The following is a 71,942-nucleotide window of genomic DNA, read 5'->3' on the forward strand; positions in this document are numbered from 1 at the left end:
GGAGGCTGAAAGTCCGAGATCAGGGTGCCAGCATGGTCAGGTGCTGGTGAGAACCTGCTGCCTGGCTTGCAGATAGCTGCCTTCTTGCTGTGTGCTCACATGGCCTTCTCTTGGTACATGTGCTTGAAGACAGATATTTCTCTCTCTCTCCCTCTTGTTATATGGGCATTAATCCCAACATGAGGTTCTGACCCTCAAGACCTCATCTAAACCTAATTATCCCTCAAAGACCCCACCTCCAAATACTATCACATTGTGGATTAGGGCTTTAATATATGAATTTGGGGGGAGACACAAACATTCAGTCCATAACACCAACTCTTGATTTTGTTGATTTTTTTATTGTTTTTCTATTCTCTAATTCATTTACCTCTGCTCTAATCTTCATTATTTCTTTCCTTTAAAATTTGGGTTTAGTTTGTTCCTTTTTTGTCTCCTCAAGGTGTAGAGTTAGATTATGGATTTGAGATTCTTTTTTTTTTTTTAAGATTTTATTTATTTATTTGACAGAGACACAGAGAGGGAACACAAGCAGGGGGGGAGTGGGAGAGGGAGAAGCAGGCTTCCCGCTGAGCAGGGAGCCCGATGCAAGGCTCAATCCCAGGATCCTGAGATCATGACCTGAACCGAAGGCAGATGCTTAATGACTGAGCCACCCAGGCACCCCGAGATCTTCTTTAATATAAGCACTTACCACTATAAAATTCCCTCTTAGTATTGCTTTTGCTGCATCACATAGGCTTTGGTATATTGTGTTTGTTTTCATTTGTCTCCAGGTATTTTCTAAGTTCCTTTGTGATTTCTTCTTTAACCCACTGGTTAAAAGCGTGTTGTTTAATTTCCATGTATTTGTGGATTTTCCTTTTACTGATTTCTAGTTTTATTCCACTGTGGTCAGAGAAGATACTTTGTGTAATTTCAATCTTCTTAAATTTGTTAAGACTTATTTTGTGACCTAACCTGTGGTCTACCTTAGAGAATGTCCATGTGCACTTCAGAAGAATATGTATTCTACTGTTGGGTTAAGTGTTCTGTATATATCTGTTAAGTTTAATTGGTCTATATATAGTGTTGTTCAATTCCTCTATTTTCTTCTGTCTGGTTATTCTAGCCATAAATGAAATCAGGATATTGAAGTCTCCTATGATTATTGTCTTGCTGTCTATTTCTCCCTTCACTTCTCTGAATGTTTGCTTCATATATTTGGGAGCCCTAATATTAGGTGCATATATATTATAATTGTTATATCTTCCTGGTGAATTGACCCTGTTATCATTGTATAATGTCCTTCTTTGTCTCATGTGACAGTTTTTGTCTTAAAGTCTATTTTGTCTAAATATGGCCTCCCCTCCTCTTTTCAGGTTCCTGTTTGCATAAAATATCTTTTTCCATGCTTTCACTTCTAGCCTATGTGTGTCTTTAGATCTAAAATGAATCTCTTTAGACAGTATATTAGTTGGATCTTGTTTTTTATCCATTCAGCCAATCTGTGTCTTTCAGTTGGTACATTTAAAATCCATTTACTTATGAAGTACTTGCTGACAGGTAAGGACTTACTATTGCCACTTCATTCATTGTTTTCTGTGTATCTTATAGCTCTTTTGTCCCTCTTTTCTTCCTACTACCTTATGTTTCATTAATTTTTTAACTTTTTGTAGTGACATATTTTTATTCCTTTCTCATTTTCCCTTTGCATATATTCTATAGTTTATTTGTGGTTATCATTGCAATTACATAAAACATGTTAAAGTTGTAACAATACATCTTAAGCTGTTAACGGCTTAACTTCAATCACATATAAAAACTCTGCCCCTTTACATAAACTCTGTACCCCCCACTTTGTTACTGAGGTGCAAATTACCTCTCTTTATATCACATCTCTTAGCATATATTTATATATAACTACTTTTTGTGCTTTTGCTTTTAAAATTCTATACTAGAGGGATGCCTGGGTGGCTCGGTCGGTTGAACTGCTGCCTTCAGCTCGGGTCGTGATCCCAGGGTCCTGGGATCGAGTCCCATATCAGGCTCCTTGCTCAGCAGGGAGCCTGCTTCTCCCTCTGCCTCTGCCTGCCACTCCCCCTGCTTGTGCTCTCTCTCTGACAAATAAATGAATAAAATATTTTAAAAAATAAAATAAAAAAATAAAATTCTATACTAGAAAGTGATATATGCACCTACATTGTAACACTACATAATTATACATTTATATATTTACCTTTACCGCAGGAGTTTTATATTTTTATATGGCTTTGGTTGCTGTTTATTATCCTTTCACTTCAACTTGAAAGACTCCCTTCAGCATTTCTTTTTATTTCCAGCCAGTTGATGGACACTGCAGTGCTCAGGCTTCGACCAGGTACACCTACAGTGGGCACAACAGTTTCTTCCACTGCTGCTTCTTAGTCTTCAGGTTCTCCTCAGGTTTGCTGAGCCAGCAGCACGTGGCACACATTTTCTTGGACTGCTTGCCCTTGTAGAATTTTCCAAGATTCTCTTTCTGCATCTAGTTAATGTGGTGAAAACACAGGTGATGGATTTGTGAACAACTTGGATCTTGGCCAGCTTGGATGCCACTCTGCCTGTCACATTGGAGACATGCAGCTGGGATAACTTCACCTTCCAGTTTTCCAGCTCTTTCAACAGTTCCTTCTCCTTACCTTGAAGGTCTTGAGACTTAGTATTGGCCATGGCTGCACAAGCCACCACGTCTGCCGCCTGCTCAAAGGGAAAGAGCCCATCCGCATTTCTTATAGGGCAGGTCTAGTGATGAGACACTCTCTCAGCTTTTGTTTATCTGGAAAAATCTAGATTTCTCCTTTGGTTTTTGAAGGATAGTTTTGCTGGATATGGTATTCTTGGTTGGCACTTGTTTCTTCCAGTATTTTTAATATATCATCCTACTCCTAGGCCACAGTGTTTCTGCTGATAAATTTTGATAATCTAGTAGGAGCTCCCTTGTACATAACAAGTCACTTTTCTCTTTCTGCTTTCAATATTCCCTTTGTGACTTTTGACAGTTTGATTATGATATGCCTTGGTATAATTCTCTTTAGATTTATCTTAGCTGGAGTTTTTTTAATCTCATGAATTTGTATGTCCATTTCTAGTCTCAGGTTTAGGGAATTGGAGGCCATTAATTATTACTCAATTAGGCTCTGAGCTCCTTTCTCTCTTTCTTCTTCTTCTGAGACGTCCATAATGTATGTGTTGCTCTGCTTTATGTTGTCCCACAGTCGCTTAGGCTCTCTTCATCTTTCTTCAGTCTTTTTTCTGTTTGCTCCTCTGCCTCAGTAATTTTGAAAGTCCTGTCTCTGAGTTCACTGATCCTTTCTTCTGCGTCTCGTCAAGTCTGATGTTGAATAGTGAATTTTTCAGTGCAGTTACTATTGTTTTCGTTTTCAGAATTTCTGTTTTGTTCTTCATCACAGTTCCGTCTCATCATTGATATTCTCATGTTGTTCATGCATTATTTTCCTGATTTTGTTTGGTTGTCTATCTGCTCTCTTTTAATTTATTGAGCATTTATGATGAGTAACTCATAAGTCTCCATTTATTTAGGGTCAGTTTCAGGAAATTTAATTTTTCCTTTAAAAGGGCCACATTTCCTTGTTTCCTTGTATGTCTTGTTATCTACTGTAGGGATTTTGGCATTTGAAAAATCAGCCATCCCTCCCCAACATCGCAGTCTGGCTTTGTACAGGAATGACATTCTCAACTCAGCGCTTCTAGAGATTCTGGAGACTTCTCAAGCCTTTTCTGGGGGTGTGTCCTTTTTGGGCTTGTGTGTAACCTAACTGAAGAGGTTTGCCTATTTCTACTCAGTACTCCCCATCGCTATCTGCCTGCGCTACTGTGGCCTCTCTGGTGCTGTAGTACGCCATGGTACTGGAGCGCCGCCTAGTGTCTATCTGCGGGACTGCAGACTCTGGTGCATGTCGGTCACTTTGTTCTCAGAAGCCAAGCTCCCAACCTGGCTCCTGGTTGTCAGACAAGATGTAAACCAGTCCCTTCAACAGTCTACCTAAAAGAATGTTAGGCATACATTCTGTTCCTTTCATCCCCAGGGAGAAGATGGGAGTTAGGTTAGGTGTTTCCTCCCAGTAGCACTGCCCTGGGTCAGAGGGAGGGGCTCCGGCAAGAGAAAGCACCATGAACTTTCCTACCAGGCTTTAATGTGGTTGGCTTTGTGCTCACCTGGAGTGCAGGAACCTCTTGACTGGGTTCTAGATTTTTCAGACAATTAGTCCATGCATTGCTGTTAAATCTGTGTCTCCATGGGGGAAAGGAGGGTGGAGGGCTTCCTATTCTACCATCTTGTTAATGTCCCTTCTGATAGCTCTAGTTTTTATGACCTTTTGCAATGTTTCAGACAATGTCTTAAGTACTTTACATCTGTTAGATAATTTAATCCTCACAACCCTATGATCTAGGTGCTATTATCATGATCCTCATTTTCGAACTAGCAAATGGTTAAATTGGAATTCAAACGCAGGACTTAGAAGTGCATGCCTTTAACTACCATGCTATACTAGATATTAGATTATGGGTTGTTGTTTTTTTTTCTTCTTGCTTTTTTTCTACAAGACACGTGCATTACTTTTGCAATACATGTATCTCCTATTTTTTTTTTTAAAGATTTCATTCATTTATTTGACAGAGAGAGACACAGCGAGAGAGGGAACACAAGCAGGGGGAGTAGGAGAGGGAGAAGCAGGCTTCCCGCAGAGCGGGGAGCCCGATGCGGGGCTCGATCCCAGGACCCCGGGATCATGACCTGAGCCGAAGGCAGACGCTTAACGACTGAGCCACCCAGGTGCCCTCTCCCATTTTTCTTATAGGCATGTGATTTGTAGGATGGAGCTTAACATTTTTAGACAGCAAAGGCTTAATTTTAGCAGGATTAGTTACTTCAGTTAAATTCATTCCCCTAAAATTCAAGATTAATGAAGTACTCAGAAGGTACAGACTTCTTTCCCCTTCCTCCCTCCATAAGCCTCCAGTTCTGTTTCTCTCACCAATCAACCAAGGAAGAGTGTAGGAAAAAGCCTAAGACCTTCTTCCAGCAGAGTGATGGTAGGTGCTTCTCCTTACCCCCTTCCAGCCCCGTTCTTTCAGTTCTGCCTTTTCCACTTCTGTTTCCAGTACTTAAAAAAAAAAGAAAAATTGAAGGCTTTAAAAATGTGAGGGAATATGTAAGAAGGATACTTTTAAAGTATAAAACAGGTGAATGAAGACATTTTCTTTGCCCCAAATATTAGTTTATGTTGAGAATTATTACAGAAAAAGAAACTCAAGTGGTCCAACTTCAAAAATATTCATGAAAGACAATACACAAGATACCACTTCATGCCTACCAACTTGGCAGAAATTAAAGTCTGATAAAAACAGGTGTTGAAGATGTAATATCATGGAGACTCTGTGAGCTGTTAATACGAGTGTGAATTGGTGCACGCACTTGAGAAAGAGCAATTTGGCAATATCTAGTAATGCTGAAGGTGCACATCCCTTACAACCTAGCAGTTCCACTCCTCCATAAGACCATTGCTCCTCAAAGTGTGGTCCTAGGACCAGCAGCATCGATACCACCTGGGAACTTAAGACAAATGCAGAATCTCAGGCCCTATCCCAAACCTACTGAATCAGAGTTTGCCTGTTAACAAGATTTACCAGATGATTGAATGCACCTGAATATATGAGAAACAATTATATGTGGGAAAAGATGTGCAAATCTATACATAGTATTGTTTGTAGTAGGAAAACATTGAAAACAACCAGAAGTCCATCCACAGGATAACAGATATTTGGTAAAACAGGATATATCTCTACAACAATTTGAGTTACATGTATAAACAACCAAAAAAGTACAGGTGCAAAATGATACATATGGTATACCATTTAAAGTACAAAATGCAAAATAATATTATATATTACTTGTGAATATATAAACATAGTAAGGGAATGACAGCATGAGAATGATAAGCACCAAATTCAGAATAGAGTTTGCTTAGGGAGGGAATAAAAGGAATGAGATTTTGGAGGCATATACAGGGTGCTTTATCTTTGTGACATTTAATCTAAACTGAATACAATGGTAACATTTAATAGAGTGGATGATGAGTACATAGTTATTCATTATGTTATTTTCTACATTTTTCCATATACTTGAAATAAGTTTACACATTTGTAAAGATTTAATTTAGAAAAAAAAAGAAATGCCTTCTTTCCCACCCTAAATTGTGTATTATCAAGTAGCTTTTAGATTTCTGAAGTGCTACTATGAATCAACTGGTTTGTCAAATTGTATCCAAGTCTTTTGGATTAAATATGCCACTCTGGTGAAGCTTGTCTTCAAATACTGAAGCACAGAGAGGAAAACTAGGGAACTGACCATGGATGTAGACAATATAATTTTTGCTGCCATGCTGATGAAATGTTAAGGGTACACAGTCAAATATTTGTGGAGTAAAATGAAAATTATACCTGATTCACTAGTTTGTCTCTCTACTTAAACCACACAAGGAAGATAATCTAGACTCTATATGTTAACCAGTTACCTTGAAGCTCTTTTGTCAACCTCATGTCATCAACCAGCTGGAAGTCTCATCTTGTTTCCTTGTCATTTATAATGTAAACAGTATTCAATCCTCGGTGAAGCAGAGGAATAGAGTGTTCTCTGCCATTCATGTTTCTTTTGACAGAGTGGTTGTCCAGCTTTTTCCGCTTGGAAAACTTCTAGGGACTGCATGACTCACATCTCCTTTCCACCAGGAAAAAAACAAAAGTCAAGAGAAGACATTACTGGAATTATTTATTAATCCAGAGGCTACTCAACTCAGGGACATTTACATAATTCACTAGAGAAAACACAGTCTTGTATAAGAAAAAGATCGCCTGATTTATTGGAATTGTCGCTCTCTGTTATTAAGGACCCACCAAATGCAAATGCTACACTAAGGATTCAGTCCTAAGACCTACTGAGCAGGTTTGGAAATGTCCCTGAAGGATTATGGAAAGTTCCAAACAAAGTGTCAAGTCTCTCAAGGAGCTCATCATCAAGATGAAGATGAACAAGAATGGAGTCATCTGTGCAAATTCAAATGGTAACATGTAGGGCGCCTGGGTGGCTCAGTCGTTAAGCATCTGCCTTCGGCTCAGGTCACTTCACTGTTTTTAAAGGTAGAAGCAGCTTCTAACAAGCCAAATATGAGACCGAAATGGGCAAGGGGGAAAGGAAAATGAAACTCTATGGGGGGGGTGGCTATCCCCAAGTGACTGAGGCACCTCCTGGCCTCACCTGTTTCTTCTTCTAGCTTAGACTCCACAGCGCATCAGTCCGATCACTCTCGAAGGTACATAACTGCAACTCCTCCGCATCCCTTCCTCCAGGCACTTTCCTGCCAACCTGAGACCCTGGGAGGCTGTCTTCCGTGACCAGCACATCCGCAGAGCAGTGGAGCTGCTGCCGAAAGCTATGCCGTGACGTCAGGACCTCAAATATCTCAGTAACACCGCCATGTAGTTCCTCCGGGGGGGCTCAGCAACTGCTCCCACCTAAGCTTTCCTCCCTTTCTCCCTTTCTTTCTCTCTCTCTCTCTCTTTTCTTTTCTTTCCTTTCCTCCCTCCTTCCTTCCTCCCTCTCTCCCTTCCTTCCTTCCTTCCTTCATCTCTACACTCAACGTAAGGCTCCAACTCACCACCCTGAGATCAAGAGTTGCATGGTCCACTGACTGAGCCAGTGTTTCCACTCTCCTCCTGAGTCACCTGTTCTTCCCCTTTGCTGAGTCCGCCATAAACATCACACGTGCTGTAGCACCTCTCTGCTGGGGAAAAACAAATGCAAAGTGCTCTTGACCTTGTCTTCCAAAACCACCATCCCAGCTCTCTGTTTCCTGTAAAAGCCACACTTCTCTAAACCTTGTTTCACTTGACCACTTTCCTCCCCCACACATTCTCACCTCACACTTCAACCCTTTTCAGTTTGTCTCACCCCTTATTCCAGTTAGGCATCTGTCCAGGCTCCCTTTTCCCACTGACAACATTCCTGCAGCAGCTTCAGACCCTACATCTCTTAGAGAGTTAGCGAAGAAAAAGGGTCTCTTTCCCAGGATTACCGACAAAATCCTCACAGCCTCTCCCTGGCTGTGATCAAGGCCATGTGCCCATCTTGGGTCAATCACCTAATATGCAGAGTCTCTTCTGATGACCAAACTCTGAAACAAAGATCTACCTCCTCCTTTTTAATAGCTGCATAATATTCCATTGCACGAATGTATCATAATTTATTTAACTTCTCCTTTTCTGAAGGACATTTGGGTTTTTCTAGCTATTTCCTAACACAGATAATGTTGCACAAGATGCACATTTTAGGGGGTACCTGGGTGGCTCAGTCGTTAAGCATCTGCCTTCGGCTCAGATCATGATCCCAGGGTCTGGGATCAAGCCCCGCATCAGTCTCCCTGCTCAGTGGGGAGCCTGCTTCTCCCTCCTCCACTCCCCCTGCTTGTGTTCCCTCTCTCGCTGTGTCTCTCGCTGTCAAATAAATAAATAAAATCTTTTAAAAAAAGATGCATATTCTAGGACCTTGCCCACTGACATACACACTCACATCACACGGTTCTTTCTTTATCACCCTCATCAAGCACATGACTGCTGAATTGTGCTTTTTGTGCTTTTAAGGAACTTTCCATCACACCACTAACATGTCACAATGTATGTTCCTGTGACCACTTTGAGGAAGAGGAAGGGAGAGGGGACCCTGGAGGCTGCAATAGCTAGACATTTTCTTCATTGTCTTCAGATCTCCAGATGTAGTCCAGCTGTTGATAGAGGGGCTCTTTGAAGCTTCCCCTAAAATTAGAAGGAAAAAAATGCTTCAAATTTCTGCGGAAGCCCCACTTGCCTTCTAATCTCTCTGAGTCAACTTGGTAGAGGTGATGGGGGAAACTTTCTCCTAATCTGTTCTGCCTCTATTCCCACCATAACAGTTCAAAAGAATTGGCAAAAATCTTGAAATTTCCAATTTCTCTTCTTTTGCTGCTATGACCCAAGCCGCAGAAAGAGCCACTACCACGACCCTCCAACCTCCATCCCCAAAGAGGTGACCTCAGACCAATGCCTGACTTCTCAGCTTCTGTCTTGGTCCCGTGGCTTTGTGGGGAATGGCCTGCCTGTCCCACAATGCCCTTAACCTGCCAACCCACCACCTCGAAGCCATGAATCAGCACTTCTGGCTAAATGAATGCAGCATCTCTCAGAAGTATGTCATGTGTCCTTTCTGCTTCTGAGATCTGATTTAAAAAAAATAATCACAAACCTCTCTGGGCTAGCCTTAGTTTTGAAGTTCTAGCACCCAGCTCTACCATTGACCAGGTCTCCAGTTAATACCCAATTACACGTCCCATCCTTCTTTTGTTGCTGAGAAACTTTCTCTTACTTGACCTTGCAGAAAATTTATTTTTCCAACTTTTTTCTCTTTTGTTTTCACATCCTTACTTGTGCCACGACAAAACACCACCAACCCCATTTGCCAACCCTTGTGGTAGAGGTCCTCTTCCTCCTCCTTCTACCCCATGCCCACCATGGAGTGAAAACACAGCCCGGAAATATTCTCTCTCCAGCCTCTCTTTGATGGGATGCTCACCCCTCTTCCAGCGTGCTCAGCTCCAGGGGGGCTCCCAGAGGAACCCCCAGCCCACTCTGGAATGCTGTCTTCCTGCTGGCCACATTTGCTGATATTTTTTGTAACAAGACTTCCTTTTACTGGTGCTTGGTAAACTTAATGGACAAGTATTACTCCTAAAACATAGAGAGAACTTACTATACCTGCTGGCATTGTTTCTAAAGGGCTCTACAAATGCTGCACTGTTGGCGTTAGTAAACATATTTGTTTCAAAGACAACTTTACCCAAAGAAGACTCGAAACAGAGGCAGGGAAGGTGTACAAGTTATAGATCCTAACTTGTGATTATTTTGGTTTCCCAAAGCCTAACCTTTTTCAGTCTATAATAACATGTGTATGTACATATGGCACTTAAAGGATAGGTTCTCTGCTCCCCCCACATCCCACCATAGCCACTGCTGTTCTGGGCAGCCCTATGAGACCCTGGATTTAGTTTCTCCTAGAGTGTCCCCGGGGTGTGGCGTGCCTACCACTGGAGGTACATGAGATGACTTTAGAAGGTACATTCCAACAAATTTTCAATATTTATTTTACAACAGATTACAGTAGATTGTTTTTCTATAGATAGAAAAAACATAACTAGATCAAACTCCTACATTTGGAGTCCTATTGTGTAGGAGGAGATTAAAGTATTGATGTAGATTCAAAGATAAATATTAAGTAAAACTGTAATAAAAAGTACACAGATATAGGGACACCTGGGTGGCTCAGATGGTTGGGCGTCTGCCTTCCCCTCAGGTCATGATCCCGGGGTCCTGGGATCGAGTCCCCCATTGGGCTCCCTGCTCAGCAGGGAGACTGCTTCTCCCTCTGCCTGCCACTCACCCTGCTTGTGCGCGCTCTCTCTCTCTCTCTCTCTCTCACTCATATAAGTAAATTAAATCTTTAAAAAAAAAAGGACACAGATATGAGAAAAAGCACGAAAGTGGTACAGGAATGAAGCTGAGGACCCTTCTCTGTCTCGTGCTGCCTAAAACATCATGGTGCTTTGTCAGAGTTCAATAATGTGATGTCTGACCCTCATCCATTCTTCTTCCAGTGATATTCTAAATAAGCTGCCGGAGGCAAAGTAAGTTAGCCTAGTGGCTGGCTTTCTGTCACCCCCCTCCTGCATGGCTGGTGCAGTGAGGCAGAACCCACCTGCTGCACTAAGTGTGCGGCATTTGGGGGTCAGAGAAGGCTGCCAAGCATTTATCTGGTCAGTGGTCAGTGAGCTGATTTGGATTTGTTATACTTTTGAGAAAGAGGACGAGGGGGGTAGTGACCTTCTCCCTAGGAGCCCCAAACAGCTGACTCGGTGTCACGGGCTTGTTGGCCTGGCAGCCTTTCAGCACCAGGCTCAGGTCCTCGCAGAGAAAATCCCATGACTCCATGGGACTGCCCGGGTCACTGTTGTGCCAGAATGTTCTTGTGAATGATACTGCTTAGTGAATAGGTCCAGAAAAATCTTTTTATCTTAAAGGAATTTTTATGAGAAGAAGGCACTTGATCTTATAGGATTTGATTTAACAATTGTCATTTAATTTATTGAGTTATAACTTTTTTCTAGAAAGGGTATGAAATGACTTATAAAAATACATACAATAAGAAAAAATTTCCATAGATGAGGAAAATGGGCCCAAACAAAAGCAGGGGCAGGAAAGATAAAGTAGAGCCAAGAACAAGGGCTCTCACCAAAATGTAGAGCGGTGGTAGCGGCTGGCTCAGCTTCCTCACAGCAAGACAGCGAAGGCAACAATGATGTGAGCGATGTATGTGGTCCATGGTGACCCTACCATTTTTTTCTAAAAATAGAAGACAAACCACTGCTCAGGAGAAGGCTAAACACCCCATATGCTGAGACCAAAAAGAAGTTTCTGGTGTACAAGTGATGCAGTCAACGGCGTCCTCAATAATTTCTCTGGGATGCCCTATAGTGGCCTCACAGGTCTGTTTTGTACCACGTCCTTAAGCAGAGGAGAGGGCCTCAGGCCAAAGTGAGCACTGCAAATCAGCGCTGCAGGAACCAAGACTATGCTCTTTGGGAACACATCTCAGCTGGTTAGCTTAACCCCTGGGTGGGTTTTGGAGGGCCTGCTGGGGCGGTCAGATAGGACCCGCATAGCCATTATCTCTGAGCCAGCTCTGCAAACCCTTCAGTATCGACAAGGTCAATGAAGCCCTCCCTGACACAGCCTCGGATGTGGCTCTTCCAGACCACAGTGTGATACACTCTAAGGCCCTGGCTGGAGGCAGGATCAGGACTGGCTACATGATCTGTGGACCAAGTGCAAAATGGAAACACAAGACTGCTTGTTCAAAAATGAAGACTTTCGAGATGGCGACGGCAGGGCAGTAAAGCAACCACGGGGCCCTGGTAGGGATGGAGCCCTGTGGGACTGCCGGAGTCACGCCCATGAAGTAAGCCCTGGGTGCGGTGAATATCCTCATGAAAAAGCGGAGAAACTGATGAGGATGCAGTAAATGAGTTAATGTTTATAAAGTGTTTAAAACAGTACCTATCACAAAATTAGCACTGTGTATGTGTTTGCTTTTGCTATATAATAATTATTTTAATTAATAATTATTGTTTTAATTAATAATACAGCAAATGCAAATACACAATACACTGTGTTTATTTTATCAGTTTTGTTGTTGTTGCTGTTTTTATTATTACTATTATCATTATTACTATTACTACTGTTATTTATGTGTCTGAAGTTTAGCAAAAAGGACCAGGCTGGAGATCATTTGAAGTCATCAGCATACAGCAGGCCTTTAAAGCCATGGGAGTAGGGGCGCCTGGGTGGCCCAGTCTGTTAGGTGTGCCTTCGGCTCAGGTCATGATCCCAGGCTCCTGGGATCAAGCCCCGAATCGGGCTCCTTGGCTTGGCTGGAAGCCTGCTTCTCCCTCTCCCTCTGCTGCTCCCCCCTGCCTGTGCTCTCTCTCTCTCTCTCTCTGACAAATAAATAAATAAAAATCTTAAAAAAAAAAAAAAAAAAAGCCATGGGAGTAGATGGGCTCACCTAAGGAGTGCATGCAGGTAGAGGATTGGAGCACTGTGACAGCTAGGGGTCAAGGAGTTGGGAAGGAACCAGCAAAAAAGGTTGAGAAGGAGGGAGAGGACAGCAGAGTGTGGAGTCCTGGAATCCAAGAGAAGATGGTATATAGAGGAGGAAGGGGATCAGTGGTGTTTGATGATGCTCTTGGGTAAAATAAGATGAAAATTCAGAATGGACCATCGGATTTGACAATATGGAGGTCATGGTGACCTCGATAAGAGCCGGTCCAGCACAATGGTAGGATAAAAACCCTGTCTGAAATGGTTTCAGAAGGTAATAGGAGGAGAGGTGGTGGATGCCCTGGATGTGGACGTGCTTTTCAGGAGCCGTGCTACAAAGATCAGCAGAGAACTGGGAGAGAAGCTGGCCAGCAAGCCTGGGGACCTCAGTCCTATAACTGCAAGGGCCTGAATTCTGCCAATGACATGAGCCTGGGAGAAGACCCTGGGGTCTAGAAAGGAATGCAGTCCAACTGACATCTTAATCGAGGTCTGTGTGACCCTGAGCAGAGGGCCCAGGTAAGCTGGGCTCAGACTCCTAACCCATCAAAATCGTGACTCAATGAGTTTGTCCTGTTTTAAGCCACTAAGTTTGTGGTAATTTGTTATGCAGTGACACATAACTAATACAATGGACTGAGTATAAAATGATATTAAGGAATTATTATAACTTACAACTTGGAATCACAAAAAATGTTTTTATTAGTGATGCATACTGAAGTATTCGGGACATGTCTGGGATCTGTTTTAAAATAATAGTAAAGAGGGGCACCTGGGTGGCTCAGTGGGTTAAGCGTCTGACTCCTGGTTTCGGCTCATATCAGGATCTCAGGGTCCTGAGATAGAGCCCCACCTCAGGCTCCATGCTCAGCAGGGAGTCTGCTTGAGATGCTCTCTCTCTCCCTTCCCCTCCCCTGCCACTCACACTCTCTTCCTCTCTCAAGTAAATAAAGTCTTTAAAAAATAATAGTAAAGAAATAAATAGATGAAAAATATATGAAGAAAATATGGCAAAATATTGTTAGTATGAGACCCAGGTGAGGGATATACAGGGAATCATTGTGCTATTCTGTCTTTTTGTATGTCTGAAATTTTTCAAAATAACATGTAAACATACATGCATATAGATATGTGTGCTTAGAGAGAAAGAGTTCAGCCTTAAATCTCCTTTTCCCTCCCTCTTCCCCTCCTCCTTCTTCATGTTGTTTCCTAATTGTCCGTTCAACTTGTCTCACTTACAAGGGTGTCCCCCTTTGGCCTGCTGTCTTTCTGAAGGATGTACCTGTTAAATAATATTTTCAGGGGCGCCCGGGGGGCTCAATCATTGAGCGTCTGCCTTCAGCTCAGGTCATGATCCCAGGGTCCTGGGATCGAGCCCCGCATCGGGCTCCCTGGTCGGCGGGAAGCCTGCTTCTCCCTCTCCCTCTGCTGCTCCCCCCTGCTTGTGTTCTCTCTCTCTCTCTCTGACAAATAAATAAATAAATCTTTTAAAAATAATACTAAATTAAATAAATAAATAAATAGTATTTGCAGAATTCTCTCCTCTTAAAAGTGGGATGTAAGCTGCAACCCGGTGTGTCACGGAGTCTGGTGAGAGCGGACCCAGAGGGACGGGCACCTCCTCGCAGCAGGTCTGCCTGAGGCCCCGGGGCTGAAGTGTCCTGGAACAATGGCCCTTATTCGCAGCAGGGCTGCCTTTCAGGGGGCTGGGGTGCTCTCCTGGTGCCAGCCCCAGCTGTCTTTTTCACCATTCTGAGCTCTCCTCCACCACCTCGGCCGGGGCCTTCATTCTTTCTCAGGAACCCCGCTCCTTGGGCAGAGGTCACGTGCTCCACTCAGGCCCCATCTGACAGCTGTGGCCCCTGCCTGGCCTGGCCCCACAGACGCTCACTGTTCCCTTTCACAGGCTCAGAGGTGCTCCTGCCAGAAAAGTCCACTTCCTTTACGCGTCTCTTTCTCATGGTGTCACTCTTTTTGGCCTTGAGTGTCGTGCCAATTCTTTGCCCACTTGATGAAAGGATTCAGGGGCAGAGAACTTGAATCAATGGGGCCTTTTTAGTTCTGAACATCAGTAAAGAGCACAAATCAGTTCAATGAGTTCAGACTCCCAATTATTTCCATGCTTGCTGCAGTCTCTACCCAGCATTAAATCCCCCTGAAAATGCCTCTTGTTATCTCCAGCTAATGAAGAATGTCGCTCTTTTTTCTTGGTTTGAACACACTCCAAAACATTGGCCTGAAAGATCAATTTAACGCTGGAGAGCCGTGAATACAAGAATCTTTAACTTTCCCTTTTATACAGCTCACTGGCATTATTCTAATCATTTTCTTTCCTCTGCATTTTGTTCTGCTCGCTGACAGTATTTTTATCTGCTTGGTTGTGTAAATGCAATCATTTATTTTAAGACTAATGAAGACATGCCAGATCTTTTCCATGGACTCAGTTACAAATGATTTAATTCGAGATTAAAAGCCTCCAGCTAACCTGTTAACTTGTCAAATTTGTAACTCCATCAAAATGGACTCTTGTCACCATCGTCATTCTCAATATCCAGGCCCAGGAAGGACACTTCGAAGTATATCTGGGGCACCAGCAGAGAACATGACCCTCTATATTTTTTACTTAAAAGTAGTCAGTGGTATATTAATTTACTGAAAAATAAAACCACGGAGCAGATCTTTTTGAAAAAAGACTTAAAGCAAAAAAAATCTGTGTATTGTCCCTTGTAATACTGACTGCCTCCATATTTTCAAAAAGTTAAGCCTTTTATAATTAATCCACTAATACCAGCAGCGTAAGTGGTGCAGGTGATAGGGTGAAACCCTCAGCGCAGGGAGAGGATTTGGTGACAGATTCTGGAACCAGACTGCGGGGGTTCAAATTCCAGTTCCAGTACTTACCAGCTGTGTGACCTTGGACAAATTACCTCACCTCTCTGTGCATTAGTCTTCTCTTCTTCAGAATCAGAACAATTAAGGTACCTACACCGGGGGTGCCTGGGTGGCTCAGCCGGTTAAACCTTAGACTCTTGATTTTGACCCAGGTCGTGATCTCAGAGTTGTGAGATCGAGCCCCTCATCAGGCGCCAAGCTCAGCAGGGAGTCTGCTTGAGATGCTCTCCCTCTCTCTCTCTCTCTCCCTCCACTCCATCCCCCCTTCCCTCTCTAAAAAAAAAATTTTAAAAACCCACAAAAACAACCTACCCCAGGCAGGTTGCTATGAGGATGTAAAACACTTAGATTATGGTCTAGCGTATGGAAAGCAATCAGCAATTGTCATATCTGTCAATGTCATCTTGGGTGAATGACATTCATTCTCTCCCTCTGGCCTCACACCCCTGCCAGGATGGTCCTCCCCCAGCACTGCTCCAATCCTTCCTCACGCTCTTGCTTCCTAACCCCTACCCTTGTCTCACAAAAACCTCTGGCATTTTTTCATTCATCAAGTGGTCCGCCACTCCACCTACGAGGAAGCTGCTTTGCTGTGGCATGATAAATTAGCAAACTTTCACTTGGAAGGCAGGCATGATCAGGACACCCCAGGTCACAACATGAACCAGATCTGGTTTTTCAACATGCTCATTACTTTAAAAAAAAAAAAAATATATTAACCTATATGAAGAGAGTTAACTTTATTCCTCCATTTGAGGTATGTGCCTAGCATTAATCTCCACATATCCGTTCCCTTGCTTTATTTAGTTATTTCTGTATTCTCTTATTCACTCCCCTCACTACCATATCCCCCCACCCACTGTTCTGTGTTTAAGGTGATTCTCAGTTTCCCGGTGTTTGGTAAAGAGGGTGTGCCGGGGAATGCATGTGGCCTTCTGTTCCGTAAATGTTGCCTGTACATTTTCCCTACGGTCTTAAGATCCCTGTGGCTATGAGGACTTCATATGTACCCTGGGTGCATACCCTGACATTTGACGCTCCCCTTCCCCAGGTGACAGCCAGGCTGCCCCCAACCATCCTCCACAACAATTTAGGGAAAAACGGGTTTCTCCACAGATGATCTTGGGAAATCTTGCTACTCTATGGATAAAAATAAAACAGAATCACCACCTAACATTGCATATGAAGTGAACTGTAGCTCAATTAGAGACCAAAATCCAAAAGCTGAAACAATGGGATTAATAAAAGAAAATGTGAGTAAATATCTCGGTGGCAGGGGCTGGGGGGAGAGCTTCTTCACCCACACCTCGAGAACATAAAAGTCCTTGAACATCTCTTCCATTCACATGGGTTTCCAGTCCTCTCCTATCTCTTGGCCCTTTGCATCTGCCCAGAGGTTTTCTTTTGTGTCAGGACAAAAGTGGAAGGACAACACAACTTTAAAGCCTGTCTTTTCCCTACTTTTAGTTTTCCCTTCCTGTAAATCAAAAAGATTTCTTTTTTGTAAGCACCCCCTTTGCAGAGCACAGGGGTCGGTAATCTGCAGCCCATGGGCCAAATCCAGCCTGTCTTCTAGTTAAGTACAGCCTGCTAAGAAAGTTTTTTTATATCTTTAAATGGTTGAAGGGGAAAAAAATAACATTCTGTGACACTTGAATAATATGCAAAATACAAATTTCAGTGTCCACAAAGAACTTGACCTGGTGTGCCCTCCACTTACAGGAGAGGAAAATATTCCCTGAGGCTCACCAGCAGACCTCCCCTCATGGTATGAGCCAGAAGCTGATCACAGGGGCTGGATCTCCTGGTCTTGGAGAACTAGAGATCTCCCCCCAGAACTCAAACCGCATCAGGGAAGGAGGAATCAGAGAATGGCTTTAGGGTAGGCAATAAATAATGTCTGCCCCAGGGCTAATGGGGAGGCTGATTTTTTACCTTGGCAAGGCAACCCAGAAATTTGAACGATTTGTTGTGAACAGAAACAAGCAGTAGCTTAATTCCAATCTTTCCTAAGACTATAACTTGTTTTAAAATAGCATAAGTTTCCCAAATAGTTTCAGATGGTTTTCAAACAATAGAAGCTCCAGAGTCAGCTGAGTAGCTTTTACAAGCTCTGCTTGGCCTTTTCTTTTCTTTTTTTTTTTTTTTTTTTTTTTTTCTTTTTTTTCTTCTTTTTTCTTTTTTTTAAGATTTTTTTATTTGAGAGAGAGAGACAGAGCATGCAAGCAGGGGGTGCAGGGGGGTGGCAGGGTGGGGAGGGGCAGAGGGAGAGGGAGAGAAACCCAAGCAGACGCCACGCTGAGCACCAGACAACACAAAGCTGGATCTCAGGACCCTGAGGTAGGACTTAAGCCAAAACCAAGAGTCAGATGCCGAACCAACTGCACCACCCAGCCACGCCTCTGCTTGGCCTTTTCTCTTAAAATGTACCGTTCCCCAGTCAGGACCCTTGTGCCGCTGCGCGCTCATGGACTGAATAGTGTCCCACAGACCTCTTGGACTCAAAACCCTCCCATTCCTAATGACTGGCTCATCAGGATCACTGGAGTCATCTTCTGCATTGGTTAAACAGCAATCAAACAGAACCATGAGGTGCAAATGCAAGTAATGACTTACAACCCAAGTTGGCTGCCACGGGTGGAAAAGAAAGACCTGAGCGTGAACACACAGGCTTGGAGGAGACAGGAGCCGGTGGCCAGCCTGCGATGCAGGCCGCGTGAGTCAGAGCCGTGGGCCCGAGAGCACGGCCCGGCAGATGGCTCCTTCCAGTCTCCAGACTCCCGAGCTACACGTCCCGTTTGTGCCCCTCACACGCTCCATTCAGCAGAGGGGCAAGTGAGAGCACCGTCAAACAAGGACTAACACGGAAAGTAATACAACCTTTAAAGATAGAAATTCTGAAATGCCAACTCCATAGATAGAGAGTTCTGATCTGGTGGGCTTCTTATACCTTTAAAAACATTTGGCGCTCCGCTTGCTCCATATCCCTGTCCCCCAGCTTCTGTTCAGTTTGTGACTTCAGTGGGGTCTGTCCCCACACCCTCTCCCTGTCCCGTTCTGACAGCCCCACCTGCTTAGATCCATATGGCATACGTAAGTCCATCCACACAGTCCTCCCCACAGGAACTTGGAGGGAATGGGGGTGCGGTGAGAAATTACAAACTTAAACATAGCAACTAAAACCCTTGGTTTCACAAAGGCACCTGCCTTGACCAGTCCGGCACATAGCCCTGACTTTGTAGGTATCTCCCCATGTCAGAAGGTAGTGAGGAACTGGTCAAAAGAACAACAAAACATAGTTAAATGTTTAAACTTTAAAGCATTGGCGACTGCAATGAACTGTGGTCTATCCAACTTCCCCCAGAAATCCAGATATGGCTATATGGAGGCGCTCTCCACTCCAAACACTGCACTTTTCATGACCCGTTGTAATCGGCACCCTCAACCCACACACAAGCACGCACTCAAAACTGTAATGGAATTTGCACTCCGGGGTGAATGGGTGAGAAGTAAGGGAGCCAAGACAGCAGGTGTCAGCTTCTAGGCATGCCCCCTTTCCCAGCTGGGATCCGTGGGTCCCAGGAGAAGCCAAGATGAGACTGTGGTGGTGCTGGGCCTTGAATCTGATTCTGCTCAGAGGTCTCAGGCTCTGGAACACCAGCCTGTTCTATTTTATACAGCTGGGCAGTCTGCACTGAGCTCTGTTACTTTTGCATTTCCTTATTTAGTTAGGGGTATCGAGCAAAACCCCCTGTTCCATTTTTTAAAGGATGAATGAATATATACCATTTAGCAACAAAGCTAAAAAAGCTTTACAATTCCCATGATTAATAAAAGAAAGGGGGCGCTGGGGTGGCTCAGTCAGTTGGGCGTCCAACTCTTCATTTTGGCTCAGGTCATAATCTCAGGGTCCGGAGATTGAGCGCCACATTGGGCTCTGTGCTAGGCATGGAGCCTGCTTAAGATTCTCTCTCCGTCTCCCTCCATCTACCCACCCCACTCCCTCGTGCTGAATGAATGAATGAGTGAACGAATAAATGAGTGAATGAATGCCAAGTACATGTGCAAGGGTATTACTGTCCAAACCCAGTGAACTAAGAAAATGCTGAAGGTAAAGAGGGCAAGCTGCGAAACTTCTGCAATGTAGACTCTTATAAAAACTGAACTGTTCTAACAAGGAAGAAAGGGTTCTTGTGTGTGCGACCTGTCTCCTTACATCTATGTAAATATTTTCAATGATATCACACTCTAAACATGTTCAGAATTTTCTCATATATACTAAAATCAGAACAAGCTTGCTGCTTTTTCTGTGAATGAAACTTTGTTTATAAAGTTCATGTGACAATTGGACTGGCCTCTCTTACTGACATAAGGCCTCCAAACCTCAATCAACAATGTTCCAGAGCCTACCCCATGCCTCGCCCTGTGCTAAGAGATTGGATATATTTCTGGTTGAATCATATCCTTTCCAATTTAGTGAACTCAAAGTGATCAACAGTTACTGGAAGATGAGATGCCCTGGAAAGGGAGTAATATCATTTACGAGGTGTCCCTGCTCAAAATGCATAACCTGAACCTAAGTACAAGGAAACATCGGACAACTCCAAAGTGAGGGGTGCTCCATAAAAAATTGGCCAATAGTCTTCACAAATAATGTGAAAGATAAAGTGGCCTGAGGGAATGTTCCAGATTAAAAGAGACTAAAGAGGCATGACAACTAAATACAGGGCATGATCTTGGACTGGATCCAAAATGGGGGAGGGGTGGCGTTGGGGGGGGAATTGCTCTAAAGGATGTTATTGGAATAACAGGACAGATTTGAAAATAAACTAGGAATTAGATAGTATATATTATGTTAATGTTAGATTTCCTGATTTGATAATTGCACTGTACTTATTGTTAACAGATTGCCCTTGATTTCAGGAAATACCAGCTGAAGAGAAGGGTAAAGGAGCATAATGTCTGCGATTTGTTTCATAAAAAAAATAATGACACGAGAAATGTATATATGTGGATATACACACAAGTATATGTAAGTTCGCACACGTGTGGCAAAATGTTAGAATCGGTGCATCTGGGTAAAGGGTATATTGGAGTTGTACTCTTCTTGTCACTCTTCTGTGTGTTTGCAATTATTTTGAAATGAAATTAAAGTTGAAGAAAGGTTATGGGAACATACCTTGCACTTCTGAAATCACTTGCCTTGAGAGATTCCGCTCTTGGTTAACACTGAAACATATCTTGAGCAAGACACTGACGATTAAGGCGAGATGAATAAGTTTTACAACCAAGTTTTGCAAGATTTATTTCCACTTTGAAAAGAAAGCTGGAGACGGACAGTCGGGGTGTTGGGGGCGGGGAATAGTCATTAAATCAATTAGGTGTAATGACAACTCGACCACTTCTTTATCTCCTCTCCTGGGAAATCAGTCAGAGAAAAAAAATACCAGATGTTCATTAAAACATACTCCCCACAACATTCAGTTTCCATCAAAATTGGGCTGGACCCGCCACCCTGGCTGCACGTCACCCTCAGAGCTGGCAGACCGCGCACCCCTCCAGCCCCTGCTCCCCTCTGGGCCGTGACCCCCACAAGCCCCAGGCCGTGCCTCACCCTCTGGAGAAGCTTCTCTGGTCTCTCCCCAGTGGCGCTGTCCCATATACCAGCCAGTGAGCACTGCAATGTGCTGGTCTGAGTGACACACGGGCTCTAAGTGTGAACACTGGATTTCAAAGACTGCTGGAAAAAAATGTAAAAAATCTTGTTAATAATGTTATACAGGGGCGCCTGGGCGGCTCCGTCGGTTAAGCGTCTGCCTTCGGCTCAGGTCATGATCCCAGGGTCCCTGGATCGAGCCCCACATCGGTCTCCCTGCTCCACGGGGACCCTGCTTCTCCCTCTCCCACTCCCCCCGCTTGTGTTCCCGCTCTCGCTGTCTCTCTCTGTGTCAAATAAATAAATAAAATCTTAAAAAAAAAAGACTAAGTCAACTCATACTCTCTCCATAAAGACTTCTCTGCATCTTTGCCCTCTCTGAACTCCTTTAGCTCTATCTACAAAACTTAGTTTAAATGCCACCCATCAGTGATATTTAAGATTGGTTCTAAAATAATCCAGCAGATAATGGTGTGGAGAGGAGGGTGAAGGAGACAAGCTTGGTCAGATACTGATGGTCGTTGATTGAAGCAAGTAATGGGGACCTGGAGGTTGATTATGCCATTCCATTTTTGTGGATGTTTAAAGGTTTCCAGGATAAAAAATTTCAAATAGCGCCCCACACTATTACCTGTTCTAGGTTAATATCTTACCCTCCCAGTGAGATCATATGCTCCTTTGAGGTCACAGATTGTCATTCATGCGTTGGTGGGTAATGGCCTAGAAAAATAGACTGCCATCCATGTTTGTTGAATTAAATTTTATCTGAGGTGTTTAAAATTTTCATTGATAAAAAACTGAATTTAGGTATAAGAATCAATATACAAGATGCTGTTCTATCTTTAGACTCCTGGCCTTTCTTCTATAGTCAAAATCCCTTTTGGTTTCTGTTCTAGCTTCTTCTTTCCTGGGCTTACAACTGATCTGTAATGAATGAGCAGAATGCACTTACTCCAGTATTCTGAACCATTTCTAGATAATCCCTAATTATAAAACTGGAAGCCAAGTTTCCATTCAGATTTCTATTTTGGCCCCTCCTTTCTTTCTTTCTCCATAGAGCCATTCTGTTTCTCCCTTCTCTATCCCACTATTCTGTGGGCACCGAAGGAGCGTACTTATCTTTGCTTCTGCATTCACACAACAAACTTTCACGTCTTATGTTCCTGTCACACTAAAAATACAGAGAAACTAGGACTTCAAAAGTGTGATAACCCATATGTTTCTACACTTACTGCTCTTTTTAATTTCAAATGGAGCCAATAACTCCATAAGAAGAGTCATGTCACACATTGTTTGCATGGGGCACCTGGGTAGCTCAATCCAACTCTTGATTTTGGCTCAGGTCATGATCTCAGGGTCAGGAGATCGAGCCCCGCATCAGGCTCTGGGCTGGGCATGGAGCCTGCTTGAGATTCTCTCGCTCCCTCTCCTTCTGCTCCTACACCTTCCCTCTCTCCCTCTCTAAAAAAAAAAAGAAAGAAAGAAAAAAAAATGTTTGCAGCCAGTGCTCAAGAAGAAAATGTCTTTGACCAAATCTAGTGTCCAATTCCTTCAGGTAGAAAATCAGGCTAAAAATACAACAACCACTGATGCTTTCTGATTTCAGAAGTGACCAGAAAAGAATGCATTGACCTTAGTAATTCATTTTCTCTTCTTTCCCTGAAAGGCTAGGAAAAATATTTTGGAGGAAAAATAATTTCAAAATTTAGTAAACCTGGAAATGAGAATTTAATTACTTATTCATGTGGAGAGCACCCAGACAGGAGAGACTAAAGAAGTAGACACAAAACAGAAGCCTCTGAGTCATTTGTTAATGCTTAAATCTAAAAACAATAACTCTGGTTATAACATGTTAAAAAGCCCACATTAGGACAAGGCAGTCACATGGGCTTTCTCTCTTTCTGAACTGATTCCTTTATCTTTAGTTTATTCTTGCTTTTCTGCTCTGCCAAATATCAAAGCCTTTGTTTCAACAAGTCTTGTAATCTTTGAGAGGTATTTCCCATGACTGCTCTCATCACAAACGCTTCTTCATAAACAGAATTTTTGTTAAGTCATCCGCTGTATAATTGTGATAAAGCAGAATCACAGCCCCTAAAGATGTCTACATTCTAATCCCTGGAATTTGTGAATAGGTTCTATGGCAAGGGCGGGGGGTATTAAGATTGCAGATGGAATAAGGTTGCTAATCAACTGACTTTGACACAAGGCAATTAATCTGGATCATCCAGGTGAGTTTGGGGTAATCATAAGATTCCTTATAAGTGAGAGAGGAAGGAAGGAGAATCCGTGTCAGAATGATTCCCTGGGAGAAAGACGCAACTGGCCGTTGCTGGCTTTAACAATGGTTGCGAGTTACGAACCAGCCAGGAAATACGGGGAGGCCTCTAGAAGCCTGAAAACACAAGAAAACAGATTCTTCTAGAGCTTCCTTACTGACACTTTGATTTGGGCCCAGTGAGACATATTCCAGAATTTTGACTTCCAGAATATAAGGTAATAGATCTGTGTTGTTTTAAGCTTCCAAGTTTCTGCAATTTGTTACGGTGGCAATACAACAGTTGTTTGTAAGAGTTGAAGAGAAAAGGACCTGAATTTTTATTATCTTGCTTAAAAACACCAGTCTGAACTGAGAAATTTCTGAAATTAAAAGTGGTGGGGCGCCTGGGTGGCTCAGTCGTTAAGTGTCTGCCTTCGGCTCAGGTCATGATCCCAGGGTCCTGGGATTGAGCCCCACATCGGGCTCCCTGCTCAGCGGGAAGCCTGCTTCTCCCTCTCCCACTCCCCCTGCTTGTGTTCCCTCTCTCGCTGTCTCTCTCTGTCAAATAAATTTTTTAAAAAGGTGGTAACTCCCTGCCGCCTGCCACTGCCCACATTCCCCTTTGGGGGGCTGCTATAAGCACTACCCGTCAGCGGTGGCTCCTCAGAGCAGGACTTAAGCCACCATGAGGGGCTGTCAGGAACCAGGACGCTTAGAGGCAATTTAGTCCATTCTTAAAAGTTGACTATTTTTCAGCTTCGTTTCCAAATAGAATAATCATGTTGATAATACCAAGTAAATGAGATGGCTCCCTTCTTTCAATGAACAAAATTTAATTCACGGTATAATTTAATTAAAAAAAACCCTTGAGAAAACTTCTTATCCAAAATAACCCTGTATCTGAATCCTACAAAGTAAACTTTATATGCTGTCAGCTGGTGATTATAAGGGCACAGATTATCCATCCAATGTGTAGTGTTTTGGAATGAACAACTGGTTTCTTCCTCACCTCTATCCAGCTGCCTCCCATTTTACCTATTGTCCTAACTCATCGTCATCTGCCCTTGAAGCAGCAGGAAGGAGAGAAGACATAAAAGAAAACTTGATCACTGTGTCTCTCCCTATTCATTTTTATTTATTTATTTTTTTACAGAAGAGCCTGACACTTACGCTCTTTACTTGGCGACAGAGGTAGCTAATAATGTGGCCAAACATAAAAGCTAGAATTGAGGGATCCCTCAGTGGCTCAGTCGGTTGGGTGTCTACCTGTAACTCAGGTCCTGATCTCAGGGTCCTGGGATCGAGCCCCATGTCGGGCTCCCTGCTCAGCGGGGAGTCGGTTCTCCCTCTGCTTTCTTTCTCTCTCTGAAATAAATAAACCCTTTAAAAAAGAAAGTTTTCCCTAAACTGAAAAGCCTTTTTTTTATGGTAAGTTACACATGTTGATTGTAAAAACAACAAAAAACCCCACAGAGCTATATAGATTATTCACATTACATACAATAAATACTTCCATTGTTCATTTATTCATCCGTATTTGAAAATAGTTTTGTTTCCATCATAAATACGTTCCCTGTGCTGTTTTTTTCTCTTCATATGCGCTTCAAAGTCTGTAAAAAAGAGCTTTAAAAAGAGCTGCACGTGGCCCTCGGGTAGGGAGATGGCCACACCTGCTTGGCAGACTGCAGTTTCACAGACTTTCTTCCTATGCCTTGTTAGCACCACCAAAACATAAATTAATACCCCAAACTTGACCCTCCCCCCAATTAGGACTTTTATATGCACTGAAGATGGTCATGTGGATGTGACTTAGAGAAAGATCACATGTTGTCAAGTGTTCGTGTTGCCACATTTTCTGCACATTCTATAACCAAAACGATTTATTCCAGGCAAGCTTGTTTTTTTCATTTAATGCCTGCTTTCTGTAACATGAAATAAACACGCAGTATGTTTTATGCAATTGGCCTTAGGAGGTACAACACAGGAATACTTGCAGAGCAGTTACCAGAAATTATGCAGGTTGTTCCAAAAGTTATATGGAACTGCACAGATGTCCTCAATGGGCTTGTAAGTGCATTTCTCAGTAATTGGAGCCCGTGCGCGTGTTTCAAGCATCTCCAGGCATCACATATGCTATTACCCATATATGTGATCCCCAACTGTACGTGATTGAAGCGCTATCCACTGCACCCCCCCCCCAGCTGGTCTCCTCCAGGGGGAAGGGAACGTACAAGCATTAATTGGCCCTAGGAAGAGCTGGTCATCTAAATGAGCTGGGGAAATGGATCAGTAAAGGAACCGCCTCAAGTTGATAATCAGTGAGGTTGGGATCGAGCCCTATGTCGGGCTCCCTGCTCAGCGGGGAGTCTGCTTCTCCCTGAAATTATATTTGGTGAGGGATACGGGTCCATAGGAAAGGAAATTCCTTTAACTAGAAATGTGGAATCACAACACTGAAACGGTGAGCCTGTAAAAAGAGAAAATAGATGCTTAGAGTGAGTGAGTCAGAAGCACATGAGTTGTTAGAGCTTGAACTCCAGAGACCAGATCAGGCAAGACTGCTTAATACCATCACATGATCTGCCCCAGGCACCCTGTATTTAATTAAAAGAAGGAGTGGGGCAGGGCCGAGCCAGAAGAGCACTGTTGCTCTTAGCGGGGGGGAGCCAGAGGAGTTAAAGTTAAACCTTGATTGCCTGGGTCTAGGAGAATTCAGCATGGAATGTCTCTACTATTTCCTGGGATTTCTGCTTCTGGCTGCAAGATTGCCGCTTGATGCCGCCAAACGTGAGTACACAAGTCGGTTTTAACCTGTTCTTTGTCACCTAAAGTGATGGGTTGTCTGAAGTATTGTTGTCCACGCCAGAAGGCTGACTTCATGAAGATCCTCTGGAAGGTTTCGTGTTCACTCATTTCTTGAAACCTTTGGGAATGTTGGAACTACAGCAGAATGCCTCCCGTTCCGTTCTTGGCTTCAGGCTCTCGGAAAGTAGTAACCAGGCAGCCCCTCTCTTAGGGTTTTTTTTTCCCATTGCGATCACCCCCTTTTCTCTCCCCAGACACGGGGAGGGTGCACGTGTGAGGGGAACGGTCCCCGGCCTGAGAACAAAGCAATGCCACCTGCTACACTTTGTCTGGTTTCCGGTAGTAAACAGAGCTCCCGTAAAGCAGGGCCCAAGAAGAGCTAGAGACCAGTTCACTGATCATCATCCCAGCCCAGAAGCTGTTGGGAAGTTTTCACAGGCCTGTGGGAGCTTGCTGCCACTGGGGTGAGGTTACTGAGAGAAGAGCTAAAGCCCGGTGTCTCTATTCTAGTCCCACATTCGAGGTTGGGGACTTCCTAACAACTGATGCCCAATTGATGAAAGCAGACTCTTTGGAGGTCAGTTTGGAAACTCCTTGTTTAAAAAGCCCCTCTTATGGGGCACCCGGGTGGCTCAGTGGGTTAAGCGTCCGACTCTTGAACTCAGCTGAGATCTTGAACTCGGGGTCATTAGTTCAAGCCCCATGTTGAGCTCCATGCTCGGTGTAGAGCCTACTTGAAAAACAAACAAAAAAATCCTCTAATGCAAAGCAGGGTTTCAGCCCATGTACCCTGTCCAGGGGATGGGTGGCAGTGGTGGGAGAAAGAAGTGAATTATATATCACCCGGAAGGTCCACTCCACCTCCAACCGAGGAGGGACACTCAATGGATGAAAAGTTTGAGGGTCCTGATTTTACCAGACAACTCCATGGTCGGGGGCGGGAGGTGGATAGGTGTAGAGAAGGGGCCAGCATCTACCTTGTGGCCACCGCGTACAGTCACTATACCAGCTCCTGCACTTACATCCCTCGGTAACCCCCACAACCGCCTTTGTGGGGCAGATGGTCCTCCCACCATTCAACAGGTATGGAAACCAAGAACCCATGTCTTGCTTTTTCACCTGCTGGGCCCTGATGCTTGGGCCATGCTGGTCCCCAGAGACTCCTGTCCTTCCGTCTCCTGTGACTGGACCTGATGAGGGGGCCCAGACGCAGGGATTTCAGCAGGGGGCCAGGGCTGGGACCTGTTGGCCTCAGAACAGTGCTGGAAGGATGGTCATGTTTCCCAGATGAGGAAGGCAGCCACAGACAGGGCAAGTGACTTGCCCCAGGCCACGCAGCAATTAAGAGGAAGAAAGCCCAAACCAACCACTGTCCTTCCTGCAGTTGGACAGACTTGGGTTCCCTGCCAGCTGGAGGGCTGGGCCACAAGCAACTTAGTGCCCTTGAGCTTTCATTTCCTCATTTGATAATCTGGGCAATGGGGTGCTTGTGAGATCAGCTAACAGATGGTGCTTGGGGTGGGAGTCCTACAAGGTAGCAATGGTCTTACCTCAGGGTAGGTCCCAGGACAGATTCCCTGCAGTCCTGGGAGATGGAGGGACAGAGACGTGACAGTCAGTGGAGAGCCCATGCCTAATTCTAGCCGCCTTTCCAGCAGTACTAATTTGCTCAGTGAAACAGATTAGCCTGAGGTTAAATGTTGGCTGTCAGTTTGAGAGGAGTCCCAACCTATTAGGCAAAACGTAACAAAACCCACCATTCCTGTCTTCACCTTGCCCTAGACTAAATATTCTATCCAGAAAAAATAAGAATGGGTAGAATTTACCACCATATCAAACACCAAGGGATTCCTTGCCACTTTCCAATCATAGCCCTGGTGAAAAAGACAAGAGCGGGTGTTGACAAAGTAGTTCACAAACAACCTGGCCACCCCCCCCCGCCCCCAATCCTTTGCTGGTGGATGGAGCAGAGATTCTAGAATGGAGAGAGAAAAGCCACAGCAGTGCTGGGTGTGACTCCATTTCCCTTCACTTCTAACAGCCCCCCATATGCCTCTTTTTTTTCTTTTAAAACCCGCTTACTCTTGGGTGTCTTTTCTCTTTTTTAACTCAAGTTTTTGAAGTCATAGATTCACATGCAGTTTTGAGAAATAATGCAAGATTCCCCTGTATACCTTTCCCAGTTTCTCCCAATGGTAACGTCTTGTAGAATTATTGCACAATATCACAGCCAGGATATTGACACTGATACAGTCAAAATACCAAACAGTTCCACCCCCGCAAGGGTCCTTCATACCCTTTTATAGCGAAACCAACTTCCCCTTCCCACCCCACCTTCTGCCCTGGCAACTACTAATCCATCCTCCATTTTTATAATTTTGTGACTTCAAGAATGTTATAAATAGAATCCTTACAGTATGTAATTTAGGGGCCTTGGCTTTTTTTACTCATAATTTAAGTGTTGCATGTATCAATAGTTCTTTTTTATCATTAGGTAGTATTCCACAGTACAGATATACCACAGTTTGTTTAAACATTCACCCATTGTAAGACATCTGGAGTGTTTCAGTTTGCACTACTATGAATAAAGTTGCTATGAACATTCATGTACAGGGTTTTGGGTAACCATAAGTTTCCATTTCTTTGGGACAAATGTCCAAGGGTACAATATTTTAGTTGTATGTTAATTGCATGTTTAGGTTTTTTAAAAATATTTATTTGTCAGAGAGCACAAGCAGTGGGGGAGCGGCAGGCAGGGCAGGCAGAGGGAAAAGACTCCCCTCCAAGCAGGGAGTCTGATGTGGGACTCAACCCCAGGACCCTGGGATCGTGACCTGAGCTGAAGACAAACACTTAACTGACTGAACCACCCAGGCGTCTCGTGCAGCATGTTTTACAAGAAACTGCCAAACTGTTTTCCAGAGTAGCTGTACCATTTTTCGTTCCCACCATAAATGTATGAGTGATCCAGTGTCTTCATATTCTCGCCTACATTCGATGCATCACTATTTTTTTATTTAGTCATTCTGATAGGTGTAAGTGATATCCCACTGTGGTTTTGATGTGCATTTCCCTACTGGTTAATGATACTGGACATCATTTCATGTGTCTCTTTGCTGTCTATATATCCTCTTCAGTGTAATGTTCAGGTCTTTTATCATTTTTTTTAGGTGGATTGTTTTTTAATGTTGAGTACTGAAAATTCTTTCTATATTCTAGATAGCAGTCCTTTACTGGAAATGTGGTTTGCAAATATTCTCTCCCAGTTTGTAATTTGCCTTTTCATCTTCTTCACATGTTATTTTACAGAACAAATGTTTTTCATTTTAATGAGGTCTAATTTATCATTTTTTCCTTTTATGGATCATGTCTTGGGTGTCAAGTCAAAGAATTCTGGCCTAGCCTAGAGCCTAAAAATTTCTCCTATGCTTTTTACTTTCTGATAGCACCATTTGTTGAAAAGGCTATCTTTTGAAACTCCATTGAGTTGTTTTTGCATCTCTGTCAAAAATCAGTAAGGCATATTTGTGTGGGTCTATTTCTACATTATCCATTCTGTTCCATGGACCCCTGTATCTGTTCCTTGTCACTCTTTTAAGTTTGTATTTTTCCTTGACTTCTGACATTTAAAATCAGAGGAGAAACATGTGTTTTGTTTCTGGAACCACTCACTTTCTCTCAGGATCTGTGGAAGAGAAAGACTCTTCAGGACAGTGGAAAAAATCAGTCCTGGGAATCAAAAGATGTGAATCTTCATTTCCACTCCATTAAAAGTGACCCTGAGTAAATTCTGTCGCTTCTGTAGGCCTAAATTTCTTCATATGTAAAATGAAGTGATTTGTACTAATGTTTTTTCCAAATTGAATATTCTACCACTCTGTGCTCAATTTGAATGAATATCCAGTTATAAACATTTATTGATAAGCCTATGTTTCCTGCCCTCACTTAGTATCTGTTTCCAAATAAAAACAGTTCCACAGAATCATAAGACATTTGGTTTTTGTCTGATTTGGAGGCCCAGAGAAGACATGGTCTGCAGGCAACACAGCCTGTTTAGTAACAAAATCAAGACTAGAAACATTCACCCATTTTTGTAACATTCACCCATTGTAGGACATCTAGACTGTTCACTATTCATTTCAATATTCTTCCCCATTCCATCTGTCTCCCTTATAAGAAGGAAACAACAGGCTTTGCCTCCTTCTACCAAAAAGGAGAAATAGAAGATAGATGTTAGTGGTATCCACTCAAAATGTCTTCACTGAGCACCTGCCAAATACCAAACCTTGTGGAAGTCCTCTTCCAGTATTTAAGAGAAGACAGTATTTCTGGCTCTATGGGTCCAGATGACACAAGACCATATGAATTGATGAGAGGACAGTTTATGATAATGTATGATTAGGAGCTGGCTGTGAGTTATAGACAATTGACTTTTTGGCTGTAGCAGAATACTCAGATAGGTTGAGCAAGACACTTTTTACCTTAACCAGTCCAGAGGCGAGCAAGGCTAGAGCAAGAACTTGACAACATCGAGAATTCTTTCTTTGCATCGTTCCACTCTGACATCCTTGGTGTGTTGGCTGCTTCTTCAGATTTGTGCCCTCATGGCCAAGTATGGCTATCCCAGCTCTGAGCATCACATCACTACATTACTATCCCCAAAATCAATTCTGATGTGAACAAAAATGGAGTTTGTTTTATATATATATATAATATATATATATAAATACATATTATATATATATAAATACATATTATATATATAAATACATATTATATATATAAATACATATATATAAATACATATATATATAAATACATATTATATATAAATATATATATAAAGGGAGGAAAACTTCCCAGAAGCCCTCAAAAGACTTCCTCTCAGTTCTGATTGGCCAGGTTCTAATCATCTGCTCCTGCCCATACTGAAAGGAAATCTAGGAAAGTGAGTCTTTGGAATTTTGAACTGTTATAGTAGAAGCTCTGCAATAAGGGGAAAAAAAGAGTAGGGGTGCAGCCTGGAAATGGCAGCCAACCAGTCTGCTACAATCCTCAAAGAAAGAGACCACGTGACCATTGGAGTTGTCAGGCAAGGTAAAAAGACATCAACTTGAGATTAGAATCTCAAAAGAAAAATTTATAAACCCTGGAGCAACTGCACAAAATATAAAAGATACAGCTAATAAGCCAGAAGTGGAGATAAAATGGACTCCAAGAATAACCCCAAAAAATACAGGAAAAGAAGAAAAAGGAATAAAGAACAGATGGGACAAGTAGAAAAATAACAAGATGGTAGACTTAAATCCCACAATATTAATAAATACAGTAAACATAAATTACCTAAACACTCCAAATGAAGAGTCACATCTTTTTGACTACATTAAAAAAAAACCAATATACTGTCTACAAGAAACCCACTTCAAATATAAAAATATATATCCATTTAAAATAATAGGATGGAAAAAGATGTACCAGTTAACCACTAAGCATTACTATCAAAGTGTTCTTCAGGACAGGGAATATTACCAGAGATAAGTCAATTCCTAATGGTAAGAGGATCAATTCATGAAGAAGTCTCAGCAATTCTAAACAGAGCTTCAAAATACATTAAGTGAAAACTGAACAGAACTGAAAGAAGAAATTGGCAAATTTTCTTTCAGGCAAGGCTCCCTGCTCCGGTGGGGAGTTTGCTTCTCCCTCTGCCTGCTGCTCCCCCTGCTTGTTCTCTCTCTGTCTCTCTCTCTCTGTCAAATAAATATTTATTCATTTGACAGAGAAAGCGCGAGAGAGGGAACACAAGCAGGGGGAGTGGGAGAGGGAGAAGCGGGCTTCCCGCTGAGCGGGGAGCCCCATGCGGGGCTTGATCCCAGGACCCTGGGATCATGACCTGAGCCAAAGGCAGATGCTTAACGACTGAGCCACCCAGGTGCCCCTAAATAAAATATTTTTTAAAAAAGATTTACTTATTTATTTTAGAGCAAGCATGGGAGAGGGGGAGGCAGAGGGAAAGGGAGAGATAGTCTCAGGCAGACTCTGCACTGAGCACAGAGCCCAACATGGGGCTCGATCTCATGACTCTGAGATCAGGACCTGAGCAGAAAGCAAGAGTCAGATGCTTAACTGCATGCGCCACCGAGGTGCCCCTCCTTGACTCATTTAAAGTACACAAAAAGGGTTTGAATAGTTGTATTTAAGCTATTTCCAGTAGACATTAAAATAAAAACCTATTTGACTTATTGGAAATATTAAGTATGACTTTCCAAACTTATGAAACAAGAAGTTGCTTTAACTACTGTTAAATAAGTACCAAATGAGAAAAGGAGTAGACAATTTGTTTTTCAAATATTGATATAGGATTTCATGATGTGCTGAGCAATGAAAGAACTTCTGATTATATGAGGAAGCACAACCAACTGGCTGGTTGGTCTTCAGATGAAAATGAATGGAATGAAAAACTGTATCCAGTGTGGAAGAAGGAAGACCCAAGGTGGAAAAACTCCTGGAAAGGTAAATCAAATATTCAAGCCAAACAACTGTCATTTCCTATTTGTCTTAGTCTCATAGATTGTAGACTTGGAGATCACATGGCTTATGTTGCTTCTGTGAGTGACAGTACTCTAGTTACCAAGTGGGAGGCACTTAGATTTGGCAATCTTTATCTCAACATTGTCACTTTCTAAGTTACACACACACACACAACTTTAGTCCACTTAGAAATTGACAAGTTTGTAGTTCTTGGAAGATTTTGGAGAGCAAAGAGATTTAGCCTCAAACCTATTTATGGGAATGGTCTCTCAGAAGATCTAGACACTAGAGCTGTTTTGACCACCTCAAAAGTGTGGTTTACCAGAAAGTGAATATCTTTCCATTTGCATGAAATAATGAGTCCTTTGGTCATCAGTTTTGAGTTTAAAAATACAAACCTTAGAACTTGTTTCTTCAATCCAGTTGAGCAGATTTTTTTTTTATTTTAAGTAAATGTTCTTTCTATGGTCAGAGATTTCTTTAATTGGTCTGACTTTTTTTTTCCTTCTAGAATGTTGTACTCTGAAAGCAAAAGTTAGGAATCCAGAAAATAATTTATTGTTAAGAGGCATAAAGATGGGAGGGCACCTGGCTGGCTCAGTCGGTAGAGCACGCAACTCTTGATCTCTAGGTCATGAGTTCAAGCCCCACACTGAGCATAGTGTTTACTTAAAAAAAAAAAAAAAAAAGGCATTGGGATGCTCTGGTCCTTATTGGTGGATTAATTTATCAATGAAAGGAAAAAGATGCTTGATCATTAAACTGCACTTTCTGTGTGCTAGGAGGCCATGTGCAGGCGATTCTGACCAGTGATTCACCAGCACTTGTGGGCTCAACTATCACGTTTGTAGTAGACCTGGTATTCCCCAGATGCCAAGAGGAAGATGTCAGTGGCAACATAGTCTATGAGAAGAACTGCAGAAATGGTAAGGAATGTTATTCATGCCACAGGAACAGGCTAGTTCTCCTAACTACTGGAGACCCATCTCATAAACCTAAAGGCTCACAGGTACTTATGTAAATGCAAGATGCCATCACCCCATGTCACCCCCTCCTCAAATTGGATGACAGGGAGGTGTTGCTCCATCCAGTTCCTATATCAACATTAGCCAAACCCACTTGAGCAAACTGGTGGCTTTCTGCTACTTGGAACCTTCTTCAAGAGCTACATTGTCATGCTCACCTTTTTCTTAGGGTCTAGTTGATTAGCCAGAGAACACCATGTTGATTCTCAGATTTTGGTTTGATTACTTGGAATTCTTTTGGATACTCAAAGAAGAGCCAATCTGACAGATATTTGCTGATCAGATCAATTTCTGCTTCCAAGTATTGCTTAAGCAAATGTGTAGCTGGTGCAAATACTTAGATGTGTATGTTGTGGTTTTGCTTTGCCCTTAAAGCGGGTAAGCTCTTTGTACATGTTAAAGAGCACAAAGGAACACAAATGAGTCAAGGGAAATTATCTTGAGAACTGCACATTCTCAAAAACTTGGAGCTAATTACTGAGATTCTTCAGTGACAAGACTGTTAAATGCATTTATGATCTGATTTTATGACTTAGAACTTCTGTTAAACTGTCAATGTGTTCATTCCTTATTGATTTATCAGATCTGGGGCAGGGAAAGTACCAGGTGAGTCTGGCACATCTTATTGTGTCCAAGTAAGTAAATACTCAAGGACTAACAGGGACACATCACAAGGACACAGAAGCCAGCTTGAAGGGACTCCCCCTGGCTATTTGGGACAATTTAAGAATAAAAAATAAAAATGGCTCTAATACATTGATAAATAAAAAGATTCTTCAAAAATGTCAGTGACATTAAAAAACCAAGAGGGTGAGGGAACTGTTCTAGATGAAAAGATATTGGTCATGACTTGTTTCCAATGAAATATGTTGGGGCACCTGGCTGGCTCAGTTGGGAGAGCGTGTAACTCTTGATCTTGGGGTCATGAGTTCGAGCCCCACGTTGGGTGTAAAGACTATTTAAAAAGAAAAAATGTCATACGTACAAAAAAGTTGAAATCAGGGTATACACTGATACATCAAAACCTCCTACCTAGACTCAACAATTTTAACATTTTGCCATAGTTACTTCTATCTATCTGTTTTTTTCTGAATCGTTTGAAGAGACAAAATAGCCAAATATAGTATGTGACCCTTGATTAGACTATAGGAAGAGTGGTAATGATATTGTGGTTATGTAGGTTAATGTCCTTATTTGTAGGAGATATATGCCAAAATCCTTAGGAGTTGAGAGTCATTTGATGCCAAATGACTCAGGGTAAAAAAAATAAATAAATAAAAAAGGCTACAGATAGCAGGTATCAATGTAAAAAGATAAAGCATCCCTCAGTTTGGTTTGAATACAGTTGTGATGTGGAGATCCAATATTAAAAATAAATATATTGTGGTATCTCTAGATTGGACCTTTCTGAATAATTGCTTTATATAAAGAAACTTTTACTGAAATGTAACCTATAGGCAGAAAATGGACAGGTCATAAATATACACCACTGGATGAATTCTCAAAATTAGTGTTTTAATTGCCCAACTATATTTGTATTTATGAAAAATACGAAAAGATGTTTAATTCAAAGATGAGCGTTGGGCATTCTGAGCCCAGATGACAAGCCTGGTTTGTTTCTTTCTCTGTTTAGAAACTGGCCCATCTCCTGACCTGTATGTTTACAACTGGACCGAGGAAGATGGCTGGGGAAATGGCCCCAACCAACACCATCACCACGTGTACCCTGACGGAAAGCCTTTCCCTCACCACCCTGGGTGGAAGAGATGCACTTTTGTCTACGTCTTTCACACACTTGGTTGGACTTTTTACGAAACCTCCTTAGCTTCTTCTTTACCTGCCCTTAAAACTTTAACTTTTTTCACTTTTCTTAGTCTATAATCAAGAATGCTAACACTAAAAGTTTAACAACAGTTACTCTGTGAACTTTCCTTAGCTGGGGCGGAGGGTGAGAGTTAAAAAGAAAATCTTGTTTAAGCCTTGACAGATCTTCAGAACACCAGAGAATTAGAAGAAGGGGAAAAAAATTAATTCAGTTTTCATTTTTAAAAGAAAACTGTTCAATTTCTTTTTGTCTAAAACAGTAATATGAAAAATAGGAATATTTGAGTGGCACATAGATGGGTATTTGATTTTTTCTTTAATTTTTTATTGGCAAAAGATTTGTTGAAGAAACTTATGCTCTTTGAAGGAAATTTAGAAAATGCAGAAAAGTACAAATGAAAAATAAGTCACCCATAATTAACACGAGATTATCACTGTTAACACGATGGTATTTTTTTTGCTAGTATTCCCTGATTAAGATTAGAATGTATACACATTTTTGTTAACTATCATGAGCACTTGACTATAGCATTAAAATTCTTTATGCACATTATTTTAATGACTGCATAATATTCCATTGTGTAGAAATAACATAATCTAACCACTATTCTCCTTTAACAAAGCCTCTTTTTTTTTAACCACAAATGGTACCCACTTTTGTTTTATTATTGGTGAAGTGGTTGTTTTTTTTTTTTTTTTAAGATTTTACTTATTTGACAGAGAGAGACACAGCGAGAGAGGGAACACAAGCAGGGGGAGTGGCAGAGGGAGAAGGAGGCTCCCCACCGAGCAGGGAGCCCGATGCGGGGCTCGATCCCAGGACTCTGGGATCATGACCTGAGCCGAAGGCAGACGCTCAACAACTGAGCCACCCAGTTGTCCCTGAAGTGGTTATTTTTAGAAGGAGCAACTTTACATTATGATTAGCAAAGCTGCTAAGTTCTTAAATATGTCACCAGATGCCATCTGGCTCTGAATGTTTGAAAATTGCTACCAACCATGCAGGCTCCAAACTTCTAAATGTTTTGTCTTTTTTCATAAATTAGAGTTTCTTTGTCCCATTAACTCGCTAATAAATCAAAACAACGCACATTAACAATAGACATCAGTTTAACAAAGTACAAAATAGATACCAGATAGTATGCCCGTCTAGTTATGTCGAGGTTGAAGGCTGACTTTGTTTCAAAACATGCCTTCACGGCCCCGTCTGTCAGGTCCCCAAATGTCATGATTTCTTTGACCTGACCATTTGCATGGAGTTGTGTATGCTCACTAGCACTCCGATCTCTCTTTAGCCCTCTTTTTAGTTAAGGTATCTATTAAAATCAGCTTTTAGCCCAGAAATTGCTGTTTTTCTAACAAGACTGTTTTGAATTTCCATATTCTGAAGTCTCAGAGTTAACTGATATTCTCCTTCAACTAACAGTTGCTTATGTGGTCTCTCAATGCCAGGACTAACATTTTCCTCCCGTATAACTAACCCCGAGAGACACCTCTTTCCCCTACAACCTCCAACAGAACTGCCTCTGCATTTCGAGGTAAAGGGGATTCCAAACCACATATCCCTGAGAAGATTAGTATAATTTTCTGATACCTTTGATCTTGTAATAAACATGGTCTTTAAACATCTCCGCAAGTATCTGTCTCACCATCCGTGTTGTTTCAATTGCACATCTGTGCTGGGCGCCTCAATAGGATTAGAAAAATCCTTGGGCCCTGAAGGTTAGGAATCATTTTTACTAGCTATAGCCAGTGGCAGTCAGATTTTGGCTAGGGCTGGAGAAAGAGAAAGGGTGAGTCAAGAATGTCCTAAAAATGTGTTTATAGAACCACTACATTTCTTTTTATGCCTACCATACCCTACTTCTTTTTCATCACTTACTGTTTTTTTATATACAAATTCTATTAGAAAATGGATTCTAGTCCCCTAAAAAAAAAGAAAAGAAAAAAACGGCTTAGTGATATAGCTGAAATGGTAATACTGTTACAACAATAAGGTAGATCTTTGGATAAATTTTTTTTTAATTCCTTTAGACACCTCACCATTGCACTGAATGGGTCTTCTCCAGGAAACACATGTATTTCAAATGCCAGACCTCTTATAAACATTTTTAATTTGTAAACTAAGGACTAACAGTATTGTCCCACTAAACTGCTCTTTTCGTTTTAACCAACTAACCAAATTATATTTCTAACTGTGGGTTTGTGTTATAGGGTTTTACATAAAATGAGCATCCATCTTCCTTTCTGAAGCGGCCAGGACCACCTCCCCATCCTGTTTTTCCTTTTCCAGAATGTTCTCTAAGGAGCAGTCACTAGTCATAAAGAAACAACAACTTCCTATAATGATCACATAATGTGGCCAATAACTAAAAATTTCCATCCTCTCAAAGGTCAGTATTTGCAGAAATTAGGACGGGGTTCAGCAAGAGTTTCTATAAACACAGCCAATGTGACACTTGGCCCTCAACTCATGGAAGTAATTGTTTATAGAAGACACCGACATGCATATGTCCCCATCGCAAAAGTGAAAGACGTGTACGTGGTAACAGGTGAGTGGCGTGAACTCGAAGTTAACTGATGGTGAGGCACTTTGCTCTGGTGATGTTAGTGGGTTAAGAAAGAGCTAGAGCCAAGTGTTCTGGGCTGGGTTAACGATTCGTATGGGTTCCTTTCCTCGCGTATATATTTAATTATATTGTACTCCATCTATGTTTCCAGAATAACTTGGAAAAGCCCTGGAAAACTTGTGTAGGAAAAGGGGAAATGATGCTGAATTATCTCTTGTTTTAAGTTTTGAACCTAAAAGCATTACTGAAGTCATCTACTTAAAATCAAGCAATCGTGTGTTGTTTCTATTTTGGGGTGTATCTTTTAGATCACGTTCCTGTATTTGTGACTATGTATCAGAAGAATGATCGAAATTTATCTGATGAGACCTTCCTCAGGGACCTCCCCATTATGTTCAATGTCCTGATTCACGACCCTAGTCACTTCCTCAATGAGTCGGCCATTTACTACAAGTGGAACTTCGGGGATAATACTGGTCTGTTTGTTTCCAACAACCCAACTTTGAATCACACATACGTGCTCAACGGAGCCTTCAGCCTTAACCTCACTGTACAAGCTGCGGTACCTGGACCTTGTCCTTCGCCTGCACCCAAACCTCCAACACCCACGTCTCCTTTATGTAAGTGTTTTCCAGGTGATCTTTGAGGGGGGTTCCTTAACAGCTAAAAAAAAAGGGGGGGGCGCCTGGGTGGGTCAGTTGGTTCAGCAGCTGCCTTTGACTCGGGTCATGATCCTGGGGTCCCGGGATCAAGTCCTGCATCGGGCTCCTTGATCAGAAGGGAGTCAGCTTCTCCCTCTGACCCTTCCTCCCTCATGTGCTCTCTGTCTCTCATTCTCTCTCTCTCAAATAAATAAATCTTCGAAAAAAACCCTAATAATATAGGTTACATAATTAGATCCCTAGTTTAAAGGATTGTGTGGAGAGTCTGCTGTGATCCCATTCTGTATGTCATTCTTTAGCCACTTTATCACCATTTTAAGCTGTTAGAATATGGAAGAAAGGAGAGTATGTTTAAAGTCACTTTGCAAGTAGAATTTCGTGACTTGAGTGCAGCTCTTTGACCTTCCTAATTTGTACTGGTCCTCGTTATGTGTACAGATGCTTTCCCTGTCTGCCCCATCACATTTCTGTTCCCCACTTTTTCCTCACGTGAGAACACACCTTGGCCCTTTATAAGCATTCAGGCCATCCCCACTTTCTCCCCCCTCCCACATTTCTCCCCACTTCCATTCTCCTCCCTGCTCCGCCCACATCCACCTAGTGTCCTGCGAAAACACAGCCATACTTGAAAGTAGTTTCCAGATGGCCCAAGAAAGAATGTACCTTGAGAATATTTCTCGGCAAGCAAGCTGGAAAGACTCTAGACATTAAGATTGTTCTGGATGTAAGGCATAATAAATTAAATTCCACTCTATACTAATAGTATATGAGGCCATTTAAGAAGTTCTTAAGAGTCTACTTTGGAAAGTGTTAGCTTCCATCTGTTGCCCCACCCTACCCCACTCTGCCACGAGTGCTCCGCACCGGACTCCGCACCCGGAGGACGACGACGGGAAGGGGATGGTAATAGACGGACATCCTCCCACTGGTCACTAGAGGGCGCCATCACCAAGCCCAGAGGAAATAACTCCAGCACGATGTCCAGACTTGTTGCAATTCTTGTTTTTACCAAAACCTGTTATAAATAATAAATTGTTATAATAGTCTGTTATTAACAAAATGAGAACTCATTAAATTGGGCATGTCTAAATCAGGACACTGTAAGTTATTACTGATGTTGATTCATTCTTTTTTGAAATGTTTTCAATTACAAAATTAATGCATGTTCCTTAATAAAAATTCAAACAGCAGAGAACCCAAGAATAAAAGTAAAAGCCCTATTCACATTCTCCTCCCAAGAGTTAAACCTTGTTAATAGTTGGGAGCGTTTCTTTCCCGATCTTTTTCTATGCCTTTACAAACCGTGTAAGTATATATAGGTGTTGTTTTGATTTTTAAGTAAATGGGCTTACGCTGTATATATGGTTCTATAATTTGCTTTTCTTCACTTAACAAACATGGACATCTTCTTTCCCTTGTCAGTACATAAAATTTAACTCACTTTATTCAATGGCTACATAGTATTTCATAGTATGTATAAACTTAGTATATAAGTAATATAGTATGTATAAATGTATAATTTATATATAATTTATTTAACCATTCTCTTTATCGATGGTTGATTAGGTTAATCCTAATTCCAGTTACAAATATAACTGCATTGAACAACTCTAATCATATAGCTTCCTTCTTCCCTTTTTTCTTTTAAGATTTTATTTCTTTATTTGACAGAGAGCACAAGTAGGCAGGCAGGCAGGCAGAGGGAGAGGGAGAAGCAGGCTCCCTGCTGAGCACGGAGCCTGATGTGGGGCTCGATCCCAGGACACCGGGATCGTGACCTGAGCTGAAGACAGATGCTTAACCAACTGAGCCACCCAGGCGCCCCATATAGCTTCATTCTGATATTTCTGTAAGAGAATTTCTTTTTCTATAAGTATCAACGGTCTTCTTTACAAATAAGGAGACCAGGTGTAAAATTCAAAATAAATTGCAGATGCCTGTAATATCTAGATCTGTCTAGAAATTCCTAAATGGTAAAGGGTTTAATGTTAGTTTATTTAACAGTCTATTTTTTTAAAGATTTTATTTATTTGTGAGTGAGAGGGAGAGGGAGAGAGCGTGCACATGAGCGTGCAAGGGGCTTGATCCCAGGACCCTGGGATCATGACCTGAGCCAAAACTAGATGCTTAACTGACTGAGCTACCCAGGCGCCCCTAAAATATGATTTTATCTATCACGGCCTGCTTGATTTCATCAGGATTGTTGTATCACACATTTTAATTTGGTTTCTACCTTTCATTTGATTCCCATGTTTAAAGAAGATACAGGATTGTGTTTACTTACATAATTTAATAATTATAACACCTCCTAGTTCTCACATCTCTGTGAATCATTACATATTTAGTTCAAATTTCTGCAGTAACTTAATAGTATAGAACTCTTGATGTTTTTCTAAAGGGCAAGTAGATGTTTAGATTTTTAGTTATCATGTACCTGTTTAGATTTTGGGTTATTATGTATTACGTATATCTTTTACATTCTCAGCAACTCATCTAAAATGTTTTTATCCCAACTGTCCAGCGTCAGCCGGTGACAGCCCCCTGGAGCTGAGGAAGGCTCCCGATGAAACCTGCCACATTAACAGATACGGTTACTTTAGAGCCACCCTCACGATTGTAGGTAGGAGCAGCAGGGGAAGGGTGTTAGGATCTACCCCGGGCCAGCCTCTCGACTCTGGAGGGGTGGGGGCGGGGGCCCTACTCTCTGTTCAACATCATACCACGTGGGCACAAGCAAAGACGCTGCCAGTTTCTAGGTTCCAACTGGCCTACCCCAGCCTTCCTTAGACATTCTGGTGGAAGTGAGCCCAGTGTGAGGCCCACCTACTACTGAGCCTGCCCTGGGCCTAGATCCCCCACCCTGTGCGTTCCAGAAATCTGAATGTGCCTTGAAGGAAGGCCAATAGCAAGTTCCCACAATTGCTACTTCCTTCCTCTAGCTGACTTGACAAAGTCCCACGTCTAGTGTGTAAGAAAGAGGGATGAACAGGGCTACCACAGATGGCTGTGTATTGTGGGCACTGCCCACAGGCACCCCAGAGAAGACAGATGGGGCCCGAAGCCCAGCTGAGGCACCCTGGTTCTGGAGATGGGGCTAAATCCCCAGCTGTGCACCCCGGGGCTGAGAGAAGCCAGTGCCCCCTGAGCCCAAGGGCTGCATATTCCCTGGGGATGGGGTTCCCTTTCTCTGAAATTCCTGTCCAGAAGGAATGCAACCTTCTAACACATACACAAGCTCCAGAAACGAAGAGCCAGGTTGGAATGAGGAGCAATTCAGTTTGACTTTGAAAGTGCTGCATAGACACGTATGCACGTTACGGGGTAGACTCCCAGATCTGGTGTGATTCTGGTGTGGCAAGGACGCCGTGTCTCCGTTTGGTGTGGCTTTCTGATTTATTAAGGAATGGTTGGGTCTGGTTTCTTCTGTGTTTTGATGTGTTTTTCTGTGGGGGGTGTTTTGTTAGACGGAATTCTGGAGGTCAACATCATCCAGATGACAGACGTTCTGATGCCCGCACCACAGCCTGACAACTTGCTGATGGATTTTGTCGTGACCTGCCAAGGGATGTGAGTACATCTCAGGCAGAGGACCAGGCCAAGACCTGAGCAGGGGCCCTAACACCATTTCCCCTTCAAAGTTGACTTAGATTCCGGTTCATCGGTCAGCCGCGACAAGGAAGGGCCCCAGGAGGTGCTCAGAAGCACACTCTTGCTTTGCTAGATGGAACAATGCTCGTTACCTTTAAGCTGATGATGAAATTGAATAGTAATTATTGATTGAACACTTACCATGTTCTTAACATCTTGCATTTGTTCTCCTCTTGAATCCTTACCCAATCCTGAGTCTCCTCATTTTACCGATGGGTCCCCTGAGGCACACAGTGATTATAGAACTTGCCCCCATAGATGGTGGGTACCTGCAGAGCATGGTTCACAGACTATGATCTGGCTCAGAGCCCAGCTCTTAGGCTCCCTGAGGCCCCTCCAAGTGGTGGGAAGCCAGTGTGGAATGGCCATGTCCTCGCATGAATTAATAGCAATGCCCAATAATCCTGTCTCTCTAAACTTTACAAAGCTTTTTCTTCCTTTTTTTTTGAAGTTTTCTTTTTTAATTTTTTAATTTTTTTAATGATTTATTTATTTGAAAGAGAGAGCAAGCGCAAGGTGGGCAGAGGGAGAGGGAGAAGCAGGCTCCCCAGTGAGCAAGGAGCCCGATGTGGGACTCGATCCCAGGACCCTGGGATCATGACCTGAGCCAAAGGCAGTCACTTAACAACTGAGTCACCCAGGCGCCCCTACAAAGCTTGCATTGCGTAATTTCACTTCTAACGGTTTGGTTAGAACTATGTAATAGACTAAATATAAGTTAATATATAAATTCACAAATTTATGTGTAATAGGTAAATTAAGTAATTAAAATGTATGTGTGTAAATGTATAAGTTAATCAAGAGAATGAGATGGTATAAAAATGTGGCCTTATCTGATACAAAGGGATAGCTAAGGAGCTCTCCAGCTTGGGGAGGGGGGAGGGGAGGGCGATGAGAGAGAAGAGAAAAACCTGACGGAGGTTTGAGGCCAGCTGAGAAGACCGCGCGTCCCGTGTGCCACCCCTGCCTCGCCAGACCCAGCATCAGCGCGGTCGCTGCCTCCAGAAGCTCCACTCACGAGGGAAACAGGCCCTACCACAGTAATGCGTGGTCATATCGCCTCATGGTTGTCAAACCTCGTTTATTCAAGTCCCAGCTCCACCCCTAACTGCTTGTGTGACCTTGGGCTAGCTGTCTCCCCTCCCTGAGCTGGCTTGTCACCTGCTACACTAGGCTAATCCTACTTTCCTCATCGGGTCACTGAGAGGAATAGACAAGACCATGTCACACACCTACAGCTTTGTGTCTTGCACGTAGTAAATACTGGCTAAACAGCCACTGTTCCTGTCACTGTCAGACCTCTGCAGGGACCCAGGTGGGCCAGCTCTGGCATTTGATAGTATCTTTGCCCCACACCTAAGCCGACCACACCTGCACACATCCTAGGGAGGCCAGGTGTGGAGGAATGACTTGGACTTCACACAGTTTCCAAAAGCCCTTTGCCTTTGTGGGGCGGGGGGGCCGGGGGGGGCGTTGGTAGTGGTGGTGGTAATTTCTTTCTCCTCCACGCCCAGGGCCACAGCTTTCTGAGGGTACAGGGGAAACAGTAGCTCATACCCAGGCTTGTTGAAGAGTAAATTATATGCCACAATTTGACATCATATGGTTTGATATTCTTCTATCAGATGCAAGAATAAAAGAATAAAGTGGAATTCAAGTTAGTTCTAGTGGAACTCTAGTCAATTTTAGGGACAGGTAATGATTATGATTGTCCCTTTTAAACTGATTTTACATCTCCCTCCCTGGGTGCCGTCTGTCCCCTCAGCATGCCCACAGAGGTCTGTACCGTAGTTTCTGACCCTAGCTGCCAGATCACCTACAACACGGTCTGCGACCCTGTCGATGTGAACACAGGGGATTCGTGCTTCCTGACTGTGAGAAGAGCCTTCAGGGGGTCTGGGACATACTGTCTGAACCTCACTCTGGCCGATGATACAAGCCTGGCCCTCACGAGCACCCTTGTCCCTGTCCCTGCAAGGGGTAAGTTTTGTTTTTATGCTTGTACGAACATTTCATGTTGCAGGGGCAGTGTGTGTCCTATACTAAAGCCATTCAAGTCTTCACTAACAATGTTTAACTTTATTTCAGTGCAAAAATCATTGAACTATTGTTAATGTGGATTGGACAACTGGCATTAAAGTCCAGTAGCAAATCTACTTAGAGAAGGGATGAGAGAGAGACCCAATGAAATAATGACTAAAGATAAGTCTTCTGACGAAAAAAATCAGCTGTGATCATGGACCAGTAATAATGGGATATGATTACTGCGTGCTCGAAGAGATTTATATGTCAAGGGAAAAGTATAAAGCCTAACATCCAAAAATAACAGTGTTCTCCAATTAACTTATAAAAAGGGGGAGACTGGTACGCTGTCGTCGTTAGAATCCCCCTAGGCAAAGACATGAAACCAGGAAGAGAAATGAGAAACCAGCTGGATTGCTGGCTCCTTTCTAATCTGCCATGTGTCCTCTCTTTCCCTTCCCAAATTCTACCAAGCATTACACTGAAACAGTAACAAACCAACTTGCCTAGTCCTCAGATGTTCACCAGTAAACCTACTCTTTGCCGCCCTAGTGCTCGGAGAGGTGAAATGCTAGTGGACTAAGGAATCTCATTGAGAAATTGTCATTTACTGCTGGCTTCCAACTTTCCCAGGCACCAAATTAGGATTCCACCTGGTGACCCTAGCTGAATTTCACTTCAATCTACCTTGTTGTAAGATACTGCTTTCTCTCTCAGAAGAAACGCTCTGTGGTGGAATGGGAAAGAGGGATTAAATTGTGCACACATTACAACACATATTTTGCTGCTTCATTTGAGTGTTGTTAGGCACAACCTAATGACTAACTCACAACTCCTTTGGATTTGGAGCCTATCTCATAAGGTAAAAATGTACTGAAACATAGATTTACTCATTAACTGTATAAAAGGCAGCTTTAACCTCATTGAAAGAAAAGCTTAAGTAACCATACATATAATTATGTGTATGAGGGCTTATAGTTGGTGAGATCTGAGGCACAGATTTAAAAACAAAACAAGGAGACACGGGTGCCCTGCTTCCTCCAAGGCCGGGGTGGGGAGCTGAGAGGGTGGGGAGGAAGGAGGCAGGCTGGGGCACTTGGACCAAGTGAGTGCGGGTCTTCTGAGCCATCACTTCCAGGAGCTGCTGTGGTTATTCTTGGGCTGCCAGGGCGGGGTGGGGGGGTGTAGAACAGCCTTTTAGGGTCATAACCTATTCTGTGAAGCTTCTTCGGGGCTGGCAAACCACTGTTCTCTTATCTAGATTAGATGTTTAGACATTGGCTTTCCTTTAATTCTTCTTGCAGTGAGTGGTACCTTTAGGGGACCTGAGCCATTTTCAAAATCCAAATAAAGGAAGCTCAGAAAGAGAGCTTTTAATCCAGGGGGGATTGTAACTTGATGGCTTGGGGTTTCAAAGTCAGAATTTCAGAAACAGATCTTTGGTCAAAAGCAAACCCATAGACTTTCAGCAGAAATGACTTTTATTCATTGATTCCATGAACGTTCGTGAAGCACCTGCAATTCTTTCAACAAATACTCATTGAGCATCTACTCCATGCCCAAAAGAGATGTAGGCATGAGATACACAGTTCCAGACAGAGTGGGGAACAAGATGAAGAAGATCCCTCCCTGCCTTTGTGGGTGGAAAGAGACAACACATAAGATGACATTGTGAAGAAAATAAAAGAAAATAAAACCAGGCATGGAGAGTGACAAGCATGAGGGAGAGAGGGCACAGAGGTTGGCTGTCAGGATTGGGGAGGTCACTGACAGGCCTGCCCACCCAGCAGCATCTGCCTGTGAAGGGCCTTCTCTGAACTGAAACCTTTCAGGAATGAGCAGTCCATTTAGATGGTTGTAGACCACTGGTAGGGCTTGAGTTTTATTCTGTGTATAAGGGGATCCTCCGGCAGGTTTAAAGCATGATCTGATTGATGCTTTTAAAGATAATTCTGCCTACCGAGGGAAGCAGGGATCATGGGAAGGTGAGAGTGGAAGCAGGTAGACAGGATGTCCTCTCAGGAGGAGAAGACTGGTGGCTGGGACTGCAGTGGTGGCAGAGGGGATGGAGAAAAAAAATAAATTCCAGTTACACTTTGGCAGTAGTGACGAGACGAGTTAATTTGCTGGTTTCCGGGAATACAGAGAAGATGTAATCCCTGCCTTGTGGTTCCCACAGTCTGGTAGGAGAGAAACATGTACAAAGCAGTACTTGTGACACGGTGTGATTGAGGCAGAGGAAGAGAGGCAAGTAGAGGAGTGACACAGGCAGGTGTGGTGACCTGGTGCCCTCGTGAATGTCCGGAAGGCACCCCAAAGGGGTGAAAACTTGAAATGAGCCAGGGGAAGGATGTTCCTGGCAGAGGGCATGGAGATTTGAAAGAGCAGGGGGGAGGATAGGCCACTCCCAGGATTTTTAGTACAATAGTGGATAGTGGGAGATGGGGCCAGAGGAGCGGCCAGGAGGGTCATGTAGCCCTTCTTCATGTGGGTGCTGTTGGGTCAGCTGAGACCTGAGCAGGTGTCTCCAGGACATGACATCTCTCTTCTGAGCCCTTGACGCGGTGTTCCAGACATGCTAACTCATTCTCTAAATGGAAGATAAGCTGACCCAAAGACTATGTATTATTTAATGGAAAAGATTACTGAAAACCCAGAGGGAGCCATATATCTTCTGATAGCTCCCTTCCTCATTTATTTAATTGCATTACAAGTAGCATGTCCTCTAGGCGGAAGATGTCGCTAATACTGTCTTCTGTTTTAAGACCCAGCTTCCCCTTCAAGCATGGCAAATGGTGCCCTGGTCTCCGTTGGCTGCTTAGCCATATTTGTCACTGTGATCACCCTTTTAGTATACAAGTAAGTTGCTGCTTTTAACACTTAAATCAGTATAGTATATTGTCAAAAATAAGTTGTATATTCCTGCATAAATGGGCCATTTTCCCTTTTTTGCTTTTAAACGGTCTGTGTAGGGGAGAAAAATCTAACATTGAATGAATACCAAACAAGACTATTAATTTTGCTGTGAGTTTTTTCTTTTAATCCTAAAAATGCTACCAGACATCATAACTTTACAAAATTGTGTCAGCTTAGTGTTTAACATGTAATCGCAAATTATAGTAGGCAGGCACATTTCTTGCATGAAGAAGGGAAAATAACTATACTTTGATTAGACATCAGTGTCTTAAAAGCTGTGGATTGGATTAAATGGAATTAACCCTTTTGTACTTGGCATGTAAGAGATAATAGTAACATATTCCAGTTGGAAATCTTTTTTTTTTCAATCTGTCTAACACATTGTTTTCAGAAAACACAAGGAATACAAATACCTGATAGGAAATGGTACTGGGATTGTGGTCAAAGGCAAAGGCCTGAATGTCTTCCTCAACCACGCAAAGGCCATGTTCTGCCCTGGAAACCAGGAAAAAGATCCATTGCTCAAGCACCAACCGGAAACTGTTTAAATCTTCAGCTTTATTTCTGACCAACAGCTCACTCTTCAGGTGAGCTATTCCAGAGTTGATGACTATTAACTTCTGTTCCTAAAGATTATTGTTAAAATATATACTGGGGCTTAGGGAGGTCCAAAGGGTTTTTTTACGGGCTAAATGACATCTTAGAGAAGTAAAGAAGAATTGCACTGTGCGCAGCCTCAGCCGTGTTATAGAACTGATAAAACCAGTTAGAACTGCTTTCTTTCATTATGATTTATGTTTCACTTATAATGTCTTAGGTGGTCAGTGGGATAGACACACTATGTCCAAAGACTAGGGGGAGAAGGTACTATTCATTGGAGTCTGGCCTCGGTTCACCGGAACGAGAGGCTGGACGCTGTCTAGCTATCCATGTTCCAAGCTAACTGAATGCTACTTCGGTGAACATGCATGAGCTCCTAGCAAAAAAGTAACGGGCCAAACACTTAGTGTGATGTGCATGCTTCTTACACTAAAAAAAAAAAAAAAGTATGTACTAATCTAATACATAGGTGTGAATATTTTCCTGAAACCTGCCATGCCCAACTGTGTAAAGGAATGCTAATCATTCATTTACTCTGTAGACCTCTACTGAGTACTTTCTGTGTATCAGGCACGCTTGCTAGGTACCCAGCCCTACAGTCAGAGTGCTCACAGTCCTGTATATATATATCTCAATTTCTGTACACTCGGTGCATGTATTTGAAATTATATATTATGATTTTCCAAAGAAGGAGGCCCCTGCTTTTCCTACTGGTTTCTCTATTTGAATGATATAGGGACTTGATCAGTAAGGGTTTTACTTCCATTTGTAATTAAAACTCTCTGCCAGATGTCAGACAGGACATGCTTTTTTTTCTCCTTCCTGAAAAATAAAGGATGAAAAGAGATAAGATCTTGGAATTATAATTCTTTTTCCAATTTATTGTTCGCCTTTCTATTGCGTTTACAGTTGAGACACATAAAAAGTTGTTTAGCGCTGCCCCATGGAGCACTGATCATTTCATAAGTATTTTATATTTTGAAATATATATATAGTATGTTAAATTTCAATAAATGTAATACATAAATATAAATCGGATCGATCGAAAAAGAGTTTCTTCTTCCCTCTCGTGCTCTCTCTCTCATTCTCTCTCTCTCAAATAAATAAATAAAATCTTTAAAAAAAAATAAAAATAAAAATAAAGGCAAGAGGAGAGTTCTAGGTCAGAGATCAGCAAACTTTTTCTGTAACGGGCTGGGGAGTCAACACTTTAGGCTTCGTGGGCCATACAGTTTCTGTTGTAACTACTCACTTCTGCTCTTGTAGCACAAAAGCAGCATTGATGTAAATGAAAGAGCATGCTGTGTTCCAGCAGGAGCATATTTACAAAGGCAGGTAGTAGGCTGGATTTGGCCCATGGGTCATAGTTTGTTGACCAATGTTCTAAACTAAAAAAGACCAAAGAGACACAGCAATCAAAAGTAATTTAGGAATCTAGACTGCATGTTAGCATTAAAAAACAAAACACTATGAAAGGCATTCTTGTGACAACTGAGGGAAATTTGAATACATGCTGGATACTAGATATAAAATTGTTAATTTTCTTAAGGAGTAGTCAAGATTTTCTTAAGCAGTTGGTGGACACCACCATTTAGTGTAGTTCTTTCACTTCGTAGATGTCCTGGAGGCCAAAAATAAGCTATTTTTTCTGAAATCATCTCCAAAGATTACAACATTTGCCAAACACAGATTGTTGAAATTCCTCTCTAATTACGTGCTGGCTGTAGGTCAGTGGTTCTCAACACAGATTACTATGCCCCTTGGGGGCACTGGCAATATTAGGAGACATTTTTGGTTGTCGTAATAGGGTGGGGGTCCTGCTGGTATCTAATAGGTAGAGGCGGGGGAAGCTGCTGAATATCCTACAGTCTACAGAAGAGCACCCCACAACTAAGCACCCCATGTTATGTGGCCCCAAATGTCAGAAACCCTGTTGTGGACTAAGTGAAGAGGTCCAGAACATGGATGTGAAGACAGGAGGTTTGGATTTGAATCCTGCCCTGCCATTTGAAGCTGAGTAGCCCTGGGCCCGTTTTTTGGCCTTCCTGAGCTCTAGCCTCCTCATCTGTAAAGTGGATATGCAATCCTTCCCTAGCGCAATTCATGGGGCTGCTACCAGTCCACCTGAAAGAACAAATGGACATGACAGCACTTTGTATACGGCAATAGTGGTATATACTCCGTGTGAGGCCCAAGGACACAAGCAAGGTGAAGAGGTGTTACCATTTTTGTGAGGATTAGGAGGCCGGGACGTTAATTCCTAAAGCAGAAATGTAATATCAGGTTACAGCAGAATCACTTGTAGCTTGTTCCAGGTCGGCCAAGCCCCACCCCCAGAGTTTCTAATCCAGTGTTCTGGGGTGGGGCCCCATATCTGGATTTTTTACCAAATCCCAGGTGATGTGGATACTGCTGGTCCAGGACCTGAGAAATACTGGTCTTGAGATCCCCTCTTCCCTTATCGTATCAACAGGGGGTAGCAGAGAGCAGCAAATACACAGTCGATCACCTAGGAAGCCAGTGGAAATCCCCATCAAACTTCTTCCCTCCGTTTAGTCTAACAAAGGGCAGGAGAGAGGGCTGAAATCATGATTTAGATTTATATTCTCCATGTGACCTTGGTAGCAAGTCATTTAATTTCGGCTCATTCGCTCTCTGTGAAATGGGGGAAACAACCTGAAAGATAGTGGGATGACTTGATTAATGTTTGCTGAGAATTAGAACTTCCAAAGAAAATTGAAATGCACAGGTAATAAATTATTCTGGGAATTTCTTATTCCTAGGACTTTTTTTTATAAATGTCTGCACTTTGAACACTTCCGAGTCATTCATAAAGATTGGTTGCCACCGTTGAATTTCCAATTGTTTAAGAGTTTAGAGGGCAATACTTTCAATGCATTCATTACATCCCAAATGGATAATTCCAGACCTAAAGCAACAGGCAAAGAGCAGATGAGAAGACAGTCATCCAGGGGATGAAGGTGACCACCTTCTGACGGGGCTCCTGGTGGGGAGGAATCCCTTAAGGTTTTTTACAAAGAAGCATCCCAAAGCTGCTGGAATACGTACCCTAAAAATTCAGAGGTCAGTTCCCAGGAATCACTCTTTGCAGACTGATTTTGATCCTTCAGCCATCATTTACTGATCCCCAGTATGTCCCAGGCTCTAGTCTGGAGGGGACACTGCTTTGAACTAGAGACAAGGATTCTTCTGGCTTGGAGCTTGGTTCCAGATGTCCATTGAAATGAGGGCCCTAATCTCTGGCCTGGATCCGCCCCCCCGCCGCCCCCCATCCTGGCCGATCCCCCATGGCCTCAGTCTAATCTGCAGAGGCTATTCCTCTGTTACTTAGAGCTGAACTGCCATTCCTTTTTGAAATTCTGGAATAAAATTTGCTTGGACAACTTCCATAGGCTATTCGGAATTTGGGTGTCTTAATGCTATTTTAGAATTTAAGCAGTTTGAATTCTCTGTATAATTTTCCCACAGATATCATCATGTCATCTCCCTAATCAAAACTTCTAATTCAGTTGTCACTGTTAATTGCGTTGTATAGGTATTAATGATACAAATTAAATACCAGGGCTGGAGCTTGGTAAGTCCTTAATTTTAAAGTATTTATTAGAATAAATTCCTTTGGGATAAAAAAAAAAAAAAGCTTAACTGCTGTTGAGAAGTAGCAGAAGGATTTTGTGGCTGTGGATCTAGTTTTAAGTTTTAGCTTTTGGAATTGAGTTGAGGAAGGTAGGTAGGACTTAAGTGGAGATATCTGAGCTTCAGCCTGGCCTTGTCACTCGCTAGCTACGTGCCCTGAGGCCAGTGATTTTCTCTCTCTGCACCAAAACCTCCTCAACTATAAAAGGGATGAGAGGGAAACTAAACTGGATGAATTCTATCTAAAGTCTTTGGGATTCTAATGCTCTACTGTGCAAAATGGGGAGGATAACATTATGCAGTTTCCTTACACTGATGTCAGAAGGATTGTATTCTAAATCAGGGGTTGGCACACTATGGTTTATGGGTCGAATCTGGCTCTCTGCCTCTTCTTCTATGGCCCATAAGCAAAACTTGGTTTTTATATATTTTTTTAATGTTCAGGAAAGGTCAAAAGAGAATATTATTTTGTGCCACATAAGAATTATATGAAGTTCAAATTTCTGTGTCTATAAATAAAGTTTTATTGGAACATAGCCAAACTCATTCATTTATATACTTTCAGCAACTGCTTTTGCATGAAAACAACAGAGCTGAGTAGATGGGACAGAAACCTATGGTCTGCACAGTCTAAAATATTTACTACTTAGTCCTTTATAGAAAAAATGTTTGCTGATCTTTGTTTTAAAGCATTGTTCAACTCTGAACTCAGTTGAAAAACAAGAATTCTTCAGAGAATTTCAATTACGTGAAATGTAATTTTCCTGAGGATTTTGAGCTCTTACCCTCAATTTCATATCACATTATTCTGTAATGACAACAAAGCCTGTATTATCAGACACAGTAAGTTAAGTGTACCTTGTCTGTGAGCCACTGTGGGGAAAAGTCAGAAAAGATCTTTCTGGAAAAAAATATCTAATCCTCTCAGGAGAAATTTCAAATAGGAGAATCATAACATGAAGAACCAAGTGATGAAGGATTTCATAAATCCCCAAAAGTACCAACCATAAAGAAAAAGATTGCTATATTGGATAATGTTCCAATTCTAAAGTTCTATATGAAAAAGACACCATAAACTTCTTGCTTAAAAAAAAAACACAATTCTCCTACACTGCTGGTCAAAGTGCAAGATGGAAAACAATTCAGCTGTTTGGAAAAACAGTTTGGCAGTTTCTTATGAAGTTTTGTTTTGTTTTGTTTTTAAGATTTTATTTATTTACTTGAGAGAGAGAATGAGAGAGAGCACGAGAGGGAAGAGGGTCAGAGGGAGAAGCAGGCTCCCTGCTGAGCAGGGAGCCCGATGCGGGACTCGATTCCGGGACTCCAGGATCATGACCTGAGCTACCCAGGCGCCCTCTTATGAAGTTATATATACACATACCATATGACTTGGCCCTTGTACCCCTAGGTATTTACCCAAGAGAAATTAAGACATGTTCGCACAACAACTTGTACTGAAATGTTCACAATAATGTTATTTGTAGCAGCCTACGTTTCCATCAGTAGGTGAATAAACAAGCAGATGTGTTATGTCCATACAATGAAATACTACTTGAAAATAAAAAGGTATAAACTTTTGATAGATGGAATAACATGGATAAATCTCAAAGCATTATGCTAAAGGAAAGAAGCCAGCCATACTGAATGAGACTGTTGATAGGATGTTGAGGAAAAGGCAAAACTATAGTGATGGGGAGCAAATCCATGCTTGCCTGGGACTAGAGAGGAGAGGGGGATTGACTGGGGGCACAAGGGAACTTTTGGGGCAAGGGACACTTTTTAAACCATAATAGTAATTACATAACTGTATACATTTCTCAAATATCAAATTGTAGGCTTGGTTATCTGTGTTTTACATAATGACACCTCAAAAAAGTTGATTAAAAATGGAAAGATACAGACTGGAAGAATATGTTTGCAATACTTGTAAGCTGAAAAAGATTAATCCCCAGAGTTTACAAAGAACTGTTAGGAAAATGCAAATCATCATTTCACACCCAGTAGGCATCACACCAGTGAGACATCATTTCACACCCAGGAGATTGGCAAAGATGAAAAAATCTGACAAAGTCAAGTGTTGACAAGAACGAACACCAGAACACTTACACTTTGCTGTTGGGAGTTTAAATCAGAACACTGGTTTTTGGAAACAATCTGGCATCATCTGGTGGAGTTGAAGATGCACATACCTGTGACCCAGCCACCTCACTCCTAGGTATAGAATGTTCCAGAGGAACTCTTGGGCATGTGTTCCTGGGGACAAGAACATTCAGAGCAGCATGAGAAACAACCCAAATGCTCCTCAACAGGAGAATGCATACATCAATTGTGATATACAAGCATCAGTGAAGATGAATGAATCTCCAGCTATAAATGCCAAGAGGAAAGACTCGCCAGTGTAATAGTGACAGGAAAGAGCAAGTTACAAAAGAATACATGCAGTATGATGCCATTTACATAAAGTCTCCAAAAGCAAGGAAAACTATACAATATGGGAAGGTATACAAATATGTCATAAATGGGGTGGGGGGATGGGTCAGCCTGGTGATGGGTATTAAAGAGGGCACATTCTGCGTGGAGCACTGGGTGTTATGCACAAACAATGAATCATGGAACACTACATCAAAAACTAATGATGTAATGTATGGTGATTAACATAACAATAAAAAATTATTAAAAAACAAATATGTCATAAACCTATAGAAAAGAAGCAAAATAATTATTATATGAAATTGACCCCAGTGATTGTCCCTGAGGAGGAGGAGCAAGTACTGTTGGGAGGAGTGCTCGGGCTTCAATAGTACTAGCTATGTTTTATTAGCTGAGCTGACTATAGGTTTGTTTTATTGTTGTTTGTTATATTTTACACGTTCTGTGTATTCTTCAGTAGTTTGCAAATGTTTTCAAGTGGGATAAAATAAGAATTTCTAAAAAGAATTTGAAGATAAAGACAACTTAGTAGAAAAAAATTGGTTCATGAGCAGACAGTCCACAAGAGGAAATCCAAATGCCAATACATACATGAAAAGATGTTCAGCCACACCAGAAATCGGGGAAATGCAACTGAAAAGAAGAAAGGTATAGCAAAAATAAGCCATTGGTATGGTATGATAATACTCAGGTAAAATTTAAAAAACATTTAAAACAATACTGTAAATTCTGTATGCATACATACAGAGATAAAGAATGGAAAGATGCATGGGAAAGGTGCACATTAAAGTCAGGTAGGGGCGCCTGCCTTCAGCTCAGGTCATGATCCCGGGGTCCTGGGATCGAGCCCCACATCGGGCTCCCTGCTCAGCGGGAAGCCTCCCTCTCCCTCTCCCTCTGCCTGTCGCTCCCCCTGCTTGTGCTCTGTCTGACGAATAAATAAATAAAAATCTTTAAAAAAAATTCAGGGTAGTGGTTGTCTCTAATGATGGGGAGAGAGACATGGGATTAGGGAGGGGTGTGAAGGGGCTTGAGCTGAATCTGTAACATGTCTAAAGGGGTAAAGAGGGGGCACCTGGGTGGCTCAGTCGGTTAAGCATCTGCCTTTGGCTCAGGTCATGATCCTGGGGTCCTGGGATGGAGTCCCGCGTCTGGCTCCCTGCTCAGCAGGGAGCCTGCTTCTCCCTCTCCCTCTGCCTGCCACTCCCCCTGCTTGTGTTCTGTCTCTCTGTCTCTCTGTCTCTCTGTCTCTGACAAATCAATAAAATCTTCAAAAAAAAAAAAAGGCGGGGGAGTGATCTGAAACAAAGAGAGCAAAATGAACACCTGGTAAATCTCAGTAGTTCATTTGTTTTTCTCTCCACTCTTCTATAGGTTTGAAATACAGCATTATAACTTTTTAAAAGAATAAATTATTAAGTCTTTTCATTCCTCATGTGTAGTCTGGACAACCTTGTAGAAACAAAATTTAAGCCATTGTATTCAAACTTGTCTAGAGTTTTAAAACTTAAAGCCCTGACCTCTTTGCCTTTTCCTACCAAATCTACCCTCCAACTTAAAGACATTATTTCTTATTCGATTCACATTTTTGGTTGGCTAATCCAAAAAATTACCTCACCTCACACAGGCACACCTCAGAGATACCACAGGTTTGGTTCCAGACAATGGCAATAAAGTGAAGCAAATGAATGTTTTGGTTTCCCAGTGCATATAAAAGTTATGTTTACACAATACTGTAGTCTATTAAGTGTGCAATGGCCTTATGTCTAAAAAAATGATGTACATACGTTAATTAAAAGCACTTTGTTGCTAAAAAAATGCTAACCATCCTTCAAGCTTTCAGTGATTTTTGGTAATCTTTTCCTGGTGGAGCGTCCTGCCTGGATGTGGATGGCTGCTGACTGGTCAGGGTGGTGGTTGCTGAAAGTTGAAGTGGCTGTGGCAATTTCTTAAAATAAGACAACAATGAAGTTGGCCACATAGATGAACTCTTCCTTCCATGAAGTGCAATGCTGTGTGAAGCACAGAACTTCCTTCAAAATTGGAGTCAACCCCCTCAAACCCTGCTGCTGCTTTATCAATTAAGTTTATGGAATATTCTTAATCCTGTGTTGTCCTTTCAACAATCTTCACAGCATCTTCACTAGGAGTAGATTCCATGTCAAGAAACCACACTTTCTTTGCACATCCATAAGAAGCAACTCCTCATCCATTAAAGTTTGATCATGAGGTTGCAGCCATTCAGCCCCATCTTCAGGCTGCACATCTAGTTCTAGTTCTCTTGCTGTTTCCACCACATCTGCAGGTACTTCCTCCACTGAAGCCTTGAACCCCTCCGCACCATCCATGAGGGCTGGAGTCGACTTCTGCCAAGATCCTGTTCATGTTGATAATTCTGACCACTTTCAACAAACTACAAATGTTTTTAATGGCATCTGGAATGGTGAATCCTTTCCAGAAGGTTTTCCATTTGCTTTGCTCGGATCCATCGGAGGAATCACTCTCTGTGGCAGCTGCAAGCTTACAAAATATATTTTTTCAATAAGAATACTTGGAAGTCAAAATTACTCCTTGATCCATAAGCTGCAAAATGGACATTGTGTTAGCAGGCATGAAAGCAACATTAACCTCAGTGTCCATCTGCATCAGAGCTCTTGGGTGACCAGGTGCATTATCAATGAGCAGTAATATCTTAAAAGGACTCTTAATACAAGAATACTAATTCAAAGGGATACATGCACCCCAGTGTTTATAGCAGCATTATCTACAGTAGCCACATTACGGAAATAGCCCAAGTGTCCATCGATTAAAGAATGCATAAAGAAGATGTGAGATATATATAATGGAATGTTACTCAGCCATAAAAAAGAATGAAATCTTGCCATTTACAATGAAATGGATGGAGCTAAAGAGTATTATGCTAAGCAAAATAAGTCAGAGAAAGACAAATACCATATGATTTCACTCATAGGTAGAATTTAAGAAACAAAACAAATGTGCAGAGAGAGGAGAAAAAAGAGAGAGGGGGCAAACCGAGAATCAGACTCTTAATTATAGAGAACAAACTGATGGTTGCCAGGAGGGCGGTTTCTGGGGAGAGAAATAGGGGATGGGGATTCAGTCGCTATGATGAGCAAGGGTGATGTATGGAGGTGTCGAATCACTATATTGTACCCCTGAACCTAGTATTACCCTGTGTTAACTAACTGGAATTTAAATAAAAACTTTTTAAAAAAGGAATCCTTTTTCCTGAGTACTAGGTTTCAACAGTGGGCTTAAAATATTCAGTAGACCATGTTGTGAACAGGTGTGCTGTCATCCAGGCTTTGTTGTTCCATTTAGAGAGCACAGGCAGAGTAGATTTAGCATAATTCTTAAGGGCCCGAGGATCTTCAGAATGGTAGATGAGCACTGGCTTCAACTTAAAGTCACCCACTGCATTAGCCCCTAACCAGAGTCAGCCTGTCCTTTGAAGCTTTGAAGCCAGGTACTGACTTCTCTCTGGCTATGGCAGTCCTAGGTGGCATGTTCTTCCAATAAAAGGCTGTTTTGTTTAGATTAAAGATCAGTTGTTTAGGGCAGCCCACCTTCCTGGATTATCTGAGCTACAGCTTCTGGAGAACTTGCTGCAGCTTCTAATCAGCACCTGCTGCTCCCGCTTGCACTGTCATGTTCTGGAGATGGCCTCTTTCCTTACACCTCACGAACCAACCTCTGCTAGCTTCAGACTCGTCTTCGGCAGCTTCCTCACCTCCCCCAGCCTTCACAGAATTGAGGAGCGTTAGGACCTTGCTCTGGATTAGGCTTTGGTTTAAGGGAATATTGTGGCTGGTGTGATCTTTCTAACTATCTAACTACAACTTTCTCCACGTCAGCAATGACGCTATTTTGCTTTCTTATCATTCCTGTGTTCACTGGAATAGCTTCTTTAATTTCTTCTAGGAACTTTTCCGTTGCATTCACAACTTGGCTAACTGGCACAAGAGACCTAGCTTCCCCGCCAACCTCAGCTTTTGACATGCCTTCCTCACTAAGCATAATCAATTCTAGTTTTTGATTTAAAGTGAGAGATGTGTAACTCTTCCTTTCGCTTGAACACTTAGAGTCCATTGTAGGGTCACTAATTGGCCTAACTTCAATGTTGTCGTATGTCAGGGAATAGGGAGGCCCAGGGAGAAGGAGAAAGACGTGGGGGCGGGGTGGAGGCGGGGCACCACCTGCCTGTGGAACAGTCAGAAGGCACAACATTTATTAAGTTTGCCAACGTGTATGGGTGCGTTTTGTGGCACCTAAAAACAGTACAGTAGTAACATCGAAGACTGCTGATCACAGATCACCATAACAAATATAATAATAATGAAAAAGTCTGAAATATTTTGAGAATACCAAAATGTGACCCAGAGATGTGAAGCGAGCAAATGCTGTTGGGAAAATGGTGCTGATAGACTTGCTCAACTCAGGGTTGCCCCAGACCTTCAATCTGTAAAAAATGCAGGATCTGTGAAGTGTAAAGGGAAGCACAATAAAATGAGGTCTGCCTTTGTAATAAAACCACTGAATGCTACCAGTGTTATTGGTGCCGAAAGTAACCGTGCCTTTGATGTTATCACCTTGCTCCAGACAGCGGCTTCTTGCATTAGCAGCAGGAAATGGCCGAAAGAGCCTGGAGGAAATGCAGTGTCCCCAGAAGCCACTCATCTCAGGGCTAGACTGGGCCTCGGACCTTTCCCCAGGGAGCTAAGAAAGCCTCTCTGTATTTCAAGAAGCTTGAATGGACCAGCCTGCAGTGCTCCTAATAGTTGTATATATAATATTTCTCAGAATTTCTATTCGGCGTGGATTTGTGAAGCCTCTGGGGAGAGAGGAAAATGGATGTCTCACCACCGTGGGCCTGAATGTCTGTGGTCACTTGCCCCAAACTGTGAGGTTGTAAAGAGGAGATCCCAGGTTCAAATTTGACCACTTGCCGCCTCTGGGCACCCTCCTGTGGTGGTGACCTGACACAGGGCTGGAAATGAGCCACAGCCCGGACCTGATCAGGGGATGGGAGCTGCAGCTGAGGAGGTGGTTGGTTTGCTCTGAAGCAGCCTGCTGGAGCTCAGCCATCAGGGCTGACGCTCATTTGCTCTTCAGAATTACTCGTGCCATCATAATTCGGAAATAGAGGAAATTCATAAAACTGGGATTATAAAAAGGAAAAGCAAACAGAATCTTTATTCAATTGTCAACAGGTCAGAATAGAAGAAATCAGAGGCCAGTCAGAAATCCGGTTTTGACGGCAAGAGAACAGCCCAAGGTGTTGTTGGTGGGGAGTGGAGCTCTGATTTGCCTTTTGGGTCAGGAGGGCCACAGAGCTCCGCCGTCATTATGTAATACCACAGGAGAAAGCTCATGACTCAGCAGGGGTGCGGGTTCCGGGGAGAAACGTGTCCTGTGGGTAACATCGTTGTCCGTACCGTTAGGGACGCCAGAGTCTGACTCCCAGCCGAGCTGAAATGCAGACTCAGGGACCTTGCTCCTTAGACAAAGTTGAGATACATGTGGAGAGTTGGGTCTGAAACCCCTCTCTCTGAAGAGTGTGTGTTGGCGGGGGGGAGCGTTATCAAAACTGCTTCTCAGTGTGAAATGACCCACGTGCTTCTGAGGCTTCAGGCAAGGGTAAGATGTTCCATTCTCATCGAAGTAATTCCCAGCGGCAGTTTCTCATAATCTATGATTTCAGAGACAAGGTTTGTCAGCACTGTGTCTTTCATGTTAATTAACAAAAGGTTTTTGTTTCCGTTTGTTTGTTTTTACGATTTTCCTTCCTACCTGAAGTAAAGACTTGGGGGGGATGTTACCCATTAGTGGGGTCCACAGAAAAGCAAAATGTCCCCCACTTGAGAATGGGACCATCTGCTGTTAGGCTTGGATTTTGCTTTCAGTCTGTGCTGCTTTTGAAAGGCGGAATCAGAAGAGGATGATGGTTTGATAATCTCTGCCTTCAGGGGGCTGAGAACAGAGGGTTGAAGCAACTCGCTGAGGGATTTGGGAATTATGTATTTTTTTTTAAGATTTTATTTATTTATTTGAGAGAGAGAGAATTAGAGAGAGAGAAAGCACATGAGGGGGGGAAGGGTCAGAGGGAGAAGCAGACTCCCTGCTGAGCAGGGAGCCCGATGCGGGACTCGATCCAGGGACTCCAGGATCATGACCTGAGCCGAAGGCAGTCGCTTAACCAACTGAGCCACCCAGGCGCCCCGGGAATTATGTATTAACCAGGGTCTGTGACTAAGAGGACTTCCTAAGATTCTGGACCCTAATAACATCCCGGGTGTGTTCATTCAGGAGCCTCCTGTTTGCTCTGTTTGCAGCAGTCAAAAGGCTCCCAAACTTGTTCCCTGGGGCTTCAGGGGAAGCTAGGAAGGTGGGAAGCTGCAGTCACAGAGGTGTGTGCAGCTAGCCCCAGCGACTGGGGAGAGGGTTAGGGTGCGACTGGTGGAGATGACACCAGAGGAGCCTCAGGGACCTGCTTCGAAGAGAACACAGAGGAAGGAAGAACAGAGCAAGTTGGGACAGAGCAGAGCCCAGGGGTTAAACTAGAGAAAGGCTGAGCAAGCTTCCCTGATGTACCCACACTTGACCGGGGGGCACTTAACATCACGTCTGGCATATAATTGTTTAATAAATTAATGACTGAATTCATATAGTTTGGGGACTCAGGAGTTTATCAAGTCCAACCTTTGCTGAGTCTGTGCATCAGTTTCTTACACGTTTGTGTGTTCTAATCTGTAAACCCATGAACTTCCTTTTGGTTGCAAAGGAGCCTCAAATCCATATGTGGATCACACATTGTCTTTGGACAGAATAAACATCCATCTCCCACAGCAAATGGATGTAGATGCTAAACGTAATTCGATATAATTTTATTTAAAAGCATTGCTTAGCACACAGCAGCTTTTTGTCATGCGTGTGTGGAAAGAGCCACAATTTTTAAAACAAAAGCTCGTTAAAATTAAAAAGGTTGGGACCACTCCTTTCCAGCCTCAGCTAATGTTCCTCCCTCATTTAAGTTTCATCCTTTTCCCAGATTTCCACTCTTTGTACAGTTTCTGCCCTCAGGAAACCACACAGAGAGAAGGGCTAAGATTAAAATTGCCTCCCTTACAAAGCCCATTAGTTATACTCTAAGTATATTTCTGTTTAAAAATTCTTTTGTCCTGTTTGCAAACCTCCTAATCAGAAGAGGGGGAAATCCTTTTAAAGAGAAGAGAGGAGATGGATCTGGCTCCTGTGAAGTGTGTAGCACTGGTCCTGACTTGGGGGATGCTAGGTAGGTGGTTCTCGTGGCCTGCTTTGTTAACACCCGGGACTGCAAGTACCTGGCCCTGTCTCAGCCATTCAGCTGCACCCAGCAGGACATGCCCAAACTTCGTTGACAGATCTACAAGGAGCTGTGTCACTGCAAATTCACCGTGTGAGCCTCGTATCCCAGGCCTCAAGCCCATTCATTAATGGGCATGGTGACATGGGGGACACTTCCTTCCCAAGAAACTCCAGTTCCTTTCCTCTCTTTCCTCTTCCCACCCAATTTCCTTTGGTTTTTCATATTTAAATGTTTTAATTGATTTCTGTATGTTTTTTTCTTTGAAAAAAAATAGAGAGGAGCAACAAGGGCTCATTATTTTATAATGCAAGGGTAAGGCACTGTCTTTCTTCACCTGAGCTCCCCACGGGGCACAGGGTCTGTGTTGCATGCTTTCTCAGATGTTTTGTGTTGGTCTGTCTGGCATGCTATTCATGCTGTTGCAGAGGGAGTCCAACCTGAACAAGATGAACCACCGAACTTATGGCTTCAGGGCAACCCAGAGCACCGCCAGTGGCTTCTCCCATGAAGGACCATATGAGAGAGTAGGGAGGAGACGCCTTAATGTTTAAGGTAGGTCCTATGGAGTGAGTCTGAGTTCATCTTGTGAAAAGGTGGAGGAAGGGCACTCTAAGAAAATGGAATAGCATATGCAAAGCTCGGCATTGAAAGGTTATGGTATGTTTGGAAAACAGCAAAAAGCAGACGGTGCTAAAATAATTTTAGTAGAATGCATAGCAGCATGAAGGGAGGAAAAAGTAGAGATGGATTGGTGACAGAGCTGATGGGGGCTCAGACTGAGGAGGTGGGAATGAAGACAAGAAGTTGAATTTTTTTTTTAAGATTTTATTTATTTTTTGACAGAGACAGGGAGAGAGGGAACACAAGTGGGGGGAAGTGGGAGAGGGAGAAGCAGGCTTCCCGCTGAGCAGGGAGCCTGATGTGGGGCTTGATCCCAGGATCCTGGGACCATGACCTGAGCCCAAGTCAGACGCTTAACAACTGAGCCTCCCAGGTGCCCCAAGAAGCTGAATTTTTAAAAAATCCTTTGGAGGTAGCATAAGCAGGATCTGACAATGGATTAGTTATTGCCAGGAGGTCCTGGAGTGAATGCAACCCAGAGTTTAGGATATGAGGATGATGATCCATTAAATGAGATGGCAAATACAGATGGTAAATCAGGTTTGGGATGTTCAGAGAAAAGGGTAGTAACATGGAGCTGATGGCAAAAGCTAGGAGAAACACCAAACCCAAGCGTATGTTCTGGGAAATGGAAGTGAAGAGGATAAGACTTAACTTTTATCTGTAATACTGTATTCTTTTTTTTTTTTAAGATTTGATTTATTTATTTGACAGAGAGAGGCACAGCGAGAGAGGGAACACAAGCAGGGGGAGCGGGAGAGGGAGAAGCAGACTCCCCGCTGAGCAGGGAGCCCGATGCGGGGCTCGATCCCAGGACCCTGGGATCATGACTGAGCCAAAGGCAGACGCTTAACGACTGAGCCACCCAGGCGCCCCTGTAATACTGTATTCTTCTTATTTTCAAAACTAACTCGTATTTGGGGTGGTACACACAGGTACTTATATTAGTTTCTGTAGTTTATAATTTCCCCAAAATTAGTGCTTGGAGTTTTTTTCTGTAAGAGAAATTAAATAATGTATCAAGAATTTGGAGTACCTACTGTGTGCTTGGTACTGTTCCAGACATTTGGGATATTTGCCCCCTTCTCCTGGTTTCTTGCTTTCAGAAATTACCAAGCTTGGATTTCAGAAATTGCTTCTAGTTTTGGCTTGGCCAGAGGCAAGTCACTTTTCTTCCCTGGGTCTCTTTCAGCTCTCAAATCCTATGGTTTAATAGTGTAACTGGACCTCAGCATTCTTTGTTCTCACAGAGGTGGGCCCCACAATGCAGGCTCTTGGCCTAAACAACACCATACAGAGAGTGTACACGAAGAAAGTTTCCCAAATGGTCCTTTACACCTCCCGCCCCACCCCACCTCAGAATAACAGATTTTCTTCATGGGATTTCAAATTTGCAAGGGAATCTTGATAATTTTCTTGGTAATAGGCAATGAGTAGGAAATTTTATGTCCTAATTCCAGCAATTATTGCAGGATTTATAAGCATAATGGCCAAGAAAGAACTCTTGGGGCATTTTACAGTGCAACTTACTAAGCTTATTTAAGTAGCACGGGTACAGGAGTCGGGGGTAGAAAGAGCGGCCCTTTTGCTGTATGAAGCTGGTCCTTAAACGCGTAATGCTCAAGGGGTAAGGGAGGGAGGGGACGTGCGGGGAGTATTCGATCCTACGTATCTTCTTCGAACTTCTTCTACTCATAAAACTAATTTCACAAGATTTCTTCGGTGCTTATCATTCAGCTAGATATTAACTATTGGTGAGAAGTATAGGCAGTGATGAGACCCTTTAAGAATGAAGCAGCCAGTACTATTTGATCCTTATCAGAACTGTGCAGGCTGTAAGTCAGCCTTTTGGGCTAAAGGTGAACATTTTTTGCTTCTATCCCTCATCGTAATCAACAGCAGCAACTTCCATACATTCAGGACCAGCTCTTTTAGGTTCTGTGGAGACCAGTTCAAAACAAACCAAACTGCTTTCGTGCAGTTTACATTCCAGTGGAGGAAGACATTTAGAGAAGAGAGTGAACACCTTAGCGCACTGCACCACGACGTAGGGCAAAGCAAGGGGTGGGCAGTCAAATACTACCCCACCGCCTCCTACAGAACCTAAACCCAAATCAGCCCTTCCGGGTCACCGCCCGGCCCTCAGGCCTTCAGACTCCGCCCACCTCCGGGCTCTGGCCCCGCCCACGCCCCTTACGTCAATTTTCTAGGCCTTGGCGCATTGGCCTGGCCAATGGAAAGCCGACCTGCTCGGGTTCCATTAAGGCCCGCCCCGTGAGTCGTCGCTCGCCGAAGCCGATGGGCTCCGGAGGCTGTGTGGCGTGGCGGCTCGCGTCGCTGCTGTGGCGTGGGGCCCTATTCCCGGGAGCGGGGCCCTCGGTGGGCCCCGGGCCGCGGCTTGGGCTGCTGGCTGCGGGGCGGCTTAAGGCGGGACCGGCGCTGGGTCTGGCCTGCCTGACACCGGACCGCGCGCGCGGTCTGCATGGCGGACCGGGCCTGGAGGAGAGGGCAGCCGGCCAGGGGCGCCCGGATTCAGGCACAGCAGGTACGGGCCTGGAAGAGGGCGGCGGCGGCGGCGGCGGCGGCCGCCCCTCTGGGCAGCCGGGAGCCGGGTCTCAGTCGAGGAGCCTCTGAGTTCCCCTATGAATGCATTTTCTCTTGGAGTCAACAAAGCTCCTACAGCTCAGGAGCTGGAAGGGACTTCAAAGATGTTGGCCCCAACTTAAACTGACGTCTCCAAAACCCCAGACGTCCGAATGGCCGCACCGGACCCTTGGCATCACAGCCTCACTGTCCTCAGCTCCCTTCATACTCTTCCTAGCGTCCCGAGAAGTGGACTTGGCAAAAGTGTGAGGGTGTGAGGATTTTGAGGAAGAGCTAGGGCTGGAGTCCAAGAGGTGCATAATAAGCGCTAGTGGGAGACGGGGTCAATTGAAGGTCCTCTAATTATTGCAAGTTTTTAGAAATTTGAGAGATTGTAAACAGATGTCATCTGTGAAAGGTTGGGGTGTGAGAGGGAGAGGTCTTAGTGGACTTAGCCAACGGGTTCTTGGGAATCAGTTTTAGAACGTAGGAGAGCTACAATTTACAGGTTCTAATACTCCAAGGTAAAGAACAGAATATGCAAATCTCTACAGAAAAAAAGAAAGTTAAGTTTTCACAGATAACAGTTGCTACATAACCCAAATGGCTTTATAAGAAAACCTTGAGGATTCAAAATGAAAATCTCTGTTAAAGTTTAACTCTCACTGTTAAAGTTTTAGCTCTCCCCAAGGTTGGCTTGGGGCCTGCTCATTTATTCTGCTAGGCCTAATCGTCTTCATCTCTCAAGTGTTAAGATTGTGGACCAGACACTACCTAAGAGCCTTTTCAGGTCAACTACAACTACAGTTGTAGTTCTGTGTATGTTCGAGATGTGTCACTCATTTCCTCAGGTATTAGTAAACAGAAAGCCATTTGTTGTGGATGTATGGTTTTACTTGCATGTGGTAATAGCAAAGGATGTATGGTGGCTCTGTGTAACCTGAACATTCACTCTTCCCCTAAAAGTTGAGTGATGCTGTATGAAACCACTGCCCAGGTTTAGCTTCCAGGAGGTCTGGACGCTGCTGTCTTTCAAAACATTTTAGATTCTAAACACCCTCATGGAGGAGCAGTTTCTTTTTTTTTTAAAGATTTTATTTATTTATTTGAGAGAGCGAGAATGAGAGAGAGCACATGAGAGGGGGGAGGGTCAGAGGGAGAAGCAGACTCCCTGCTGAGCAGGGAGCCCGATGTGGGACTCGATCCCGGGACTCCAGGATCATGACCTGAGCCGAAGGCAGTCGCTTAACCAACTGAGCCACCCAGGCGCCCTGGAGGAGCAGTTTCATTGTTAGCTGCTGCATCTGGATGTATACAGAATCTTCTGCTTGGCCACCTGACACAAGTGAATCTTTGTGCATTTCAGATCATACTGGTCCCAAGTTTGACATCGATATGCTGGTTTCACTTCTGAGGCAAGAAAATGCAAGAGACATTTGTGTGATCAAGGTTCCTCCAGAACTGAAATATACAGATTACTTTGTGATTGGTAGCGGAACTTCCACCCGACACTTGCATGCGATGGCCTACTACATTGTGAAAATGGTAGGATGCTTTCTCTTCTCTTTGGAATCATTAATAGACGAGTGTCAGTGCATCATGCTGAGGAGCAGCACTTAAAAAGTGCATGATGTAAGAAGCCCAGATTCTCAGTATTTGCATGTGTTTGATGTTCATTGATAGTGAAAGTTATGGGGACAAATGAGTCAGGATATTTCTAATTCTTGTCTCTTGTGGTCATTGAGTGAATGAATGAATAAATGAATGAATAAAAAATATAAATAAAAATATAAAAATAAATAATTTGAGGCAGGCTAGAAGACAGTATAACCCAAAGGAATTTCTAGAGCAGCACTGTTCATTGTGGTAGCCACTAGCCACATGTGACTAATTATAAAATAAAAATTCAGTTCTACAGTTGTACTAGCCATATTTCAGGTACTGAGTGGCCACATGTGGCTAATGGCTACCATATTGTACAGCACAACTATAAAACGTTTCCATAATTGCAGAAAGTTCTGTTGGACCGTGTTGGCCTGTAGTTTAATTCAAATGTTTGAATGTGTCCAGTGTTTCCAAGCACTGTGCTGGGTATTGGAAGGATGGAAAAGATCTAGTCCTCACCCTCCGAATTCATAGGTCCAGTTGAGGAAAGGGAAGGCAGTTCATTTTCTAATTAGACTGAATAGGAATCAGAGTGAGGAATATACTTGGAGGCCTTTAGCTGATTCTGATAACACTCTAAAGGGGAGCATGACCTCTCTCAGCTAGTAGAAAATGGGTCAGACAGTTAAGACCAAAACAAAGTTAGGTTTGCCTAGAGAAGGGTGGTAAAATAAGAAGGGGACTGAAAACAGAACCCTGGTGCAATATGGCAAAGCAAAGGAAGATTCCAAAAAGTAGTTGGAGAGACAGAAAGAGAACCAAGAGGGCATAGAGTTATAAGTTATAAGGCGGGGTCGCAGGATCTCTGTTAGATGTTCTAGTGGGACAGAGTAAGATGAAGACTTAGACGTGACCATTGCACTTGGAGATATAAAAGGAATGGGAGGTTTTCCATTTTAACCATTTAACCATTTTTAAAAGTGTGCAGTTAAGTGGCATTAGTTACATTCACATCATTGTGCAGTTGTTTACCACCATCCATCTCCAGAATGTTTTTCGTCTTGCAAAACTGAAATTCTGTACACATTGAACAGTAATTTTCCATTCTCCTTCTCTATCCTGGCAACCACCATTCTGCTTTCTGTCTCTCTGAATTCAACTACTCTAAGTACCTCATGTGAGTAGAATCATACCCTATTTATCATTTATGACTGGCTTATTTCACTTAGCATAATGTTTTCAGAGTTCATCCATGTTGTGGCTTGTGTTGGAATTTCATCTTTTGAAGGCTGAGCATTTTATTGTATGTATAGATCACATTGTATCAATTCATCCATTGATTTTCATTTGGGTTGCTTCCACCTTTTGGAGATTGTGAATATTGCTGCTATAAATGTGAGTGTAGAAATGTCTATTCATGTCCCTGCTTTTAATTTTAGGATTGGAATTGCTGGATCGTGATAATTCTGCTTTTAATTTTTTGAGGAACCACCATGCTCTTTTCCTTAGTGGCCACACCACTTTACATTCCCACCAGCAGTTCACAAGCGTTCCAGTTTCTCTGTATCTTTGCCAACACTTCTTATTTTCTGGGTTTTTGATCACAGTAATCCTAATGGGTGGAAGTGGCATCTCATTGTGGTTTTGATTTGCACTTCCCTGATTAGTGATGTTGAGCATCCTCTTACATGTTACTGGCCGTTTGTATGTCTTTGGGAAAAAGCCTAATGAAGTCTTTTGTCTGTGTTTTAATCAGGTGGTTTTTTTTTTTGTTGTGAAGTTGTAGGAGTTCCGTATATATTCTGGATATTAATCCCAAAACAAGTATGTGATTTACAAATATTTTCTTTCATTCTTTAGGTTGTCTATTGGTAGTGTCCTTGGATGCACAAAAGCTTTTAATTATGATAAAGTCCAGTTTATCTGTGTTGTTCCTGTGCCTTTGGTGTCATATCCAAGCAGTCATTGCCAAATGCAAGTGTCATGTCTCAGGAAGCCTTTCCACTGTGTTTTCTGCTAAAAATTTTAGGTGATATGTTTAGGTCTTTGATTGGTTTTAAGTTAGTTCTTGTACATGGTGTAAAGTACGGGTCCAATTTTGTTGTGTTGCACGGAGATGTGTAGTTTTCCCTGCTCCCTTTGTTGAAAAGGCCGCCCTTTTCCCATTGAATGAACTTGGCACCCCTGTTGAAAATCATTTGATTGTATGGGCTTTCTTTTATTCCATTGGTGTCCCTTGCTCACTGGTTTTGTTTTTAAGATTTTATTTATTTATTAGAGCACAAGCAGAGGGGGGGTGGGGCAGAGGGAGAAGCAGGCTCCTCACTGAGCGGGGAGCCTGAGGTGGGGCTTGATCCCAGGACCCCTGGATCATTATTTGAGCCTAAAGCAGATGCTTAACCGACTGAGCCACCCAGGTGCCCCACCCTTTTTTAAAAGATTTTTATTTGAGAGAGTACACAGGTGGGTGGGTGGGCGAGGGAATCTCAAGCCAACTCTGCACTGAGTGTGTGGCCTGTCACGTGGCACAGTCTCGCGACTCTGAGATGAGATGACCTGCGCTGAAACCAAGAGTTGGATACTTAACTGACTGAGCCACCCAGGTGTCCTGCTTGCTCACTGTTTTGATTATGAAAGCTCTGTAGTTAGTTTTGAAATCAGTAAGTTGAGAGCTCCAACTGTGTTCTAACTTTTCAAGGTTGTTTTTGGCTATTTGGGGTCCTTTTAGATTACATATAAAAGGATGGAATTTTCTACTTTTGCTAAAAAAGTCTTTGGGATTTTGGTAGGGATTGCATTGAATTAGCTTTGGGTAGTACTGACATTTTACCAACGTTAGGTTTTCCAGTCCATGAATACAGAGTGTCTGTTTGTTGATGTTGTCTTTAATTTCTTTAGCAACATCTTGTAGTTTTCAGTGTACAAGTCTTTTTGTCTCCATGGTTAAATTTATTGGTAAGTATTTTATTCTTTATGATTCCATTGTAAATGAAATTGTTAATTTCCTTTTCAGGTTGTTGATTAGGTAGTGTATAGAAACACAGCTGATTGGGCATGTTAATTTTGTATCAACTTTGCTGAATTCATTTATTTTAACATGTGATTTTGTGGAATCTTTGGGGTTTTATACATATAAGTCATGTTGTCTGTAAACCATGATAATTTTATTTCCTTTCCAATTTGGTTACCTTTTTTTTCCCCCGTCCCTTGCTCTAATTTCTCTGGCCAGAACTTCCAGCACCGTGTTGAATAGAAGTGGCAAAAGTGGGCATTCTTGGCTTGTTCCTGACCTTAGAGGAAAAACTTTCAATCTTTCACCATTGAGTAGGATAATAGCTGTAGGCTTTTCATGTATGACCTTTATTATCTTGAGTTTTATCTTTTTATCTTTTAGTTTGTTGAGTAATTTTTATCATGAAAGGGTGTTGAATTTTGTAAAATACTTTTCTGCATAAATCTGAGATGATCCTGTGGCTTTTTTCATTTTGTTGATGTGGTTTATTATATTGATTGATTTTCATGTGGAACCATCCTTCCTTTCCAGGAATAAATCCCACTCAGTCATGATATATAATCCTCTTAATATGCTGTTGAATTGGGCTTGCTAGTAATTTATTGAGGATTTTTGCATCAGTGTTCCTCAAGGATAATGGTCTGTAGTTTTCTTTTTTCTTTTTTGTGGTGTCTTTTGGCCTTGGTTTCAGGATAATGGTGGTTTCATAGAATGAGTTATGAAGTGTTGCCGTTTCAATTTTTTGGAAGAGTTTGGGAAGAATTTGTGTTAGCTTTTGTTTAAATGGTAGAATTCACCAGTGAAACCATCTGGTCAGGGCTTTTCTTTGTTGGGAGATTGTTTTTTTCTTTTTTTTCTTCTTTCTTTCTTTTTTAATTGAGATATAATAGTGTTTGGAGGTTTTCAATTTCATCCCAATTCAATCTTGGTAAGTTGTGTGTTTGTAGGAATTTGTCCATTTTGTCTAAATTACCCAGTTAGCTGATGTGTGGTTGTTCATAGCACTCATAATGCTTTTAAGAAGTCATGTCCCCTTGCTTATTTCTGATTTTATTCAGGTCTTCCGTTTTCTCTTAGTCAGCCTAGCTAAAGATTTGTCAGTTTTGTTTATCTTTTTCAAGGCCCAAATCTTGGTTTCATGGGTTTTTATCAGTTTTGGTTTTCTGTAATCTTTTGTTTCCTTCCTTCTGCGAGCTTTAATTTGTTCTTCATTTCCTAGTTCTCTAAGGTGTAAATTTAGGTGATTGATTTGGGAACTTTTTTTTTTCATGGAAGCTTTTATAACTATAAATTTCCCTCTTAACACTACTTGCTCTGTATCCCATTAAGTTTTGGTATGTTGTAATAATCATTTGTCTGAAGATATTTTCTGCTTTCCCTTGTGATATCTTCGACTCATTGTTTTTATGACTTTTTGGTTTTCCTTCTGATTTCTAGTTTCATTTCATTGTGATCAGAAAATAAACTTTGCAATTTCAGTCTTTTTAAATTTATTGAGAGTTATTTTACAGCCTACATATGATCTTTCCTAGAGAATGTTACATGTGCACTTTAGGAAAATGTGTATTCTGCTTTTGGGTGGAATGTTCTATTAATGTCTGGTAGCTCCATTTAGCCTGTAGTGTTGTTCAAATCATCTATTTCCTTATTGATCTTGTCTGGGTTTTTTTTAATCCATTATTGAAAATGAAGTATTAAGTCTTCTATATTGTTGTGTTGTCATCTGTTTCTCCCTTCAGTTCTGTCAGTGTTTGTTTCCATATGTTTAGGAGTCCTGATTTTTGGTGCATATGTTTGTAATCATTATATCATTTGGGGTATTTGACCCTGTTATCACTGTATTAGTATCCTTGTCTCTTGTAATAGTTTTTGACTTAAAGTCTATTTGTCTGATATTAGTATATCTGTTGTTTTGGACCATTCCTAAGACCCGCTGGGAATAGAGACATGGGATAATAAAATCCCATGAACATTGTCCTGAAGGTTGTTGATGTAGATGAGGACCAGATGTTAGAGTGAGCTTGGTCCTCTCTCCTCAGAGACACCTTGGTGGATATGAGTAGGATGGCCCTTTCAGAAGGGTTTGGGCAGGAGGATTCAGTAGAGAGAGGATAGGAGGTAGGTAGGATTTAGGGGGGGGAAATAGTGTCCTCAACATTTATTATGGGGTGTAGTTAATTTGAGAACTAGCCTGCTCATTCCTCTTAAGATCAAGAAAAATACCCCCACAGACCATCCTCAGTGAGAACAGAGACTTCCTCCATCCCCCCGTCTAATATATAATCTGGCTTTTTTCAGTATAAATACCTGAAATGTAAAAGTGAGCCTCATGTTAAGATTGAAGGGAAGGACACTGATGACTGGCTCTGCATGGACTTTGGTAAGTTATTTTGACATATTTTACAGATATTTGTTTTGTCCTAATCTGGAACTATTTTCAGTTGCAAAAGGATTTGAGATTCAGATTGCTTTTTTTCATGTGAAATTTTTATTATTTGTTTACAGTAAGTTTTAATTATAACCCAAGAGGTCTTACTAG

At 42.5% G+C, this 71,942-nt stretch overlaps 2 protein-coding genes and 1 pseudogene across 2 annotated transcripts in view; 2 read left to right on the forward strand and 1 right to left on the reverse strand.

Moving 5' to 3' along the window:
* Window positions 1-2,212: 2,212 nt before the first annotated feature.
* On the reverse strand, window positions 2,213-2,691 carry LOC112825253 (large ribosomal subunit protein uL29 pseudogene; annotated as a pseudogene).
* A 23,446-nt stretch (window positions 2,692-26,137) lies between these two features.
* GPNMB (glycoprotein nmb) lies at window positions 26,138-48,981 on the forward strand. The gene is made up of 11 exons (XM_025873011.2): window positions 26,138-26,318; window positions 32,694-32,846; window positions 33,647-33,790; window positions 35,523-35,687; window positions 38,107-38,265; window positions 38,592-38,903; window positions 41,467-41,565; window positions 42,410-42,512; window positions 44,359-44,573; window positions 47,381-47,474; window positions 47,923-48,981. Exons 1-11 carry the CDS (start codon window positions 26,249-26,251, stop codon window positions 48,077-48,079), a joined length of 1,671 nt encoding a protein of 556 aa, XP_025728796.1. The 5' UTR covers window positions 26,138-26,248; the 3' UTR covers window positions 48,080-48,981.
* A 15,483-nt stretch (window positions 48,982-64,464) lies between these two features.
* The window catches only part of MALSU1 (mitochondrial assembly of ribosomal large subunit 1), a 9,162-nt gene continuing 1,684 nt past the window's right edge, over window positions 64,465-71,942 (forward strand). The window contains exons 1-3 of the mRNA XM_025873016.2: window positions 64,465-64,747; window positions 66,152-66,330; window positions 71,702-71,783. Of these exons, the coding sequence (XP_025728801.1) occupies window positions 64,501-64,747; window positions 66,152-66,330; window positions 71,702-71,783 (508 nt within the window). The 5' untranslated portion in view covers window positions 64,465-64,500. The remainder of the gene's footprint in view (window positions 64,748-66,151; window positions 66,331-71,701; window positions 71,784-71,942) is intronic.

The sequence above is a fragment of the Callorhinus ursinus genome, unplaced genomic scaffold, assembly GCF_003265705.2.
Source record: "Callorhinus ursinus isolate GAN/ISIS: 27379988/994484 unplaced genomic scaffold, GSC_fseal_2.0 scaffold12, whole genome shotgun sequence".
NCBI lineage: Eukaryota > Metazoa > Chordata > Mammalia > Carnivora > Otariidae > Callorhinus > Callorhinus ursinus.

Coding starts and splice junctions, on each gene's coding strand:
- GPNMB (XM_025873011.2), top strand. CDS start 26,249: ATGGAATGTCTCTACTATTTCCTGGGATTTCTGCTTCTGGCTGCAAGA. Junction 35,688..38,106: donor CTACGTCTTTCACACACTTG/GTTGGACTTTTT, acceptor ATCCTCTCAAAG/GTCAGTATTTGCAGAAATTA. Junction 42,513..44,358: donor GTCGTGACCTGCCAAGGGAT/GTGAGTACATCT, acceptor CTGTCCCCTCAG/CATGCCCACAGAGGTCTGTA.